Source organism: Monodon monoceros, unplaced genomic scaffold (assembly GCF_005190385.1).
Source record: "Monodon monoceros isolate NGI ecotype Baffin Bay Population unplaced genomic scaffold, NGI_Narwhal_1 Super_Scaffold_14, whole genome shotgun sequence".
Taxonomy (NCBI): domain Eukaryota; kingdom Metazoa; phylum Chordata; class Mammalia; order Artiodactyla; family Monodontidae; genus Monodon; species Monodon monoceros.
Window position 1 is genome coordinate 67,040,041 of NW_021703770.1, and position 69,455 is coordinate 67,109,495.

Consider the following 69,455-nt stretch of genomic DNA (forward strand, 5'->3'; position numbering starts at 1 on the left):
GATGAAAATCCATGAAAGGTCTACAAATATATGGATAAAGGAACTAAAGATGAAAATCCATGAAAGGTCTACAAATATATGGATAAAGGAACTAAAGATGACATAGTAATTAACAAATTGGTTTCTAGAAGAGCTTAGATAAATAACAGTACTGTTTCTTGTTACCTTTCTTCTTGAGTTCCAAATGCCCACACAAGGATTTTTGGTGCACCCCAACTTCATAAGCTAAAAGGTTTGTCTCAGAGCACCTACACTCTGAAAGCATGTGACATAGAAAAGAAAAGATGTCGTGGGGAAAGAGAGGTGCACTGAGGGGGAAAATTGTGGAAAGCTCTGAACACGGCACAGAGAATTCAGAAAAGTCAGATTGTGAGGGAGACTCACTATCCTAGTTGACTGTCACTTTGCCATATCCTGCAGGCCACCACTAAGTCATATAAATACCCTGAGTTTGTTCCTTCAGCCTATCATGCCACTCACGCTCAATGGTTGAGACCATATGCCCCACTTTGGTTACTATAAGCATTAGAATGTGAGTTCCATTAGGGCAGAGGTCTTGTATGTTTTATCAACTGCTCTATCCCTAGTGCTTAGAAAAGTGCTCAATACACAGCTGTTGAATGGATGGTAAATATGATCAATAAACTCACTGAAATAATCTGTCTGATGGGTTCAAGATAAATACTAACTCAGTAGCTTTTCTCTGCAGAAATAATAACACTTACAAATACAAATTGAGAAAATATTCCATTCACAGAAGTGACATAAAACTACAAAGCAGTAACAATACAAGAACAGCAGAGATGTGAAGAACAGTACAAATATTACTAAAAGACATAAAACAAAATTGGAACAAATGCAAAGATATAACATAGTTGCATAGGAAGACAATAATAAAAATGTCAGTTCTCCCAAAAGTAATAATGTAAATCAATGTAATTCTAAGTATCCCAAAAGAATCTTTTATTTCATTAGGATCATCTTGAATTTCATAGGGAAGAATAAATATCTGGAATAGCCAAGAAAACTATTTAAAAATCTAATGACAATGGGAGATGTACTGTAAAGCCACTGTAATAAAATCATTATGGTATTGACATGAAAATATATTAAAAATAATAAATCAGTGGAATAATATAGACAATCCAGAAATAGATCCCAGTGTATATGTCACAAGGGGATACATTAATTTCACGAGTAATGAACTGATTCATTTCAAAAGCATAATGGCATAGCCAGGGCTCCATAAGGAGAATGTAAAAGCGGGCAGGCCTTTATTTACACTATATACAACGTCATCTCCAGGTGCATACAGGAGTTATCTGTATAAATAAATAAGATAAATGAAAATGTTTGAAGAAAACGTAAGAGACTGCGTATGTAATCTAGGTATGGATAAAATTTATTGACCAAGTGAGAAAAACTGAAATCTGAAAGAAAGAAACAAAAAAACTAGACAGGGAATGAGGAAGGGAGGAAAAGAAGATTTGACAATACAATTTTTTTCATTAGGGTGAAAGTGTCGTAAACAAAATCAATAGATAGCACAGGGCTTCCCTGGTGGCGCGGTGGTTGAGAGTCCGCCTGCCGATGCAGGGGACGCGGGTTCGTGCCCCGGTCCGTGAAGATCCCACATGCCGCGGAGCGGCTGGGCCCGTGAGCCATGGCCGCTGAGCCTGCGTGTCCGGAGCCTGTGCTCCGCAACGGGAGAGGCCACGGCAGTGAGAGGCCCGCGTACCGCAAAAAAAAAACAAAAAAAAACCACAGGCAAGCAGTGCTTTTTGGGGGGGGGGGGAAGTCACAACTTTGAAGATTGACAAAGTGTTATCATCTACGATAACATGGGAAAAGATATAAAAATAGTTCACAGAAAAGCAAATCTGAGTGACCAGCACACACACAAAAAGATTTCAGATTCACTAGTAGTCAAGTAAATGCAAAAAAATACAAAACTAAAATGTAACAATGAGGTATCACATCCAGCAAGAATTAAAGTGCAATAAATGCCTACTACTGACAAGAATGTAGGGGAAAGGAGACTCATACTACTGGTGAAAGGTCAATTTTATAGTCTTTCTGGAAAACAATCTAGCAACACCTAATAGAATTTAACAGACTTACCCCCTTGGATGGGAGCAATTCTACCAGTAATCTATCACATAAAAATAAAGGCACCTAAGAATATCTACAGCTGTGTTTTTTGCAGTACTGTCGATATTGTCACAAACTACAAGCAAAGCGGCTGTCTATCAATCTGGGAGATGCTTGAATATATTAAGATAAAATTACATCATGAAATAATTTGCATCACTTAAAACAATGGTTAGAATGATACTACATACTTGAAGAGAGTTCCTTGAAGTTTTCTTGAGAAAAAGAAAACACATAAAAGTAGGAATAATATAATGCCATTTTTAAAAAGAACTGAAAAATGGCCTTCTGTGTGTATTCATGTGCATACAGAAGTGTATCTATATGTAGCTTGTTTATAATTACAGAGCATGGAGTAAAACACATTCATAAGGGGTAAGGTCTCCCTGATTTAGGGAGGAGCAAAGGAGAGAAGCAAGAAGAGGCAAACAAAGGAGAAAAACATGTTACAGCCTCCCCAGATTACGATGTGATTCCATTTAAGCAGTTACATTCAATTATATATATACGTGTATATATATGTGTGCATACATATAAAGAAAAACATTTAATTAAAAAAATTAAAAAGTGAGAACGGGAAGGAGGAAGAGAGAAGATGGGAGGGGTGGAGGTAGGGAGAAGGAGAGGGAGAGACGGGGAGAGAGAAGAAATTGGCTTTGGTGATCAGCCTTTTCAGACTTACATCACATCAACTACTTCACTTACTAGTGACTCAAGACTCAACCTTGACAGCCTTCAGCAATATCAGATATTTAAACAACTTGGTCCCAAATGGGAGTGCATTTTTAGTTTTTGTAATTTTTCTTTTCTTTATCCTTCCTTCCTCCACTTCTTCCTTTTTTAAAAACAAGGACAACCCATTGCCAGTGTTGAACATGGCCTACATGGCTCAGAATCTTACCTGACTACATTGAAATCTTTTAAGCTGATGTGCCTACAGACTGATTTTCTAAGCTTCTTGTAGTATGTATGAAATCTCAGATAATCTATTGATGAGAGGCTTGTCCTAAAAGCAAAACTACCCAGTTCCAAGAAAAGCTTGCTTCTGCAAAACAACAACAAAAGCTTGCATGTCTTCTGAGTTATAAAAGACAAGAGGCTATGTTTCCAACCCAGAAGAAACAGTTTCTGAAACACCTTAATAAATCTCAGTAATTGTTAGCACACCACCAAGTCAAGCAGAAAACAAAGAAGGATATCAGTTTCTCAAAAGATCAAGGTCAATAAAATTGGTTCCAGCAACCATTCAACAATTTATAATGAGATCAAACTTGTCACCAAATATCTTGGGAAAGTAATTACAGTGGATGTACTTTGAGGCTTTGGGTTAGCATAAGGTGTCACCGAGGAATTAAGAATGATGACAGTATTAAAGGTTTAGAGAACAATGGTTGAGGAACACGAATACCAGGGAAGGAGGTTTCAACACAGACATCGAGTCTGCAGACTAAAATTAACTTGAATTCAGGTTAGTATCATTCAAATAATCTATGTCCATTAAAATTTTATATTCAGCCCTCATCTCATCATTCATTCAAGCTGCCTCCCTCATCTTTTCTCTGCTTTAGCAAGAGTAGAGGACTCGACTAATACTAACCCCAGCTTCTTTTTGTGGAGCCCCTCGTCTAATAGAATCACACTTCATATCATATCTCAGTTAAGCATAATTGCAAGTTTGTGAAATAGGTATTTATTTCACCATGTTAAGATGAGGGGACTGACGCTTGGAGAGGTACAGAGAATATGATCAAGGTCAAACAGCTAGTAAGTGCCACAGCAGGGATTCACAGCCATGGCCAGCCTCAAAACCCGTGCTTTTTCTGCTCCACTGTCATGTGTCTCTTGTTAAGTCAATGTTGTCCTGGGGACAGCCTAACACAGAGAACCCACCGTATTCACAGCCATAATCTGGCTTGGAGTCACTGACTCGGTATTATTCGTACAAGGCCATTGTGGTTGTTAACATCTGTGGGATGGATCTGAAGACGTAACTGCCCACCCCCATCAGTTCATCTTCCTTAGACACTCATCTAGTAGGAGGACACTTGGTCCATCTGCCCCAGTTAGTGAATGGCACCCCACCCTTTCCCCACCAGCCACTATCAATATCTCAGACTCCCAGGACTTATAGGCAAGTGACCTCAGGGAATTAGTCGTGACCCAACTCCATATTATCTTTTCTTGGGGAAAAACAATACACATTTCCTCCTCCTAAGCTCAGAAAATTTCATGGGAAGAAGAATATTAAAGGCTAATGGGTAATTAAAATAAGGTTACGGAATCTTATCCCAGAGAACATCGTGGATTGTGGAGTACTCAGAGGTTCTATGAGCTAGAGGTCTCCAGGCCAACATGCTCACTTTGCAGCTGAGGAAACTGGGCTCAAAGAGGTGACATTACAAAAGCTCCTCAGTGACGCAGCCCTGCCTACCTTTCCAACCCTAGCCCATGCCCCTCTGCCATCTGTCACATGCCAGTTAGAACAGAGCAGCTAAGTGCAATGGACAGACTGCATGTTTCTCTTCCTCCATCTCCTCGTTTTCAAAACAGGGATAGCTCACCTTTTGGTCCTTCAACACATCCTTACTGAGATTCAACAATACTAAGAACTTTCTAGCCAACCTCACAGGGTTTATATGAGGATTACTTCATTAGAATTGATTAACGAGGCTTAAATTCCATGTACAATTCTCAGCCTGGTGAGTGCTATATAGTAACTTCTCTGTAAGTTATTAGTATTATTATTTCCTTATCTCACCACTACATCTTTGTACATGCTGCCCTGTCTGCTTGAAATGCCCTTCCCCAGCTTATTCATTCTTCAGTCCTCAAAATATCACCTCCTCTGTAAAGCCTTTCTTTTTTTACCAGAACAGTAACTGGTTTCCTTCTCCTCCTCTGGGCTCTCTTTGTGCATACATCAATTATAGAAATATTATAATACTTTGTCCCATATCTGTCTTCCCCCATCTCCACTAGACACTGAGTTCCTTGAAGGCAAATGGGGATGGTGTCTTATTCATAGCAGAAGCGCCAACATTTAGTGCAATGGCAAGGACAAAATCGATTCTCTGTACACGGATGCTGAAGAAGTGAATGGCCTACATGAACTTTTAGAGTCAGTTGGTCATAGAACCAGAGATCCCTGGTCCCCTGATCCTGCTGCTTGTGCTTGTCTCTCTACCACGCTGCTTCTCTGCATCACTGGGGAAAGGGACCACAACATGCTAGTGTCAAGGTATCACAGATCAGCCAATGCTTCTCAACAGGCCTACGGCAGTCTGGGTCCAATCAGGAGACAGAATCTCCACAGCAATTTAAGCAGGGGAAGTTTAGCATGAAGTTTACCGTAACTACACTATGACTTAAGGGGGAAACTATGTAAGAGAGAGAGCGCCCGAGGGAAGACAGACATAGAGGTGGTCCCCTCCCCAAGGCTGGGCTCCAGATCTCAGCGGAGAAGGAAGAGTTTCAGGCCACTAGTTGGCAGACAGATTTGTGGGCCCACAATCACAGGGCAAACAGGAAGCAGCCTCTGTGACACAAGCAAGCTGTGGCTGGTGGGCATGCCCACAGGTGTGCAAGGGGGGGAGGGGCACCAGTGCAGGTAAGAGGTCTGGAGTGCCTAAAGTTTACATCAGGAGGGCTTCAGGAGACAAACCAGAGACGCAGGGAGCAGGCATGCAGAGGGAGGTGGGGTGCCAGTGTGGGCAGAGGGCCTAGGGTGCAGTGTCTGTGATCATCAGTCCAGGCCAGGGATGCAGGATCGTCAGAGAACCATGCGTTCCTGACTCATGGCCAGGGCAGAGCACCAGTGACCTTCTCACACCCACACTGCTGACAGACAGGGTAGGCACCAGAACCAACACAAAAGCCCATTCCTTCTGCAAACTCCTTCGGGTGCCCTCTATGAGAAAGCTTAATATGCTCACTATAAAGGAAAAATGTTTAAAGTTGGCCTGTCCTTTATGACAGAGTAGATATTGAAAGATGAATTTGGAGCTGACGGGCAATAAATTGGTAACTGGCACAAAGCCTAAATGGAAATTTCAGAGTGCAATAACTGCTTATGCTAATTTTTTGGAGTCCATGAAATTGCCAGTCAAAAGTGAGCAGGTTGGAGCTGAGGAATAATGAGATAATACAGATAAAGGTGTAGCACAAAATATACTTTCAACTAATATTTTAACCTAATTCCCTTAATGTTATTATAAAAGTTTGCTATACGAGTTATCTATTGCTGTGTATCAAATTATGCCAAAAATTAGCAGCTTAAAACAACATGTACTTATTTGCTCATAGTTTCTGTGCATCAGGAATCTGGGCCCAGCCTGATATGGTCCTCTGTGTCAGAGTCTCTCACAAGGCTTCAGTCGAGGTGTCATCTTGGGCTGCGGTCTCATCTGAAGGCTCAACTGGGGAAGGTTTGCTTCCAAACTCACTGTGGTGGTTCTTGGCAGGACTTGTTCCTCAACAACTGTTGGACTGAGGGCCTCAGCTTTTTAAAGGTGATGGGCTTGAGGCTACCCTCAGCTGCTCCCCACATGGGTCTCTCCAGCTTGTTTCGTCAGAGCAAGCCCATGAGAGGAGCCAAAGAGAGTGCAAGCAAGACAGAAGTCACAGTCTATTATAACCTCATTTTGGAAGTGATGTTCCCCACCTTTGCCATTTTCTGCTCGTTAGGAGCAAGTATCAAGTCCAGCTCACACCTAAAGGGAGGAGCTCCCACAAGGACAGGAATACCAGGAGGTGGGGTAATTGCAAGCTCTGTCAGAAGTTGTCTGCCACATTGCCTTTTGCTTTTCATCTCTCACTGTTTTCCCTTAAGAATGTAAAATTAATACATGAAATTATATTGTTTAAAATCCCTATTAGAAATCTAACTGCGTTACTCTGGTGGGATAACATATTTAAAAGATCTTTGGTAATGCAGGAAATGAACACAAAATAAAAAAAAATGCTTTACGATTGATGCACTGGCTACCAATCACAAAATCTCCCTCAATTTAGACAAGTTCAGCCATTTGAAACCAATTTTGAAATGTTTCAAGATTAATCCCTAAATTAATACATTGTGCAGTCATACACACTTGTAAATTCTTTCTCAAAAGTTTAATTCGACATTCTAATTTTATATTTATTGTATTCATAGCTACCCCCAAATAACTGACTACAAAGCACAATTATCATAGTGAAAGAGTATTTGTTAAGCGTTCAGTTTTGCCCACCAGTGTCCATATACACATGTAAGGGTCTTACATTCTAACAGTTTACATTCTAGAAGATTTGACCCTGATGTGACTAAACATAGCTATGGCAGCGGTAACAGAATCTTATATTGCCCTTTCTTAGATATTCACAGCACCCTTGCAGGACCAAGACACTGAAATGCACTGATAGGACTTCCTCTGAAATGGGAAAGTTAAATGATAAATATATAAACAAGTAAGTGCTAAAAAGGAAATCAACGTGGTTATGTAATAACTGACAGAGGTTAGCTTTTATAGAGTGGTCAAGAAAGGCCTTTTTGAGAAGGTGATCTTTAACCAAAGATGTAAAGAATGAGAATGAATTAGACTTCCAAAGAGCTGGAGAAAAGTGTTCCTGGCAGAAAAAAAGTGTAAGTACAAAGACCCTCTGTGGCAAAGGGTATCTGCTTGGAAGCAGATTCTTTCCTAGCTGACCCTCCAGATGAGAGCCCAGCCCTGACCCACACCTTGACCGCTGTTTCATGAGAGACCCTGAAGCAGAAGACCCAGCTAAGCCATGCCAGAAACTATGAATAATAAATATGTATTATTTTAAGCTACCAAGTTTGTAGTAATTTGTTACCCAGAAATAGATAACTAATGTAGGGCCTGTCTGCATAATGCCATCATTGCAGTGACACTCAGTCCCCTGAAGGGAGAGAGATTTCCTTCGTGTCTCAGGTCACCTACTGGTGGCAAATAACTTGAGAACTCACATACTCCTCTTGTGGTACCATAAACGTCTATTGAAGCCCCAGCCAGGTAAAGGCATTGATCTTGATCTCCTTAGGCCAAAGGCATTTCAAAAAAGGAATCAGGGGGCTTCCCTGGTGGCGCAGTGGTTGATAATCTGCCTGCCAGTGCAGGGGACACGGGTTCGAGCCCTGGTCTGAGAAGATCCCACATGCCGCGGAGCAACTGGGCCCATGAGCCACAACTACTGAGCCTGCGCATCTGGAGCCTGTGCTCCACAGCAGGAGAGGCCGCAACAGTGAGAGGCCCGTGCACCGTGACGAAGGGTGGCCCCTGCTCGCTGCAACCAGAGAAAGCCCTCGCACAGAAACGAAGACCCAACGCAGCTAAATAAGTAAATAAAACGAATTTATAAAAAAAAAGAAAAAAGGAATCAGCAATATCCTAGATGACATTTCAGGTGCCACCAGTTTTGATACACAACATCTGGGATAGCCAGGGCTATAACAACTGAATTCAGTGGCAATAATCCACCTGAAGTGTCCAGCCTCCATTAGCCTTTTCAATGGCCACACTGAACTGTTACAAAGAATTACATCTCTCAATACCTCTGTTGTCTTAAAGTCCTTAATCATGGCTTTGAAGATGTTTATTTCTAGATAGTACTTCTATATCGCTTTTGTTGCATAACATGGATGGAACTGGAAGCCTGGTTAGTGCCTCCATCCCACTGTTATCCTTCTACAAGCAATTCCCCTCCATTGGGAAAACGCTCTTATGCTTTATAAGCATTATCAGCAATGAGAGCAACACTGGTGCCTCACAGGGGCGAGACAGCCCCATCCAGTCAATGACAGTGTTATTAAATGACAGTCACTTCCCTTCCACATTTCACTCCTATTGTCAAATCCAGCCAATTGAATGAGGGGCACTCACCCCACAAAAGAACCTGAGAAGATAGACAAAAGAGCCATCAAAGTTTGTAGCCCCAGCCCTTCCATTCTATCCCATTGTACCCTCAATGGAGTATAAGGTCTTCAGTTCCTTCTAGGGTCAGAGAGTTCCTTCTACGGTCGGTTCCTTCTTGGTCTCACCCTTAGCCTACCTTTTCCTTATAGGCTGTTAAAGCAGGACACAGGAATGCAAGGTCAGGCAGCTCCCTGATCAGTTCTCTCCAGTAGCTGGAGGTCAAGTACCATGGAGGAATCTGGCTCTAAAGAGGCACTTTCTGTTTCAGTTAGGTGCACAGCTGCCTCCTGGAACCCACTTCCCCCAGTTGCTATACGGGCCAGATTTCTCCAAAGCTCACCCCCTCCATCTCTCCTTGGGAAGCTCCTGTTAATCCATCAGCATGTTGCCTTATTGCTGGGTTCCTTTGAAGGGGGGTTGGTTTTAGTCCCATTCTTGGGTTTTGATTCAGATTACAGAGCCAGTGCTTCGTTTGGAGGGTGGGAAGGTCAGTCGTTGTCCTGGGCAGAGATCACAGCCTCCAGCATGGGGACTCCAATACCAGCAACAAAACCAGTGGAGTTCTCCACACCGAGGGGCCGAGTTTGAGAACTCGTCAGCCATTCTGTAGGAACGGGGCTCGTTGTTCGAGGTGCCTTTTTTGTCCATTGTGCAGCTAGTCAGGGAAACCTGTAGGTCTCGTGCTTTGAAGAGCTTACTCCATGGCATTTCCAGGGATTTATCAGCCTGGAGGAGGTCTCCCTGTGTTGGCCATGATGTAGTCACTGAAACAGAAATCCAAAGCCTCTCTGTGGAGCATGATTCTGTTCCAACTAAATCATTTGCATAATGGCTCAAGGCATTGGCCACGTGTGAGACAGCCTAGTTACTGCCAGTCACCCTCTTACAATAGAACCTTTCCTTTTCTCTTGTCAGACACACCGGCTGAGTTTCTAAGAGTTTCCTGCTAAGAAATATCTCCTTTAACTTCTCTCAAAAACTCAATAATTTCTTTCTTAGTTCCTCTTTCACCATTGATACCTTTTCATTTACAGCTAAAAGAAACCCACTGGAACTTTTTATTCCGCCTGGCAATCCCCTTACCCAAAATGCATTGTAAGCATGACTCTGCCACTTACCAGCTGTGGGATATGGGGCAAAGATATTTCATCTCTTGTAGTTTGAATTTCCTCACCTCGGTAATAAGGATATTGACGCCATCCTTGCAAAGATGTTGAGAGAGGTATAGTGAATGTATGCATTAAGCTCTAACCACAAGTTCATTAGGTGTATTTTCTATTTTCCATATTTTTTTTTTTGGTCACACGGCTTGCGGGATTTTAGTCCCCCAACCAGGGATCAAACCTGGGCCCCCGCTGCAGTGGAAGGGCAGAGTCCTAACCACTGGACCGCCAGGGAAGTCCCCTATTTTCCATACTTTTCCAGATGAAGAACGCGGCCTGCTAGATCAGTAAACAAGGGATGTTGCGGCTGTCAAGCCATCAGCCAGTGTAGCTCCCCTGACTGTGCACCCTGAAGGGATTCAGGATGGGTAGAAAGAGGATATTGGCCCTAGATGGTTAAGGTGCATATCAAAGGAATGATTTCAGTGAGCCCAGACTCTTGCATCTTCCCATACAGAGAAAAGCGCTAACTCATTAACTTGAGATGCCTGGGTTTCTTTAATAAACAGTCATCTTTTGATGTTCCGATTGCCTGGTTTTTTTCTGCCAAAACTCCTGCATATCCTGGCTCCTCCCTGACCTCTTTGGAGGAGTTCCTCAGAGCCATCTGAGAGGATGTCTTCCAGAAAGTCTGCTGAATAAAACATAATTTTCAACTTTTAGGTCGTACATTTTTTTTCAGTCGACACTATCAACTTTCTGCCAAGTTTTCAGCCACAGGTAACTTGGGTCACCCCTTCTCCAACCTCCAATGACAATTTTCTCTCTGTCCTTCCAGGTCTCACTAACAATCCCCTTGAGTCCCTTCCAGATTCTACCCGTCCCAAAGCCAAATCCATAGGTCGTAAGTTTTTGTGATAGACTGTGATCAGGAGGGGAATGAGACTGAAATTATTTCGAGGTTTCCCTTGGACATTGGGATGGATTGGACTTTCTCTCCGTGTAGTGTCATGTGGTCTCTCCAGGATGGCCAGATTTTTTATACGGCAACTTAGGGCTCCCCAGAATGAAGCTTCCAGACCTTAATGCTTAGATCCACATAGGCAAGTGTCACTTGAGCTGCCTTCTGTTGATGAAGCAGTCACAGGACAGGACAGATTCCAGGGGAAGATAAACTCTAACTCCCAATCAGGGGCATAACAAAGGAACTGTGGCCATTTTTTTTCATCCCAAATAGGCTTATTGAAGAGGTACTTTCGGAAGTATCTCCTCCCAGGTATATAACTTGGCATCTTGACTTGACTGGCAAAAGTTTTGGCCGTGGTGATCTGGGAGAATCATCTGACCTCTTTGCTGAGCTCCGGGCTCTTGCCAGAGCAACGCATTTCATTAAGAACAGATTTTGCTACTGCTATTTTATGCAGACACGTTTTCACTGACTCATTTCCTGGGATAACAATCTTAGCTATCAAGAAAAAGAGCCCTTTAATTTGTTCTTGGCATCGGGGGTGGGGAGGTCGGTTTAAAACAGATTCAAAACAGAAGATAAAACAACACATCTCTTGTTGCTGATAAAAAGCAAAGTGTCAAAAGAAACAAAGCTGAAACCAAGCACACTTAGCCAGTTTATTGCTGAAAGGAACTAAAGGAGACGGGCAGCACTGAATTTTTATAGGAGATATTTCTGACATGTATTTCACTCACCTGGACACATCACCTTATCACATTCATGCAGTACCATGTTCCAGAAACATCTTCTAAATAAGTGAACTCTGCCAGTAGCATTTATATCTTTATGGAACAATCAAGTTGATCTGTGGTTCTTGCCATCTAAATGTTTCCCAAGAAGCAAAAGAAAATGTTTGATTATACCTCATTAAACAAAATGACATAAAATTAGATGCTTGGGAAGATTTATCAAACTTCGGCAAAAATCATGGATTCATTCATTCATTCAAAAATTTGCATTGACGAGACGCTGCCACAGGACAAATGATACTTACAATTTCAAAAGAAGGCATCATAAAAAGCAGTATGGGCGAAGTGCCTTTAAAGAGAGGTCACTCATAAGAGGGGGTGACACTGTTAAAATTGTGAAACCACCCACTACCTCTGATGCCGCAACTCAGCTCACCTGCTCTTCTCTGCTCCATGCCGGCCACACAAAACTCACACCATTGGTAGTAGAAACTACCTCTATAGTTGATTGGAGAATGCCAAATTTTCAGGCTGAGTTTCCTGTAACTGTGCTCTTCCTAATAGAGTGCCTGGATGTCACCACTGGATTCACCTTGGAGGTAAGCCACTAAAGGACCACTGGACACATGGCAGCAGGCTTTGGTATTAAGCCACAATCAAGATTGTCCATCCAAATAGCTAGCTGAGAGACAGCACAGGTAAAATTCGATACAGAAGTCTAGAGAATGATGTCATGCCACAGAAGAAAAACCTGTGTAAAAAGCATTACTACTTTTATTTGACAAAGTAGCAAGGCTATGAGAATGGAGAAAGCAATCTCCATTCTCTAAAAATTCCGTTACCTCTTATTGAACACCTATATCTGCCCATCATCAGATGAGCTTTCGCATAAATTCACTCTGCCCCTCACAACAATCTTGCAAAATGGCATCAATATTCCCACGTTTATGGTGAAGGAACTCAGGCTAAAGGAGGTTAAATATGTTGTCCACGTCAGGTAAAGGTTGAGTCATGATTTTACCCAGTTCTGCCTGACATCAGAACCCTTCTGGTTCTAGTATACAAGCTACCCCAAGCAGAGAGAAGGATTCCAGCTGGGTGACCACAGAGGAACACCATCTAAAGCAGACCCAGGGGTACATGAAAGGCTTCAGGGAGACACTGATGCTGTGATTCAATCTGGGAAGGTCAGTAGATTTATTCCTTTGTTTGTTTTTTAATTTTTATTTTATCTTGGAGTAGAGTTGATTAACAATGTTGTGTTAGTTTCAGGTGTACATCAAAGTGATTCAGTTATACATATACATGTATCTATTCTTTTTCAAATTCTTTTCCCATTTAGGTTGTTACAGAATATTGAGTATAGTGCCCTGTGCTATACAGTAGGTCCTTGTTGGTTATCTATTTTAATGCTCTTTTTTCTTTACTAAATTTATTTTGGCTGCGTTGGGTCTTCGTTGCTGCATGCAGGCTTTCTCTAGCTGCGGCGAGCGGGGGCTACTCTTCATTGCGGTGTGCCGGCTTCTCATTGCGGTGGCTTCTCTTGTTGCGGAGCACGGGCTCTAGGTGCGTGGGCTTCAGTAGTTGTAGCATGCGGGCTCAGTAGTTGTGGCTCACGGGCTCTAGAGCGCAGGCTCAGTAGTTGTGGTGCACAGGCTTAGTTGCTCCACGGCATGTGGGATCTTCCCGGACCAGGGCTGGAACCCGTGTCCCCTGCATTGGCAGGCGGATTCTTAACCACTGCACCACCAGGGAAGCCTGTTTTAAATATAGCGGTGTGTACATGTCAATCCCAAAATCCCAATCTATCCCTCACGCCACCCTTCCCCTTTCATCTGCATTTAAATTATGTTCTTAATTACAAGTATAAGCTCTCGGTAGATAGTTCAAACCAAAAAAAGTTATAAGACAAAAAGCAAAGCCTCTCCTCTTTCCTCCTCCACACCCAGAAAGGCTAGCACCATGCTTCACAAGTAGCCATTGTTATGAATGTCCTATGTATATCTCAAAAAACTTCAGCTATAAAATCCTTTTAAAATTGCTTAAATTATGTATTAAAATTATATGTGAATCTTTTATTTCAATTAAAACTCATGGTACAAATCATATGTGCCATGAGTTTTTTTAATTTAAGAAAATTCATCACCATCTTCTCACATCAGCATTAATGGCTACCCAGTGTTTCATTGTTAGGAATTCCACCATTTACTCTTTAGACCAACAGACTTGTTTCTATGGTTTAATTTGCTATTACAAACAGCACTGCAAGGAGTATCCCCACATCCCCACACCCTTTTTTAGGCACTTATGCACAAAAGGAGAAATTCCTAGAGGAGGAATTCGAACTTGTGTTGAAAAAACTGAAGACGATGGCTGAAGTGGGGAGGGTGGGCTAGGAGTGGGGAGAGCTCCGAAGCTGAGGGTCCAGTTAGGGGGCACAGGGCCAGCAGGTCGCAGGACCTGGAGAGCAGGAGTAAATCACACACATGGGCGTGACCTAAAGATGATTGTGGAGAAAGGCCCGAAACAAACTTTTTCCACCTCCCTCCCTGTCACCCATCCATCCACACACTGCACATGCCACCCACGCATGCACACGGCGTGTCTTGTCTAGGTCAACCGTGCCTGTGAATTTCAAGACTTTCAGGTCTCATATCATACAAGCAAAAATCCCCGTAAGACTTTGAGGCCCAGTAGAAGTTTCCGGGAAGCCAGACAAAAGCACAAGTTAGGACAGCGGCTCGTAGAACAGCTGATCCCGATGACCCGGATTTACACTAATGGAGTAGATTCATTTCTAAAATTACCACTGTAAGATCACCGTGACTTTTCTTATACCAATTACCTTTACAGGAGTTTGGGGAATGATAAAGAATGGAAGGGGGCCAGATGATAGAAAAAAATAAACTCATTTTTTGCAGTCCTCCAAAGTGAATATGCATCCTCCAGTATAATCAAACTTTTCCTGTCTGTTGACAATTGAGAAAATCTAAGTCAAAATATTATAGTTTAAAGAAAAACCTCAACCAGGGCAATGGAAAATGTAATCAAACCTCAATAGCTCCCTCTTCTGTCGTTTTATGTAATTAAAAAATTTTTTGTTTTATTTTGTAATTGCTTAGTTACGAACCACATTAAGCTGGGCAGTACAGAAGCCAGTTGATAAGATCCTTACTACTTTATCTGAAATTGGAAGCGTCACCCCTGTATCACAGATACGGATTCTCTTATGGTGGAACATTTTTCTATATGGTAGAGGTATTAGGGTAACTTAAAGATGTAGCTACATTTCTGAAGTGAAAAGTGATATATATGTTTCAATAACAAGGAAACATCAATTTCTAAAAATCAGACTCATTTTTTAAAACAAAACTTTTAACAGTTCACTTGTCTAGACAGCGTTGGCCCTGTGAAAGCTGAAAAGCCCACCCATGGCTTTGAAAAGGGTGTGGAAGATCTACAGTTTGAATGCAGAGAAGGAGACAAACACCAGGCCAATTAGGGAAAAAACAGGTTCTTCTACTTGAGGAGCCAGCACTGCAGGAGAGCGGAGAGCAGGGAGCCAGTGCTGACACACCCCGGAGGCTTCAGCATGCCCCGCAGCGCGCATTCTCACTGAAGGCTCCAAACAAGTCTGAGCGAGGATTTTTCTCACTTTACAAACAAGAAAACAGAGGCGTTTAATTGTTTGGTTGGTCAACAGCTATGGAGAAAGAATGTTTGGGCACAGACTTAGAAGCATTTGGCTTTGAAGTGGGAGCTAGAAAATCTGGGCTTGGAAGTCCTCCTGCCATTAACTGGGACCCTGGGAAAGTCATAGCATCCCAGCCTGTTTCTTCCTCTATAAACTGAAAGATGTGAGTCAATGGCCTCCCCTGTGCTTCCCAGCACTCTTAACCATCGCAGGGCCAGTCACACTCTATTCCCCCACTTTATCTGACTCAGACAAAATCCAGTGTAAATGACAATCAAAGGCAATTTTGGAAAAAAAGAAGGAAAGGAGGGAGGGAGGGAGGGAAGCTGGCGGATTTCAAAAGAGCAGCCAAATAGAATACTTGAGATGGAATGGAGATATGGTCAGGCAGTCAACATGTCCCTTGGTAAAGAAAATGAAAGTCACATGGCTTTCTCTCAAACAATAATTAGCAGCAGCAACTTTTTCCTACTCTTTGCATCACCAGTTCATAGACTGACTTCTGGATCTCAAGCAACGAAGGCCGCCATCGCAGATCGATAGCAAAGGCTCCATCCATCCCAATCCAGGAGCAGAAGGGAGGCGTCAATGACTCATTCAACCGGTAGCTACGGAGCAGCTTACGTGCAAGACAAAGTCCCTTCCCTCCGAATCTCACAGTTTACAAAGCCATACATAAGGGGCTTCCCTGGTGGCGCAGTGGTTAAGAATCCGCCTGTCAATGCAGGGGACACGGGTTCAAGCCCTGGTCCGGGAAGATCCCACATGCCGCGAAGCAACTAAGTCCGTGTGCCACAACTACTGAGCCTGCGCTCTAGAGCCCGTGAGCCACAACTACTGAGCCCACGTGCCACAACTACTGAAGCCCACACACCTAGAGCCCGTGCTCCGCAACAAGAGAAGCCACCGCAATGAGAAGCCCGCGCACCGCAACGAAGAGTAGCACCCGCTCGCCGCAACTAGAGAAAACCCACGCGCAGCAACGAAGACCCAACACAGCCAAAAATAAATAAACTATTGCCTTTAAATTAAAAAAATTTTTTTTTTAATTTCAAAAAAAAAAAAGCGATGCACGAACACTTCTGGATGAGTGCTAGGAAGAAGGTAGAGGGTAAGAGAATGGAGTGGCAGAGTAACTGATTCAGCTGTGGTGACCAGGGACGTCCTCTCTGAGGAAGTAAACCTAGCGGAGCCCCATAGAAGAGAGCAAATATCTGATCCGGGCAGAGGACGGAAGAACTCGGAAGTGGGAATGAAACTGAAGTTTGTGGGAAGAAAGCAAGCCAGTGTGGCTGGAGCACGGGGTCAGGGCAGAAAGAAGGAGCTGGGATCTGAGGCCGGAGAGCAGTCCGGGCTGGTTAAGGACACGAGCAGGACGGCCGACCTGGACGGGAGAGAAACACAGCTGAGCAAACTGGGGCAGGGGAACCCCTGCTCGCGTGCCGTTGTCCCTGCGTTTGTTACCACCGCCTCTGCTTGCAGCTTGGTAAGTTAGAGCGGCGGTACGGAAAGAAGAGCAGAGGAAAAAGGAAGCCAGAGGATGCTGAGCCGGGTCAGGTCAGGCAAGGAGGACCAAGGATAAAAGCAAACATTCCCCTGCAGATATCCCCACACAAACCCCTTACAAATAAAAATCAAAACTAATTTGAGCGTTAAACCACTCATGTTCTTATTTCTGTAGGCAATAAAGCAGCGGATAGGGTAAGGAAATGATATGAAGTTACAGGAAAAAAGTTCAGTGTTAACTAAAAACTATGAATCAATAGATCCCTTGTAATGAAGATGTTAACCGAGATGTGTGTTGGACTTTCTGTTAGTAGATCATGAAGGAAAAAGATTGGTGTGTGTCTGTAGGAAGGTGGGGGGCTGTGTACCCATGAAGGGTGGAGAGTTTCCCAACGGGACCCAAAAGATCTTAGGACAGCCATTCACACAGGGGACCACGAACACCACGCAGCCCACCAACAGTGTCCCCAGAGCCGTGGTTCCCAGAGGGCGTCTGCAGTGACAAGTTTATACTCAGAATCATACCAGGACTTTTCACTCTCATTCTCTCCTGAGTGTACAGTCCAGTTCTCCAGAGGATTACATACACAAGAAAGATGAAAATCCAGCTGCTATTAAATCAAACAATAAGCACTTCAAACTTTTTCAGTTTTAGTTTCCAGTATGGTAAATATTGACAAAACCCACATGAACAAAAGCTCTTTGGGTTACTCAATCATTTCAGGGTAACAGGGTCCTGAGACTAAAAAGTTTGGGAACTGCTGCCCAAGCTGTTAATAAATTTGAGATTATTAATATTATATATTATTGTATTATAAACATGATGAAATGTTACAAGTATGATATTGATTGGTGATAATTTTATTATTAATAAATTAGGGGAGTTCCATTAAGACTAGATACCAGGACAATAGATCCAAGCATCAAAACCATCCAGGAACCACTGTGAGGCAGTAATCTGTCTAGCATTGGGCCTGTGCAACACTCCTGAATGATGTAAAAATAGATCTACAATGATGAAACACTGGAGGCTTTCCTTTAAAACAGTGAAAGTTGCACTTTCATTGTGGATGGATGTTTCCTCACCAAACTAAACACAAGAACTGAAGGGGAAGAAGAGGCTGTGTCTATATGTGAAAGAAACTCAGCATTAATGTCTTTTTTTTTTTATATCTGAACCTTTGTCAGAAAGCTGTTTAAAATGTCTTCTGTGAAATCTCTTTTTAATCTGGTTGAAAATAAATACAGATGCAAATAAGTAGTTTATTTCTACACACACACACACTCACATACACACATATGCTACTGATATTCATTCCTTCGACTTTTCATTTGGTTTTAACACATGACCTTTCAACTATTGCCTGGAAAGCTGAAGAAATTTGAAAAAAAAAAATTAAAAAAAAAAAAGTTAGAACAAAAACAAAGAAACAAGCCAGGGCTACATAACTCTAAGACAGGTACTGAATATCTAAGTTCCTCTTTCTCAGGCCTTTTTTTTTTCCCCTTATTAAAGGAGTAATGGCAGGGGTCGTGGGGAGGACCATCAATTTACATAAGCTCTGTGCCTTTCCAAGAGGAATGGTTTCACTCAAGACTTGACATTGTTTCAGTTGGCTTTAAATTTAGATACAAGAAATTATTAGTGGGTACATTTCATACAGAAAACATTGCTCATAGTTTAGATACTGGACATAAATATGTAAGTGCTGGCACACTGTATTTTCCAAGTGGTATGAATACTTCTTTCTCTTTATTACATTTATTTGCAAAGATATCCTAGCAGCTTATAAACGTGGACACACACAGTCATGTTAAGCTGTTTAATGCAGAAGGAAAAAAGTTTTGGGACTTTAAAAAGAATAATTTAGGTTAAAACTTTAAAATAAAGTGTTAAATAATGAAAGATGTCAGTTAACGAGTAGATTCATAAGTGATACAAACAAACTTTGCACGTTTTAATTTAAAACACAAATACTTCAGGAATTCCCTGGAGGTCCAGTGGTCAGGACTCTGCGCTTTCACTGCCGATGGCCCGGGGTTCGATCCTGGTTGGGGAATTAGTATCCCACAAGGATTTGATTTAGGTCCAAGACTTCTCTGAATAAGAATCATGTCTTTCTTCTGTGAACCATACCTCACCTCTAAGGCACCATCTAACATTTCCCACTGGAGTAAGAAATGAAAGTACACTTGCAAACTGCACGCAAACTTCTACATTTTAATGATTTTCCTGCCAAGTTTTTACTGTTTCCTGATCTATACCTAATTAGACAACTCACTTTTGTCAGGTATTGCCAAAGAAGTCAATTTAGTTTTCATAGCAACAACTATCAATCACATTTTATCAGTTTACGTATTTAAATCTCATAATAAAAGAAATAAGTACAACTGGGATAAACAAGCTTAGAAGGAACCACAGATGACACTGGTAAGCATACATACATGGGCAAACTAGAAAACAGCTCTGAGATGCAAGTACTAACTGTGCTGTAAGCACTGGGTGCTTTACAGAGGAAACAGAGTCAGTGACTGCAGCAAAAGCCAAGCAGAACAAGCTTAATATACTGGAGCTTTAATATCAGCACGCAAACATATGTTGAAGCTTTATTTGTAAACTTTTCACCTCGAAACATAATCTTGAATATATACTAGTTGGAACTACTATCTGTCAAATACCTTTTCCTTCTAAAGTTGTACGATATCACGAATAGTTGGAACTACTGTCAAATACCTCTTCCTTGTAAACTTGAAATATGGAGGTAACACATCCATATAGTGTTTCCATTTTGAATTGTTACTAAATATTCAGTGTGCTCTTATAATTTACTAATACACTTAAGTGGCATTAATATCAAGGGGCATTTGTAACAAGCAAAGCAAAAAAATTCTTGATCTAATTTTCATCTTTGGCTTAATTTTCTTCTATTTTTCATGGATTTTCTTGTTATTCTTCCTAGTTGCTTCCCTTTTGGTCTAATTTGCCTTTGGTTTTGCCATCTGCTCAGCTCTAGCAGGATAAACTATGTCGTTTTTTTTTTTAATAAGTGTATTTATTTTATTTTTGGCGGCACTGGGTCTTCGTTGCTGCGAGCGGGCTTTCTCTAGTTGCGGCGAGCTGGGGCTACTCTTGGTCACAGTGTCCAGGCTTCTCATTGCGGTGGCTTCTCTTGTTGCAGAGCACAGGCTCTAGGCACCCAGGCTTCAGTAGTTGTGGCTCACGGGCTCTAGAGTGCAGGCTCTGTAGTTGTGGCGCACGGGCTTAGTTGCTCCGTGGCATGTGGGACCTTCCCAGACCAGGGCTCGAACCCATGTCCCCTGCATTGGCAGGCGGATTCTTAACCACTGCGCCACCAGGGAAGCCCCTCATTTGATTTTACGTACTTTGAAAAAGCATGGCTGACAGTCACTGAAAACCCCGGAAATCAAAAGTTGCAAAAAACGAAGATAAATGATAATTTAACAAAGCTTTATTCAGGTAGTGCCTTTTCTCAGGATCTCAATCATGTAACAATATGAACTGAAAGTAATCAACTTTCTACAACCTCTAAACTGCATCTAAGCAGTAAAGATTACCGTAAGAAATATTCAATGGTAAACAATAAATTCTAAATTTTCCATAAGAAACAAAAGAGGAGAGCAACAGTTAACAATCGGAAGGCTTGCCACAGGCTCGGGGTTTGTGCTCACCACTTCCTATTACTTCATTTAATCCTTACAGGCTCCATTCTCATTCATCTTTTTTAACTGATGAAGAAATCTAGGCTTGGAGCCTAGTGGACCCAGATTCCATTACAGGTTTATCAGCCTCCAAAGTCCACGCTCCCGGCCAGAATATTATGCAGCAGCCTCAGAAGTATTTCAAAAGCATTCATTCCATCAAGAAACAGAGGCAGAGCTACTGACATCACCTTTTAAAGGGATGCACCATTCTAACCATAATATACTGTTTAACTCCTACCTTTGGTTTTTCAATCCAGTCCAAGACTATCTGTTCTTACCTATACTCGTAAGATCAGGATATTTGGCCATCATCTAAATTTTCTCTACTGATAAAACTTCAATCCCTTTACTAAAATCTCCACACACAATTAGAATCCATTCAGGGACAGGGTATGAGTCTCTATTAGAATTCCTCCAAAATCCATCTGTTCCATTGAGAAATGAGGAAAGAGAGTGGGAGGGGAGGGAAGTTCTAAAGAGATAAAAACAAAAAGGACACACAGGCCTGCCAGGATGAGACTATGTTCTAGTAAAACACATTCCTGTATCCCTCCTTACAAATACAAGGATAAGGGAGAGCATAATTGCCTACTCAAGTGTATACTGTGACTTCCTTCTAAAGTACAGTGTGGAAAGGAGGGAAAAAGGGTAACTTCATAATGGAGAAACGTGACACTACCAGAGCCAAGTGGTCAGTCAACATCAACAGGGATATGTTGGTGGTATGCATCCTTGACATGATGTGATGGAAACGGCAACTTTACCTATGTGGTCTTCCTCCCAAAAACTCATAACCCCATCTAATCATAAGAAAGATATAAGATAAATTCCAAAGGAGGAGTACTCTACAAAATATCTGACCACTACTCCTCAATACTGTCAAGGTCACCAAAACCAAGTCTGAGAAACCATCGCAGCCAAGAGGAACCTCAGGAGACATGACAACTAAAAGTAACGTGAATCTATCCTTGATGGCGTCCTGAACCAGAATAAGGACAATTTGGTTAAAAAAAAAAAAAAAAAACTGAAAAAAAAAATAAGGGATCAATATTGGTCCATTAATTACAACATATGTACCAGACTAATGTAAGATGTTAAGAAAAGAAGAAGCTGGGTGCGAGGTATATGGGGACTCTCTGTACTGTCTTCCCGATTTTTCTCTACAACTGTTCTAAAAAATAGTCTCTTTGGAAAAAAAAAAAGGATAATGTAAAACGGCAATAGAATTAAAAAACAAACAAACTTGGACTGGATTTCTTTGGGACACACATTCTCTTGATTCTTTTTACCAACACTGTGGAAAAGATGAAGATTTTGAACCACTAGACTTCAAAACTCACTAAAGGGAAGTAATGGTTATATTTTATCAGAGTCAATGAATAAAATACAATTGGAGGTATTCAGTACTTATATTCTGAAATAAACAAAGAATGACTATCACAAATTTCACTGGTTTCCAAACTTATTTTTAAAAGAACATTCATTATTGCTAGAATAAGCCCACAAAGCTATATAAATCATAAAATGTTAAAAATTCAGAACTGCAGAGAACCTAAGATGCATTCTATGCCAATCTGCTGAATTTACCAAGTGCACTAACAACAAAGGAAGTGATTTGTTCAGTGTCCATCTACCAGTTAGAAGTAACTATGTAAGTCTGGTCTTTCCAACTCCCAATTCTAAGATCTTCCCCTATACAATAATTCCATTCTGGTTACAGACGTGTCAGAAACAGCCAATGATGTTTTCAAATGACGTTCAGATACTTAAACCTGTAAGTGTGTTCTGTGTAAGGGGTATTCTTTGAAGCGGCCCAGGGATGCGGAACTCCCCCAGTGTTTCGAACTCTGCACTCACATCTTCCTTGTACACTTACTTTTATAAAGACAGTTTTCATTTACATTTAGTTCCAATGTTATACAAGTAACTCAAAATATGGAGTAGAAAAATTCTGAACTTAGTGCACAATTTATAAACAAACTGTATTTAAACTGCCACTACTACCTGTGGGTGATCTACAGGGGAGTTCTGCCCCTCACTATCACTGCACCAAGAGAAATGAGGAAAGAATACACATCAAGATTACGCAATGACAAGTACAGCTGACCCTTGAAAAACACAGGGGTTTAGGGGTGCTGACCCTCCACAACATACAACTTAAAGTCGGCCCTACTCACACACAGTCCCTCCATATCCGAGGTTCCTCTGCATCCACAGGTTCAGTCAACCTCAGATTGTGCAGTACTGTGGTATTTACTACTGGAAAAAGTCTGTGTACAAGTGGACCCATGTAGTTCAAACCTGTGTTGTCCACGGATCAACTGTTCTGCGATTAGAAAGCAAATGACCTTGAATTGCTCGGTTAACTTCTAACTGCAAGAATATTTTAGTTCCTAGACTACAATTACTAAATCTAATGTCACTAAGCAAGATAAAGCAAAGCCAGTAAGAATTAGGGTCCCAACTAAAAATGAGTAGCCTCAAATATAAGTACGCTGAAGAGATGCAAACCCTCTTTAGGAGATGATGCTGCAATGTGGGACACCTGGGGTGCCTGTAAAACTGTGCCCTGATCGCAGGCTAACAGTGTGGTATGCAGCACAAAACTAAAACTCTGGTTTCCCCCATCTGAACGAGTGCCTTAGAGAGCCCGGCAATGATTATCAACGCACCATTCAGAGTCACCACGATCCCATCTCCACAAGCTCTATCCAGCCCAAAGGAAAACGTCCACACTATTAAAAAGCATTCCTTGGTACCAAGAATGGGGGATTAGGGTTATGAGACAGCTGGTGCCAAGACTTCGTCCTATTAAGTAAGCCTCTTTCTCTTTTGCTCTAAGTTTAGCGTTAAAAGCATGTAATTCAGTAAGCTCACTGGAGTGGATAAAGATTAGGATAAACTGTGATCCTTCCTCTCTTTAATTTCCCCACTTAATTTCAAATGGCCAACTAAATCGAATGACATAATCTATCTGTACTTGAAAGGTATGTCAATCAGGAAATTCGTAACAGAGCTGACAAGAATGTTACGTTTTCTGGAAGGCAATCTGTATTTATAAAGATAAAATGGAAAGAACACAGATATGAGTGAACAATTTTTATTGAAACCCTCAAAGATTAAAGAGGACCAAATGGTGAGTTCGGGTACCATAACAGAAAATCTCACCTAACTGTACCATCATTCACAGGAATGAACAAACCCAAACACGACAAAATTTAAATTCTCATGTAACTGCTACAAGTGAATGTAAATTAACTAATCATTTTATCATAACCTTTCTTTAATCATATGAAAAAGAAGGGAATTTACATGGCATAACAAAAGATATGCAAAACTTAATGAAACACAATTCTCTTAAAGTTCTCCAACTTATTTTTATAGGATGCAGAATGCACTTGAAATGATTAAATGACTTAAGCTGATTCTTCTTTTATTGCAAACTGTTTTAACATCAGCTTAACCCCCATGCATGGTATTCAAAAAGAACACAGCTTTTGAATTAGAAAGATCACTTAAGTTAAAACGAGGCTTGAACTTAGGAAAAGGCTGGGGTTTCTTCTGAAAGGAATCTTCAAGTACCAATATGTATAGAGAAAGAATACTAATTTTGGTTACATTTTCCCCCTTACTGTTAAATATACAAACTATATAATACCTTTCAAAATAAAACACCCACGTAAGATAACTTTAATTAAGAAACATTCAAACCAGATCTTGGAAAAACATTAAGCAAGAAAGTTACTGGGCCAATAATGTCTTCATTTGTGATTACTCAGAACACTGGATCAGTCTCCTGCTCTAGAGCCCAGTTTCTCTCCCTCTTGGTCCCCACAGCTAAGAAACCTTCCATTAGTTGTGCTACTGAGACAACCTCTGATCATCTCACTTAGAGGAAAAACATTTTGCTGTACACTGACAGACCAAGGAGGGAGAGAGAAGAGGCACTCAGAAGAAAATTTAAATGAGGAAAAAAACTGACCAATTGTAAAGTTTTGTTTTGTCTTGGTTTTTTCCCCAAAGGAATGCTGCACCCATTTCACTTAATATTAGAAATCCAGGTTAAAGGCACTGGGATGTACTCCTCACCGTGAGTAGACTGCTGAGTTACATCTGACATTTCTGAGTCTGCTATTGCAATCAGCCTGCTTGCTGAGTGTTTCCGTGACATCTCTTACACAGAAACCTAATGTAAATTAAACAAGTTTCAATCCGTGTATAATGTAACTAGTTTTATAAAAATATTCAGAGTTGCTAATAAAGCACCAAGAAGAAGAGAACCTCAGAGAGAAGACTCAGATCCTTTCCACAAGGTCACCCCTGTACAGCTTTCTCTAACAGGACCTCCCGAGTGACAGTGTCCCCTCTCTGACATGTCCTACCTATATAATCCTAGGGATGCAGAACGCTGCTGTGGTGACTATACCCAAATGCCAATTTTCATTACAAATAGTTACGAGACATGTTACTACAAGATTTCATGGCTTACTCTTAAAAAAGGTAAAATAGGTGCAATTTTCCTTTAAGAAAGTCTTTATTTTGTAATATACTATTAACATTTTGATGTTCCCTTCAGTAAACACTGGTAACTATCCTGGGACTACCAAAGCACTGTGAAGTAGCTACAGTTTAGCTACAAATACTGTACTGGTTTTCACTTGAATACAGTATTTGTACATTTTAAGAAAACATTGTACAAAAAAAATCACACAAATGAAAGCCTCAAAGAAATATCTGTCACTAAATTTTGAATCGAAGTGACCAAAGACCATAGTAAATGAAAACATTTCTAAACATGATGTAAACATAAGTGGAGTAAATGCAAAACATCAAGGTACTCAAATCTACTGTATTGCTATTTTCATCCTTAACATATCTTTCTACATAGCTTTCTCCTTTTGGAACAGTAATATAAGGGGCAGTACATTATTTCATAACCATGTGCCATCAAATCAGTTAATACAGATGTCTGACACATAATTATACAAAATCAATTTGTTTCAAGATACAAAATTAATGTTGATATGTAATTAACGAAAAAAATAAGACGTTAAAAAGATAACTATAAGAATACCCAGATATATGCTGTATTCCCATTTATATAGATCTGATCAATAAAACATCAACACATTCACTTAGATACTGATTTAATCCATGGATCAAGGCCATATTTTCAAATATTTTAAGGATGCCAGGACACTGCAAAAGCTGGAGAAAGGAGTTGAGGAACAATATATGCTTGCTAAACAAGAACTATGTTTATTTAGCTAGTGAATACCTAGAGTAATAAATTTTTTACTTCATGATAGCAATCAGGCTCGCAAACACCCAGAAATAGGAATTAAGGGTTTTAAATGTAGTTATAAAGGTCATAAAAAGTCTGATTAGACTGAGGTACATTACTCAAAATTTTGAGATTCATTAAGTGGTAGCAAACAAAATAATTCCTCAGACAAATGCACATTTTTCAGTATACATATTATTGGGGGAAGGAGGGGAGAAGAATGTGCATTAACTGGTGAAATCCACCAAGCTGCATATCAATATTCTGTTACACCAAACAGTTTGAAGACAAGGGAAATGTTCTATAATCTCAGATTATGTTTCATTTGGCTAAAATAGAGCATAAGGTTGCTTTGCCATATTAAAAGTTTACTACAATAATTTTCACATAAACATTTAGACTTGAACTCCAGGACTAAATATGGCATGATTATTTTGCTTTTAATCTGTCAAATAGCTAAAAATTGACAATTTAAAAACTACAACAAAGAAAAAGTTGAAGCAGTGTGACTCTTACATCATTGAACCACTTCTAATGGTTAACTGTTAGTATTTAACAAATTCAAAGAGTTAATGAATCCTTGCATTCATTCAGTCTTCTGTGCCTTAGCTAGGATGCATAATTACAAAAGACAGCAGATACTGGTAAAAGCTTCAGGACAGAAAGTGCTTGACGAAGTTACAGTTCTCAAGTGTGTTTGGTGAGAGTATAAGGGCAGACGCGCTGATGAAAACCATTACAAGGAGAGTCAGTTCTGTGTTAGAGTTCAAAGATGTCACCTTAAGCAGAAAAAAGCTTTAATAACGTCTTCTTTGACTTATTAGGCATTTCCAGAGTCTACATCATTAGTGTTGTATAATTCTAACAGGACATCTTCATATGGTTATTGTTTGTTTCTATTTCTCTCCTGAAAGAAAAGCACAAAGACCTTTAACAAAACACCATCATTATTTAATGATTTAAACTATATGCATTTATAATGTAAACCATCTCCATTAGAAGTTCTTCAAATACTAATTTTCAAGTAATTAGCTAAAAACGATTTACTATTACCCATACACACCTCAGTGTGATTACCACAAACCATTTTAAAATAAAGAAGTCCAAACACAAAGACCTAGTTCAGGAGATTATAGGTCCTAACCACAGCTCTGTTTTCCCACAGAATTTTGTTTAGGTGAGACTATTACAATGTCTTTCTAGCCCTTTCAATGAGTTTTTGATGGTGAGGTATCAAAATAGACGAGAAGTCCTCTGAAGCAATTTGAAAACTATTGGCCGAGGCAGGGTTAGGAGGAAAGGAAAAGAGTTGCATTAAACTGCATTAAATTAAGCTTTCAGTATTAACTTAAAAAAAAACAAAAACAAAACACTGAATCACAAGCTTCCTCCATATCCTACTCTCAGATTCAGCATAATTTTTCACATGAAGAAATACTAATAATACTTATTATTATAATTTCTTTTAAGAAAGCAGAAACCCCTTGAACGTAAGTTGAGTGATGTTTTTACGATGTTTATTAACCAAATTATCCACATGTAATACTTATCCTTGAAAAAAAGGATGACTAGCACTCTGCATGCCTGTCAAGTGAATGCATTACGTAGTTTGTTTGTGCCATCATGTGCTTTAATGTGTCATTCACTGGTTCTCATACTTTAGCAAGCATCAGAATCACCCGGATGGCTGTGGAAACACTCACTATTGGGCCGCAAAGGTCTGAAGCTTAACTTGTGAGCCTGCAGTTCTAACGAGTTCAAGGTGATCCTAATACTGCTGGTCCAAGGACCACACTGAAAGCCACTTGTGTCTAACACATTATAAGACTCTCTATTTGTGGTTTCACTACTCCCACTTTTCTATAAGTAACACATCCTCCATAATAAATATGTATATACTTTGCCAATGGTCAAATTAATGTCCCATCCCCTGTGACACCATCAGAAAGCTGTATTTTAAATTCCAAAGAGGGCACTTTCCTGGTGGCGCAGTGGTTAAGAACCCGCCTGCTAATGCAGGGGACATGGGTTCAAGCCCTGGTCCAGGAAGATCCCACATGCCACGGAGCAAGCCCGTGCACCACAACTACTGAGCTTGCGCTGTAGAGCCCTCGAGCCACAACTACTGAAGCCTGCACGCCTAGAGCCCGTGCTCCACACAAGAGAAGCCACCACAATGAGAAGCCCGAGCACCACAATGAAGAGTATCCCCCGCTCGCTGCAACTACAGAAAGCCCGGGCTCAGCAACAAAGACCCAACACAGCAATCAATCAATCAATCAATTTATAAAAATAAATTCCAAAGAGAACTTTAAGTTCTTTGTTACTAAAGTCCTTTCTTTTTCATCTTTATATATTCCTAGACTAGAATAACAGTATTTAATACAGAAAGCTAACAAATAAATGCCCTACTATAAGATAACTACAAATGAATTATTTCATACATCCATAAGCATCAGTGAGAGATTCCTAAAGAAAAAAACAAAAATGAAAACAGACACAGAGCCAGCTAATTAATCATGTTTCAAAAGGATAAACAAAAACAAAAATCCAACAACATAAACAAAGGGAAAAAAAGACAAAAAAAGAATCTGGAACCAGGAAGCTGTAGTCTAATTTTACAAAGGCCCTAAAGCTTTTAAAAAACCAGCCTAAACATAAAGGAAATTTATTCCTCAGCTAAAGGAAACAGATTTGTATGAGAAATGAAGCCTGCTTTAATTAGCTGGATATAAAACACGGTATTACAGATGAAGCAAAAAGTGGTAACAGCTCACTGCTTATTCCTCCCCATGAAATGACTGATCAAAACTAGAGAAATTCATCAACTCCATGAAAAACCCCAAAACTACAGAAAAAAAGGGCAATACTACTTAAGGATAAGCTAGACAAAGAGAGGTTTAACCTAAGGGAGATGACTAGGTACATGAATGAGGACCATGTTTTATTTAAATAGAAGTTAGAGATGCTGTTTCATTTTGAACTGTAATCAATTATGGCACCTTTAACTGAATCAATAAAATATACAGATTAAATCTATGTACATAATGCATAACTTCTAACTCAGTGGACAGGAAAAGAGAAAAAACTTAAAAACTCCTTTCCTGTGGTAGGACAGGAAAGGAGGGAGAGGGGAGCTTGAAAGGTCTAGGTGAATTAGAAAGCACAAAACATAAAATGGCAGAAATACACATTTATATTATTTATACATTTTTATCAAGCAATCAAAAAATGGAGGTTCATTAACGAAAACACAAAAGAGCTCAAAATTAAAAAAAGAAATCTAGCTACACATGATTTACAAGAAATTAACCCTAAACATAAGGACACAGAAAGCTTAAAAACAAGCCAAATGAAGACTTAGTCAACTATATTAATATCAGATAAAGTGGATTCTAAGGCAAAAACCACTACAGAGTAAGAAACATTTTTTATAAAAAGCTGTAACAGTATTAAACTAAAAATACAACTTTACATATATTAAATGTTTTCAGAATTACAAAGAAAACCTGACAGGTTCCTAATTATAGCAGGAGAATTTAACACACATTTCTCTTAGTAATTGATAAAGCAGACAAGTTAATGAAAATAAAGACTGAATATACAGAATACAGAAAACGGAGCCAAATCATTACAGGGTTCACAATGAACAACCACAGAAAGGAACTATATGCCAGACCAGAAAACCACTCTAAATACCAAAGAGTCAGTATCATACATAGCATATTTTCTGACATCAATTTTAACAGCAGAACAGGTAACAACAAACAAAATCTTACCACATTTGGAAAATCTAAAACACATTTCTAAAAGTCTCCCAAAAAATCATAACAAAAATTCAAAAATTTTTACACCAGTACAATATAAATATACTAAATCTAATAAGCCCTGAAAAATAAAATTAGAAATTTAATGTATAGAATTAAAAAAAACATTTTTTTAAAACTGAAAAATAATGAGCTCATCATCCAACTCAATGTTAGGAAGTAAGTAGCATTGAGTCCCCCAAAGTAAAATGAATGAAATAAGACAGCAGGAGAAAATAGTGAAACAGAAAACAAAGATAAAGAGAGCCTAAGAGAACAAAAATAAAAACTGGTGTTTGGGGGGTAAAAGCAGCTGACAATAGAAAAATCTCTGGAAAGACTGATTTAAAAAAAAGAAATGAAGCATAAATAATATCGTGAAGACTCACACAGCTAAAAAACATTAAAATACTATTAATGCCAATACGAAAAAAAGCTTAAAACCAAACAACTTCCTAAAAATAAAATTTACCAAAACAAATTCAAGAATACAAAGAAAACTTGAAGACTTATAATAACTAAAGAACTTTAACCAACAATTAAAAATCTACCCCAAAGAAAAACTCCCAGGCTCATGTGGTTTCACAAGAATTCTGTACTTATACCAACTGTTCCAGAGACTAGAAAAAGGAGTATTTCCTGATGTATCTTGAGGTTGGCAACACTTTGATACTACCTTCAGAAAAGCAGAAGAAAACTGAGTCCAGTCTCACTTGTCAGAAGGACTTCTTAAGGGCTGTTCTGATGGTAATGGAGTGTATAGAGGAGCAAAAGTAGAAGCGGGAAGGCCAGTAAGGAGGCTAGCACAATCATCATCCAGTACAATAATAATAATAATGGAGGATGGAGAGCTAGTGGAAAGTGTTTAGATTCTGGATCTATTCTGAAAGCAGAGCCAACAAGACTTACTGATAGACTGGTTAGATATGGAGTGTGAAAGAGAAATATTGCGAATCAGTCCAGTATTGTTGGCCTGAACTGGAAGGGCGGACAGTGGTGCCCTGTACAAAGAGGGAGAAGGAAGACTTTAACATTCTTGATCCTTCTGCATGACCACACTATAATAAAGAACTACTTTACAAAGATTCCAGTGCCCACATTTGCATTTGATGCTTTATTGTGTGTCAAGTTTAAGAAAAGAATAGATGCAGTCTAATAATATAAAAACTATTCATCTGTACCAAAGATCAAATAACCTCAAAGTGTACTATAAAATGGAAGAGTTAGGAAGAAGGTCAAATAGTGAAAATGGTGGAGGACAGTCATAACATGTGTTAGTTTAGGTGGTCCAAATGAGAGTAAAAACAGGGTTCTAAAACTTAAGACTAATTCATGCTTTGAGCTGTGATTTAGTTTCAGCAAAATAACATCACTCATCACACTAAAATTTTTGTTTATGTGCAGTTTTATTTTGGTTTTAGAGTTTTCACTTAATTTTATGTTTAAGTAATACAAGTAATAAAATTACAAGAAAAAAGCATAAAGATCAAAAAGAAATAAAACGGTCTCTATTTGCAGATGATATGATCTGTTAGGCAGAAAATCCTAAGGATGTTCTATTAGAACTACTAGAACTAATAAGTGAATTTAGCAAGGTCACACAATATAGGACATTTCTATTGATATAAAATTGTAGCAAACAACTGGGAAGACTGAAAATACAAATTACATTCACAATAGCAGTAAAAATTATATAAAATACTTAGAAACAAACTCAGTAAGAGCCATGTGGTTTTCAACAGTGAAAACTACAAAATTTTACTGAGAGAAATTATGTCTGTCTCTCCAAGACCTCTGAGTTCTACAAAGAAAGGGTTATTGGGGCTTCCCTGGTGGTACAGAGGTTAAGAATCCTCCTGCCAATGCAGGGGACATGGGTTCGAGCCCTGGTCCGGGAAGATTCCCATGTGCCACGGAGCAACCAAGCCCGTGTGCCACAACTACTGAGCCTGAGCTCTAGAGCCGCAAACCACAACTACTGAGGCCTTGCACCACAACTACTGAAGCCCATGCGCCTAGAGCCCGTGCTCCACGAGAAGCCACCGCAATAAGAAGCCCACGCACCGTAACGAAGAGTAGCCCCCGTTCGCCGCAACTAGAGAAATCCCGCGCGCAGCAACAAAGACCCAATGCAGCCAAAAATAAATAAATAAATTTTAAAAAGAATAAGAGCTATTTATCTTAAGTGGCTTACTGGTAACCTTTAATATTTATTTGTTGAATGAATAAGGGAACAGTTAAGAAAAGAACACGCAGGCTCTAAATATATGGTGATAAAGGTTGACTAGAACACAAGACATAGGCTAGAATTGTCCGTGGAGTGTGGGAGGAGCGGGATGACACTACTTCTCTGGAACCCAGTAACAAGGTCTTAAAGCCGAGTGAAGGAATCAATATGCAACCATATTTTGGAGTGAGATTTTGGACTCTTTATGATAAAATGAAAGTAATAAAATTATTATACTACATACACACACACACACATATACACACACACACACACACACACACACACACACACACACACACATATATATACTATATATCCTGCAGGGAATTGGTTCCAGGGCCCCCGTGGATATCAAAATCCGAGGATGCTCAAGGCCCTTACAGCTGGCCCCCTGTATCCACAGGTTCCATTATCTGCAGGTTCACATCTGTGGATATGGAGGGCTGACTGTAATCATGCATTTGTTGCTAAAGAAAAACAGACAACTGAAATACCATTCAATTTAAGGATGACTGTTCACACCATAATCGATGTGAAACAAATCTCTCCCAAAGATCGATGATTAACCCAATAATCCATCTCCTAAAAACTCATAAATTTCTTTATCAACATTGGAACTTAACATAGCCACTATTAACTCTCCTATGGGGTGCCAAGATAAATCTAAGGGGGAAAAAAAATCAATGTTATAAAATGCTAACTGAAGTACCTCTTTTCCCAATTCTGGCTTATAAAGAATTATTACTAAGCTCAGAACAGAGTATTACTACAATAAAAACAGAATCATCTCGATTATTCAAATATCACTCAATGTCTTATCATAGAATTACTCACTTAAATACGTAATGTAAGTTTAGTCTGTCACGTGTGATACATCCTGGGCCAAAAACTGTTTTCCAGAGAAATTTTCTTTAAATTTTACAGTGAAGATGAAAGGAAAAGCAAGATTTTATACACTGAATTTGTTTCTGTTCGTCATAATCAACTCACAAATAGACAACTACAATTGTAGAAGAGTTTACTGAAAGGTCATCAGATAGAGACTTCAACCATTCTTGATCCTAAGAACTGCAATCTGATTAATGGGAAAGCATTAAACTAAATGTTCCACTTGAGAAAAAAGAAGTATAGAACTGTCAGGAAAATGCTCACTGCTAACAACAGTAACTACTACTAAAATAACTACAACTGAAGTAATTTCTTGTATATTAGCACAAACTTGATTACTTTGAGACAGACCTAAACATCATCTCATCTCAGAATCAAAATTATTCCAATTGTGAAAAAAATTATATCAGGGACTAAACTTTACTCTTTGGAAAGGCTCAACGACACAAAATAGCATAAATGATTAAAATACACAGACGGTTCTGGAAATTAAAACTATTTAATAAGGATTTTATTACAGTTATGCCTTAAGTTCATCTCAAAGTTACAGGTACCTGAAAACACTAATTTTTCCTATATGGAATTTTAAAAGCTATCAAACTAAAAGTCTCACCTCAGACTGTTTACTGATCAATAAGGATTTATAAGAATGAAAGAATATAGTAGAAGCTAAATGATGCACATTCAGTATAACAAAGGTAAAATTTCAGTAAAAGGTTATCTAAATAGTCAAAAGTAGACTCTACGGCTATGTAGACTACTCGAATTTATACTGGACATAATATACTCAAGACATTAGCAGTTTTTTGTTTTCTTTATTTTCCAATCAAACTAGCTTTATCCTTAGAAGTAATACATACAATTGCAAGTTAAAGTAAAAAAGTAAAGCTCCCCTATCCTCCTCTAGTCTTTTCTATTTCAACTTCCTCTGATAGGTTACCACTACTGACTTTAACTGGCATGCTAATGTATACATTTCTTGACTTGTCAATTCGGACACTATCAATCCCCATTGTATATGACGAGCAGTTTATCACAGTGAACGTTATATTCTCCTCTTCCCCGTCCCTACAACAGAACTCACTCTATCTTTAGTTCTGGTGGCTGTCCTTATGACTTCGCCCACTATGCGCCAAGCATTAGGTGCTAAGGATTCAGCAAAGAACAAAGCAAGTCCTGCTCTCAAAGAGCATCTCCAAGGTCAGTGCTTCCCAACTGAGGGCCCCTGTCGTTTGTCTAAGACCACAATGCCATTTAACAGACGGAGGCTTACAGCCCTGAGGTCCACTGTATACAACGAGAACCTTCTGACTCAAAATGCATACGGAGTCCCTAATGATGGTTCTAGTATAACCAGCTACCAGGTGTTATCCTTCTTGAATTCCTTTTTCATTCTGCTGAAATACCTCTTCAAGTTTCTTATGAAGGATATGTAGCTAAGCTCTTGTACACCTGAAATCTTTATTTTGCACTCCTCCCTCACAGATATTATTTGACACTCATCTTTAAGAACATAATTCTATGCCCCATTCCCCTATACTACAAAATTTGATTTTATATGTGTCCAGAGTTGTAGATGACAGAATTCTGGTAACAGTCTGACTCTCCTTCCTGTGTAGCTTTCTTACAGGCCTTTTGCTCCGAAAGCTTGTCTCTTTATCTTATCTTTTTTATCTTTTACAATTTTAAATAATCCTGCTGGTTACTCAGTGAGCCCATCATTCTGAAAACATGTATCTTTTGGCTCTGGAAATTTTTCTTTAGTCGTTCTTCCCTCCAACTGTTTCTTCCTGTACTCTTTTTAAAGACTCCTTTAGATACAGTGGACCTCCTTGCCACCACATCTTTCACACCTTATGTTTTTCATCTCTATTATTCCACATTTGGAAATTTCTGATTTGAAATTCCAGATGATTAACTGGATCTAAAACATTAACATTTTATTAATCCACTTGCTTAAAAAGAAACATTTTTAAAAACTGCTGACAATCCTGTTTCTCATTTCCAAGAACATTTTCTGGTTTTCTTTTCTTTTTCCATGTGAACCCTAACAAATCAAATCTTGTATAAATTACCTTCTGCTCTCTGAATACCTATTTCTTTCAGAGGATTTGTCTTGGTTTTTTCATCAAGCTTGATTTTAATCAAATATATCAAAGTTATGTGTTCAAATCTAAGAATGAAGAACTATACAAACACTGCAATAACTGGCATGGATTTTTCCTGCAGTTTTAAGTTTCACGACTACCCCTCAGTCTAAGATGGCCTGACTTTCCAAGTTTTATATGAACAGACAGGGTATGTCTGGTCAGCTCCTCCATAGGCTGCTGTACTGGCAAAGTAAGCTGGGGAATTCCTCCTCTGCTAAAATAACCAGAAAAGGGGCAAGAAAACAGTCAATGAAAAAGACCCAGCAATGACAAGATGGAATTCGTGTTTTTTTAAACTTCTTTTCTGCTATCACAAATAGGCTAAAGAACTTAAAGAGAAAAATGAACGCAGTAAGAAGAGAAATGAAAGAAAGCTACAGTAACCACAAAACTAAATGTAAAATTTTAAACTACAAAACTTCTATTAAAAAGTATACAAAAAATTTTTTCCACACTTGGGGAAGGCAAAGATTTGAAGTCAGGTTAGTATAAGCCTTCTAAACTAGTTCTTATTCAAAACTGTTTTGGTTATTCTAATCTTAGCCTGGATCTTATACTACAAAAGAAGATTAAAAAAAGAAAAGGCTTAAAGGACACTCTGGACCAACTGACAGAATATCACGGTTACATGAGAGAATATCCTTATTCTTAGGAAATATATATGATACTTTTTTGGGGTAAAGAGCCATGACGTATGAAACATACTCTCAAATTGCTCAAAAAAACCATAAAGCAAGCATTCTTCCTGCTGATTGCATTTGAGTTGTTCCCTGTTGTTTGCTAGTATCAACTGCACTCCTAAGAACATTCTTATATGTATTCTGGGGTACGCGCGAAGTTTCTCTTAGGTATAGATATATGTCCTGGAGGAAAACTGCTGAATTACAAGGTACTGAAACATTCAGCTTTGTAAGAAAATGCAGAACTACCCACCCACATGGCTATATCAATTCAATGCTCCCACCTGCAACTGTATAAGACGTTTTGTTGTTATACAGTCTCTCCAATACTTGCTATTATCAAATTTCTTAATTTTGCCAAATGAGTGGATATAAAATATTTTCTCATTATAGTCTTGATCTGCATTTCCTGAATTATTATTAAAACTGAATATCTTTTTACACTTATTACCCACATTTATTTCCTCTCTCATGAAAGGATTATCCATACCTTTTGCCCATCTTTGTAGTGGATTATTTTTTTCTTAAACTGATTCACAGGAGTTCTTTAAATGCTCTTAACAACTGTCTCTGGTCAGTTATGTTCAAATTCCTCCCAGTTCCTAACATGTCTTTTTACTTTCTTTAAAGCATCTTTTGATGAACAGATTTTAATCTAGGCAAATTTTTATCAATCTTTTCTTTTATAAGTAGTGCCATTTTTTGTCTTGCTTAAGAACCCCTACTTTACCCAAGGTCTCTGAAGGATGTGCACCTGGGAAAATGTGACCGCGACATATCAGAAGCTTTGAGGAATTTCAGCGGAACACAAGACAGATGGGGTCACATTAAAAGAGAACATAAGTAATAACTTGCAACTCCTTTTACTTAAAAAAGAAAAAAGGCATAACCAGTGAAGGAAATACTAGCAAAACACCACTAATTTGTCCTTTTTGATGGAGCCAAGGAGGACCTAGAATAGACAGGAGGCACATCCTTCATCACTGGGATGCCAAGAGTATTTGAAAGTAGTTTTGCTGGAAAGCCAAAGTGCAAACACAAGCGTACCTAAGAGGAAATCTACAAATGAGTATCTACAATTTCTGCCTGGACAAGGACTTTAACAGCTCCAGAAAGAAAACGGCAAGAACACTTGATATCCCAAATGCCAAACAGTTAATAAGCAGGGGAGAAGGTTTCCTGACATGGTGGTTTCAAACTTAAAGGAAAGTCAAATTTTAACTACTAGCATGTCCATTGCACTGGCTCTCCCTTCTTACTCTTCACAGGTTGATGAATCACTTAACTGGTAAAGTCAACATACATCATGGCTCTCCCATCTCCACATTTGCAATGGAAAGAGAATATGCAACTAACACCAAGCATTAAAGCACACACGCACAAAAACAAACCTATCTGGGGGCAAATACCTGATCCAGATGATTCTCTGCCTGGTTTAATGATGACAGAAAAAAAAAAAAAGCAGAGTCTTAAAATATTTTTTCAGAAAAAAAGGATACTAACAAAACTATAATGAGTTCAGATAGACACTGGGGAAAGATAAAATACAAAGGGGAAAGAAAAGATAGTTTGGGGGGAATACTGTACCCTGATAGTGGTGGTTACACAAATCTACAAATGTGTTACAATTCATAAAACTGTACAGCCCAAAAAAGTGACTTTCACCGTATGATTTAAAAAAAAAATTTTTTAAGGATATATACACAAATATTTATAGGAGCTTTATTTACATTCTTCAAATCTGAAAGCAACCAGATGTCCTTCAAAGAATGAATGGTTAACAAACTGGTAAATCCATACAATGGAAAGACAGAATTAAAAGGAACAAAGAACTGATACGCAAACCATAGGACATGGTGCAAGGACATCGTGCTGAGTACAAGACTCCAGTGTTAAAAGATTACATATTGTAATTTCATTCATGTGAAATTATGGAAAACGCCTTACAGAGAGAGAGAACTGATCAGTGAATTACTTACTAGTGGAGGGGAGCACTTGACTAGAAAGAGGCAGCAAAAGGTAATTTACAATTTTACTGTGCGTTAATTAAAAAAAATTAAAGATATGTAAGACGAAGGAATTTAAAAATGATAATTACAGGAAGCAGAAATAAGCTTTCAACAGTCATCTTTGTGCTCAACAAAATCAAGATGAGAATGGCCAAGAAGGGGAAAAAAAAAAAAAATCCAAGTGGACTCTGGAACAAGGGATTCAGGTAAGAAAACAACAGGTGTGAAGGGAGAACTAGATGTGGTAACGTAAGCAAACTAACACTGTCATTGAAAAATACAAAACCTCACAAATCACTGAACCAACACAAAGTAAATCAAATCAATGACATGGAAATTCAATTTTGAGAAACTCTCCAAACGCAAAGAAAAATAATGAAGATAAGAACCAATGGCATTCAAGGACAAAGATTCAATATATTTTTTGACATTACTAGGAAAAAGAAAAAGAAACAAATTTGGCCTACAGATGAAGGAATAAGGAAAACTGTAAGAGACCCATACTGTGCACATTCCATATACATGTTCACATAGCAAGAATAAATTTTGTGCACACAGACAGAAATAGTTATTTCCAAAGAAAGAAAATTTAGGCTGGCCCCAGACTTCTCCATAATATAAAACTATAAATAACAGACTATAAATAGAAAACTATAAAACAAAGCCTGAATGAAAAGACTGTGACCCAAGATTTCTATATCCAATAAAACTGTTGTTCACATATCATGGCCAAAGAAAGGCATTTTCGGGATTTAGAAGCGCTTAATAAATATATTACATCAAATTACTCTTCCTAAAAAAAAAAAAAAAAAAGATGATGGTAATAAAACAAGCTAGGCTCCAAATTAAAATGTCAAAGGTGGGTTCAGACACATTATAAAAAGACTGGCAGTAAGCCATGAAACAATTTAAATGTAAAATTTTTAAGTTTAAAAATATAAAGTTTAGGGCTTCCCTGGTGGCGCAGTGGTTGAGAGTCCTCCTGCCGACACGGGTTCGTGTCCCAGTCCGGGAAGATCCCACATGCTGCGGAGCAGCTGGGCCCGTGAGCCATGACCGCTGAGCCTGCACGTCCGGAGCCTGTGCTCCGCAACCAGAGAGGCCCATGTACCGCAAAAAAAAAAATAAAAAAATAAAGTTTAAATCATTGTTGTATATATGATTATAAAACATAAATAATTCCTGAGACAATTATATAATAAAAAAAATAAAACTAAGATAAATTTTCAGACTGGGTAGAGGAGAAGTGTGGGAAGACGTACAAGGTGACCTGTCCTGGGTGATGGAAGAAAAGAAAAGTTGAATCATTTCTCCTGATTCACTATTTGTAAAGGCACTTACAGTGGGACAATCTACTCAACTGCTGAGCTCAAAACCTCAGAAGCTACTCTTGATCCTCCTTTTTCCCTCACTTCCCACATTTAACCTGGAGAAAACTCAATTATATTCAGCAATTCACTGGAAAGGTTGAGCAGGGCCTTTAAGAGTCATACGTATTATTCCAAAGCAAAATTTCTAACAATTCAGTGCAGCAATCACTAGCACCAGAATCACCTGAGGTGCCTGTAACAATACCAGGTCCCTTATCAAATATATCAGATTTTCCTTGAGCGGGTCTCAAGAAGCTGCATTTTCAGGGAGCACCCTAATTGATATTTGTACGCCATAAGGTTTGGCAGGATCATTATTTCAACATTATTCAGCGGCGAGGATTGTTATTTGAACAGTTCCCTCTTCTGTACAGACTAAAAAGCCACAGGATACTCAGGCGCACACAAACAGAAACGAATCACTGATGTTTTACATACAGATAAAGTTGAAGTTCGTGCTTTATCTTAATTTCTACATAGAAGCTTTCCATAGTAACCAACATAATTTACTGGAGAAGATTCTAACTTAAGCCCTGCTTCATTTGAAATTTAAATGTATTGTCTATGGAAAAATCTGCTAGTTGCCTATTCCATCCATTCTCTTTCCCTCCTATAAATAGGACTCTGCAATTTACTTTTGTAGCTTGGAACAGAAAATATTCCTCAGCCTGTCCTGCTCTATGGGCTCTGTGATCAAATCCCGGCCAACCTGACGCAAGTATAAACAGTGTGTAACTTCAGGATACATCTCCCTTAAGAGTCTCACAGTGGGCAAATAACAGAATTAGAAATCAAATTCTGCAGAGTTTAAGTCCACTTCTCAATTCTAAGCTGCCTTCCTATAAAGTCAAATCCTCACTATAGTTTGTACAAGTGCTTTAAGTGTACAAGTTATGAACAAGCCTCAGGAATCTTGGGGGAAAATATCTATTTATCATAAATACAAAATGTGTAGTACTTTAAAAGCTGTTTGTTTCAAACTCCAAATACATTTTCCCGTAAAATTAAAGTTTAAGATTAGCGACTAGAATCCCTAGCCAGTTCTTAAGTCTGCTTAATTACAAATGCACAACTCAGGGCTCTGATAAAGAATAAAGACCTTTATCACCTGAGGAGTATGAACACGCAGGAAGCAAATTCAGAGTAAGGGTTACCCTTGGAAAGGCATCCGAGGCCTTCACGGGGGTCTGCAGAGTTGTTTCTTAAGCTAAGTGGTTGGTTGCCTTCAGAGTCAAGTTCTTAAACTCAGAATGTAATATTAAAAGGCATTAAAGATTACAATCCATACACACCACCCCAATAAAAAGACCCTACACACAAAAATCACTGTACTCTTACCCTACGCATGGCTTCCTCCTCTTCTTGACGCTTTTCATAATGTGCAAAGTCATCAAAGATTGAGGTGGTGTGCTTGAAAGTAGCAATTATTTTAAGCACTTGCTTAGCTTTTTCTAGGGGTACCTCTTGGGTGTCCCTTGAATTGGTAACTGGTTTGTTGTCATTATTTTCTAAGCGAATATGCCGTAACTGGTTATTGGGAACATCTTTGACAAAGATCCATTTAACTTCAAATTTGCCCTTCCACTTATCCTGAGACCAGACACCGGCATACGCGTTATAGTCCACAACAGACTTCATCTCAGCCACTCCACAAAAATGTCCACTGCCATTCACGCTGAAGAGCAAATAGAGTGGGCCCTTCCCATTCAGGGAACGGTAAGCGGCATCCAAACGCTTATTACCATGCTCAGTACTACACCAGATAGAGTACTTAATGGAACGGTGAATGTCATCCTCAGAATAGCTTTTAATTATAAACACCCGTCCGTTCTTCAGGTTCCAGTCAAAGTCTTTGGGATTGTAGTTGTTTATGGCCTTTAGCTTTTCCAGCACTGGATGCACTTCTACACTTGAAGGTGAAGCACTGGCAGGAACAACACCTAAACCAAAGTTTTCACCTCCCCCGCCACTGTTCTGGTGGAAGCCCGCCCCCCTGTTCCGAGGAGCGAGCCAGCGATTCTGCAGCGGCTGCGGCTGCGGCTGTGCTTGGTGAGGCTGGGCCTGTGGCTGCGCTCCCGGCTGCGGCTGCGGCTGCGGCTGCGGCGGGGGCAGCTGGCCTTGCACCAATGGTGGCGGCTGAATTAACGGCTGAGGCTGCTGGACTAGAGTCTGAGGAGGCAGAACTGGTTGGGCTGCTGGAGCCTTTACCACTGACCCCTTTTCATCCCAAGTTCCAATATTCATGTTGTGTTTTATAGGAGGTGGTGGCACGGCGGAGCCCCCGATCCCCACGCTGCCCTTGGGTTTGAGTTTCGGTTGAGGTTTGGCAGGTTTTCTGGCAATGGCAGCCCAGGAGGTTGGCTTAGGCGCTGCACTGCTAACGGGCGGCACACTATTGGCTGCAATGCTAGTCATACCACTGCTGCTCAAAGCTGTTCCTACAGTTTTTGTCACTGCGGCTGTCAGGTCACCACCAATTTTCAGTCCAGTCATGCCTTGCTCAATACTGCTAATGCCAGGCACCTTACTCAAAGTATCATTGCCAAATCCAGCCTGTCCATCAGTAATAGCTCTCCCAAGAGAACTAGGTGGATAGCCGTAACTGCTACTATAAGCAGAACTTTGTGTTGATTGTCCCTGAGATCCACTTGTCCCCCATGTAGAGAAATCAGCATTACCAGGAAAAAAGTTAAATCCATGTTGACCAAGAAATGGAGGGGTATTTCCTAATGCCCCAGGTTGACTAAACACACCATCTGGTATATAATGATGTTCTCCATTACTCATTTGTCCATAGGTTGTCAGATATGGCATAGGTTGGTCTCCAGCTGTGGACCATGCTGCTTCCCCAAGAGAATATGGAAATCCAATGGATGGAGCATAGTAACTAGGCATGTATGGATCTGACATTGGTGGATAGCTGTTATTCTGGAAAACAAAAGACCACAATCAGGACAGAAATAAGATTAGGGGGCAGAGAAACATCTGAAAGAGTAAAATCAAATAGTTTTAAATAAATGGAAAACAAATGCACTTGTTCCAGATAAAGTTAAAATTTCAAATCGTTTTATCAAGGAAAAACTTTACTGATGACTTATTTTATCTGTAATGAAATTACAGGGTATTTTTTTGCGGGGGTAGGTGGGTGGGGGGATATGGTGGGGATTATTTTTGTTTAAGAGCCAGATCCTCTGCGCACGATTTAAAAATACTCTAATTTCTACAAAAAGCTGATAAAAGTTTGCAGAGACAATGATTGTTAGCTTTATTTTTAGCAACTGATGAACAAAAAATTTATGTGCAAGGATTAAACAAACATGGAAACTATGCCCAATAATAGAGGAATTACAGTTTATCTCTATGATGGAATCCAGTTCAGCAATTAAATTTTGTACTTTCATAAAGAAAAACTAGAATAGAGAAATGTTCACACTCTGAGAGGAAAAACAAAAAAAGATTCAAGATTATACTTACAGCATGATCCATATTTGTTTTGTTTTGCCTTGCTCATTTTGAAAAAGAAAACAAAATCCTAATGGTTTCTTAATGGTTGGTTACAGGTGCCTATTTTCTAAATTTTACGTAACAAATTTATCACCTTCCTAATCAGAATTTTAATTTAGAAATAGTTAAGTTCCTATCATTTTTCCCAGAATTACTGTAATTAAATTGACCTTTATTTTGAATAAAATTAATCATCCATTTAGTGATTTGCCAAAAATCAAAGCTTCTTAAAGAAAAAACTCAGTCAAATTTGTTACTAGCCAATGTAAAAAATAAAATATTCTACAGATTTCTTTTGAAAGTACGTTTCTTATGCCAAAAATATGTCTGATACAGCCAGCCCTCCAATCCACAGGTTCTGCATCCATGGAGCGAAAATATTCAGGAAAAAAATTTCCATAAAGTTCCAAAAAGCAAAACTTGAATATGCCACACGGCCAACTACTTACATAGCACTTACATTGTACTTGGTATTATAAGTAATCTAGAGGTGATCTGAAGTATACAGGGGGATGTGCATGTTTTATGCAAATACTACGCCATTTTATATACGGGACTTGAGCATCTGTGGATTTTGGTATCAGCTGGGGTCCTGAAACCAATCCCCTAGGGACACCAAGGGACAACTGTAATAGATTTTCACTCTATGATTTAGGTGTGATTTTTAAAGCCTTGGACAGAGCTTCAGAATTTGTAAAATTAAGCAAGATGAAAAAACTAAGCTAATATCTAGTCAAGACAATTTGTATTCCCCTCCCAAGGGTCAATACCATTTTGAAGGCTGATTATTCACTTTATTTACATAGACATTCTAAGTTCCCTGGAGCAAAGTGGAGAATGCAATGGAGCAAAGTGCAAAATGGAGCAAATCCATTCTGGTTTTTTTTGGCTGTTACTCTCTTGGGATCATTCTGCCACTGCTTTCCCACTCAAGAAAGTATATCAATATAAATATGTGACAATTACATCATAGATACTACCTGGAATTCATTTTATTTTTTAAAGGCCTATTATTGAAAACTAAAATGCTTTACTATTACTATTAAGTTACTTGTGACATACCTTACAACTATTAAAACTGTCCACTGTCCATAAGAGAGCTAATTTCATATTTTGCCTTTTGAAATGACTCTCACATAATTAAATAAAAATGACAAGAGAATCAAATAAAGGCTGCATTTAAGTTAATAATTAAGACATAGATTTACTGTTTTCAGTAAAACTTGAACTTAAAAACAAAAAACAACTATGTCAGCATTATTTAAAGAAAACAAAGACTTGAAACACATTTGATATTAAGTATATTCCACTGTATTCAAAACTGGAAATATATGTGTCAACCATTTACTAATTTAGTTGAACATATTCTTTAACTATATTGGATAATTGTTAACCATATCTGAAAATATATTCAAAGAATGCTCACAATATTAGTATGAAGGAAATGAAGCCTGAGGGAAGCTCAAAGTCACCAACAGTGGTTTTCAAAGAAAAAAAAAAATTCTTGAAGAAATTAATAATGAGTAAGCTTCAGTAGCCATGGATATACACACACACACCTGTTTATAATTCAATCACCAAATTTATTGAAAGTAAAAGTATTCATAGTACTTCATACTGAAGTCACTGTTGAGAAAGCCCCAAAATTTAGCCATTAATGAACATACACAATCAAGATTTTTTTAACTTTAAAATTTTTTTGGAGTTATTAAAGGTTTCCCTTTATTACTTTAACCAAACACTTACTGAATGCGTACATTGTGAAAAATACTGATATAAAATATTCATTCTAAAGGAAAACCTACAGTTAAAGACACATTGCACACGGAAGTGAATATATTCCACATGAGGGAAGAATAAGGAAGCTGAGTTGAATATGGAGGTAATCAGTTTCAGTTTCAAAGTTTTAATTTAGAATGTTGACGTTGAAATCTGGACTTAGTAAGTCTTTACCTGGATGTGGGAGTGGAAAAACAGACAAGGTGGAAAATTTTCAAGTTCATTCATCATGATAAAGTGTTTGCAAAATTATACTCGTAACTTATGTTGAATATTCTTACTTCACCCTCACAAATGCTGAATTTTGCGCAAGTTACACATCAGGTTCCTAATTTGTCTATATCCATCACATGACTCAGGGATCAGCAAACTAAAGAGCCAAAAGGCAAATATTTTAAGCTCTGCAAAAGCCCAATACGGCATCTGGTTGCAGTCACATATTCATCTTCTTTTAAAAACCCTTTAGAAAGCTGCTAGCTCAAGGGTTTCCTCAAAGAAAACAAGTTTTGGTCCCTGGGTCAGTCTGTCAACCCGGTTTTAATTGATTATCTAATATATACTGATTCCTATTTAAAAAACAAAAAGCCCCCCCAAGCTATATTATTAGATTAAATGGGTAACAAATTTTCACCAATTCTGCCACTTCTGGGGCTGGAGCAGGTCCACACCCTTTTGTTGTGGGGCCTTTTATTAAATATCTTTTCAATTATTTTTTAAATCATGGGTTTTACTACTTCACCCCTAAACTACTAATTCTGTCAAAACGGTAAGTTTAAATTACTTTAAAATGTACTCCATTAATCACAAGGGCCTTGTCAAACAGTCAGCTCAAGCTAATGAGCAGAGATGCACTGCTGTCCCTACCTGACTACAGAGCTATCCACAGTGCTTCTATGCTACCAACCTAGAAATCCTTGAGTACATTGGATAAATGGCCTGCTTTCTCCTGTTTATCAAACAATGCTATTTATTTCCTAATTCTTTCAGTAGTTTTAGCTGAATGAGATGTTTTTTCCTCAGCTTTACGAAAGTAACTTAAGCAGTCTCCTTCCAAAAGGCAAGGGTTTTGGTTTGGGTTCTAGCAAGAACAAAGCTGTAGGAAACTACTAAGGTTTAAAAGTAAGATATGGTCAACACATTTTGTATTAGCAGAGCTTCAATTATAATTGGAAATACTTTTAAACGTTTTGCTAAATGTAAGATAGATTTTTAATTGCTAGCTAAGTGGAATGAAGGGGAACAAAATTTCCACCTACTGATGATGGAAAGCAGAAACTCAAAACTTTCTTTCACCTTTTACTTCAAACCTGGTACAACGAGGTACAATCAATTTAACAGTTTATGTCCAAATAATCACTTTAAAATAGTTTATTCATAATTCTGAAATTGGTCAGTAATAGTGAAATTTTACTTTGTTGTTTAAAGATATATAACCTTTAAGAAAGTGATATGAAATGTTTGGCACTTCCCTCTTACTCAAAAGACTAATTGAAAAGGGGAAAATAACAATATGTACACATAAAAAATGATATATAATAATCAATGGATATAATTAAACATACTTGTAAAGTAACAGATCCACAAACCCTTTACCTAGAGCATAAACTTAGAAACGCAACCTGAAGGTGGATGTGAAGCCACGAGGTAACTAAATTCTAATCCCAACCCAGTACTTATCAGCTGTGTGAAGCCAATATCAAGTTACTTAAAACTTGAGTTTTCTCGAATATTAAAAAGAAATAAAGATAATGTACCTAGGACACACTAAATATTCAATCAACAGTAGTTATTCCCTACTTTTGCAGTTTCTATGTCAGTGATCATCAGATCATTTAATTTCTCTAACCCTGCTTCTTCGTCGGTAAAATGCTCTAATCAATTACATATCTTTAAAAATCTAGTTGTTAACTGCAAAGTGCTATACTGAAGTATAGGAGTTAATCTTGTTTTAATTTGAAAACTAAAATATAGAAAAGATGAAAAACTCTTCCTTTGAATTTCAAAATCATTTATAATTATCATTTCTTAGCCTTGTGAGTCAGGTCAATTGTTTTTCTATTATCTCAAAGAAAACCTGAATAATACTAAGAAATAATTCATGATTACTGTTCTGACCTGAGGACACTATAATACAACTCAATTATAACTGAGTCTTTCAGTTATAGTAACTTAATACCTATTTTTACTTCATAAATATCCAAACTTCGAAGAACATTGTACAATGTCCTAGAAGTTCAATAAAAAACGGTTGAGGTATTATTCACCAAAAACAGCACATCTGCATAGAAAAATGGAAACTGTTTTCCATTAAGAACCTGAGGTACTTCAAACCCCAGAACTAACTACTAGATTAACAAAAAGTTAAGTGAAATTTAATATACTTTTAATGTTTATGTACATTTTCTTCTGTTATTTAAAAAATATTATTGTACTTCTCAAAAAGTAAAATACATGCATATTTAATCACATAGACGTCATAAGAAAAAATGTATCATACATTATACTCAATTAATCTGAATATTTCATCAAGCATACTTCTTCATTCCCTAATTCTAGCAGTTAACCTAATCTACTTATTCAATAAATGCTTAATGAATGCCTACTACATGCCAGATACAGTGCCAGTCTACCTAGAATCAACCTAGAATCCTTGAGTACATTGGATGACCTAGAAAATAAGATAAAGGACATGGTCTCTGACCTGGAACGCTTCACAGGCCTAGTAGGGAAGACATTTACCGTGCAATTTGATAGGTATTGTTACAGAAATAAGAACAAAGCAAAACAAAAACTCTAGTACAAAGAGGAGGGGGCAAGTAACTGGAAAATCAGAAGACTTCATGAAGTGACAGACATGAGAGTCTGTGTGTGTACATCATATATATAAATGGAAAGCTTGAGATCATGAAAGAAAATATTCAGAAAATACTTATATTTTCAGAAAATAAGAAGTCCTATTCCCTAAATAAGTTACATGGATAAAGTTGACCAAAGATGAGGCAGGGAGGGAAGTGGAGCCCTTTTAAGGGCTCTCATATAGTGAATATATCCACTGTGGTGAAGCTTTGGTAAGTCTTTAACATGACGACGGCAACAGGCTTGGACTTTAAGAGGACTGCTGAGTGGCAATATGGAATTACCAGTTAAGAAATCATTCCAACAGCAGAGATAATGAAAACCTTACCTAAGGGCAGTAATAACACGGACAGAAAAAATCTGTTACTGTCTTAGTTCTCTATACCTCTTCTCTGATAAGCACGGCTAGGAATTTATTCCCCCATATATACAGGCAGACCAATTCAAACTTCATTTTTTTCAATTTATTCTTCAAATGTATATGCACAAATTACACAGCATCTTGAACAGTACCAATTAAACCTGAATTTTTAATCAACTTGATCGTCAGATTATTCCGAGAAACTACAGAGAACTAATTTTAAGTCCTGAAGGACATACATTTACTTTTAAAATTACTATGAAAATTATTCCCTGAGAACTTGAGCATAAGAAAATAGAATATGCTGCCACAGAAGTAAAAGGCCAACAACCTGTTTTTAAAGCATCCCTGGGTTTGATGTGATTTAGATCTAAGCATATAAAACAAACATTAAAAACTTTTCTAGACTAAAGAATATCATTTTTATTATTTATATTATTAAAATCAGAAGAAGGGATTTAATTTTAAAGACATCCTGTATATTTAGTTGAAAAATTTTTGAATTAGCCAATTATTTCAGCTAGGTCAGTACAAGAAACAAATACTTGCATAACTTTACATCTGAAAATAATTACTTTAGATATTTCACCAATAAATCCACTTTTCAATAGTGTACTTTAAAAGGTCAATTTGTAAAAATTTTTCTATTTTAGCTAAGTAACTACGATAAATTTAAATTCTGTACAGCTTACCTTTAAGATTTCAGATAATTTTCAATTCTGCTCTCCAATATACCCAGTTTTCAATATTCTATAGTGTTAGTATTCTTTAAAAGGTAAATATGTATCCTGGTTAGACAATTATTTTTAGTTATTACAGAAAGATAATTGCTGAAAACCTATTCATCAGCACTGGCAAGGAGAGGAAGTAAAATATAGCCGTACTGGTATTAAACTTTAAGACTTCTCTTTAAAGAGCACATTACATTGATTCTAACATCAGTAAGTGATTTAATTAATATAAAGTATAAGACCTTCCATTTAAACATCACATTAAAACAAACCTTTTATAGATGTTTTTGCCCCAACATAAGGAAACTTTTATGATTCAATTTAAAAACCGGGTTCACTAAGGTAAATGCCCTTATAGTCTTAAAAAATAATGACTTTCCAACACTTTATGTGAAATCTTATGCAGAATTCCAACATATAAAAACACATGAAAAGCAAAGCACAGCTCTGGCTGCTGCACGGGTAGGATCCAGGTTACCCTCCCCAGGTCTCCCCTAGGCAGACCTGAAGCATCTCTGTGGAATGCCAAAAAACCAATCTTCTAAGCCCCTGTGACAAATAAATTATGAAACATCTGTTACCAAATAAAACGAGAAGATTCTCACAGGTAGAAATTCTCAAACATTTATAATCCATTAAAATTTCTTGAAAATAGAGTTTGAACAAGTCAGTCAGAGAATATTCATACCATACCCTTGTCTTAAAAAATCATTTTACATTAAAATACAAAAAGTATAAAATCAAGTAGCAAAAAACAATTATGTAAACCAAATAAATTTCCCAAAATTATCTGATCATGGAGATCTTTTTAGGAGAATATCTACTACACCTCATTATATCAGAATTTCTCAAAAAAAGTTGGAAACACTGCCATAAGGATGTTAACTGAGATTACTGTATGGGACCAAATAGAACAGAATATATTTTTTTTAAAACTTGCACTACACTTCACAACAAATGATCTTGCCCTATTTTCCAGTGATATATTCTTTCACAACCTTTAGGTGGAAAGTAAATTTGTTATTGAGATCATAAAGGTAGATTACATAAGAATGAAATGAACTTTTTCATTTTTTTTAAAGTAGCTAAACTTTCATAGATTTTTATCACCCATTTTTATTTTTTCTTATTTATTTATTCCCTCCCAACATACGCTAGGGATGTAGATCAACAGATAGAAGGGGGTGGTTAAAGAGAAATAAATGTAGATCAGGTTGAACATAACCATGGCTCTCCAAAGTCCTAAAAATAACTGTACATTCCACAAATTGGAAACTACTTTTTTTTCAAATTTTCTCTGCAACTGCAAAGTTCTGTAACAATATTTGGTTCCTTATTCTTTTATAAGCTAAAAAAATCTAGGTTAAGATTTCAAGGTACATTTTTCATATGTCTTTTTATAAGCAAAACAACAAAGCAGTTTCATTCCAGAATGTTCTCTCTGAAGAAACTGGTTAATAATGAAAGTTTTTTTTTAAATTTATTTCTAGTAGTGACATTTTTATTAACAAACAGAAAGAGATGCAGAATTGGTATACAGAGACTAAGAAATACCATTCTTTTGGTCAACGTTTAAATATAAATTATTCCTATATACAAAATCATAAGATTTGTGAAAGATTCAAACACAGAAGAACCTCAAAAGCGACCAGTTATTTGATTTGATGAAATTCTCCATGCCTACAATATATAAGCAAGTGTGTTTATAATATCTTTAATTCTATTTCCTACGCTACCAGGTTACATACCAGGTTATATTAGAACTTTAATTATACTAACCAAAAATTTCAGGCACGAACTAGTCTTCTCCCACAAACTTCTAGCTAATTAAACCTTATCATCTGCTTTAGCTATGAAGACATGGCAGCAGCATTAAAAGATTAAATTCAACAGTCAAAAAAAATCTAACTACAATATATACAAATGTTCATCTTCATATCCCTGTATTTCATAATCTAGTTTCAGCCATCTCCAATTTCCAAAGAACCCTCTTGTGCCAAAAGCCTGCAGCTGCTATTCACTATTATGTAGGCACACTGGGTTAATTCATGTTAGGGTTCGCCTCATTCAACTAAAATACCTACTTTAAAAAATCAATTAATACTAACGTAAGTTTAATTTCCTTAATATGTGACTGTCACACTTACCTGATTTGTCTGGCTACTCAAGTATGGCTCAAAATCATCATCATTTACAGCATCTTTTTGATGAATCGAACCGTTTTGTACTGAAACTAAAAAATATGTTTGTATTAGATGTATTGTAATTATCTTTATGAAACTCACAAAATAACCTAATATTTTCAATATTTTTCAAATCAAATCGGAAACTTATCCTGCGTTCTTTGTTCTTTTCATTTAAAAACCCCCTTTAGGATTAACTTAATTTTGGATATAAATATTTATGTGCCACCAAAAACTTACAAATCTTGTATATATAGGCCCAAGATTACATAAATACAAAGTATATATACACTTCTCATTACTAAAAACATAACGTAAATATCCCAATTTCAACACTGTAGTAAGCAGTTAAATTGAAATGTTGGAAGGGTTTGCTAATGCTATGTTTCAATCTAAAATAACCACTTTAAGCAGTGTTATTGACAAGATAGATTTCTGAACGTTCTCTACCTTTGTTAAATCACTTTACTACTCCGTCCAATAAAGGTAAACAAATAACCTTGTTTGGTAACCGACGTTAAAATAAATATCTTAAGTGTCTCCAAAGAAAGTGGCTAAAATTCACTTGAAGCAATATCACAATAAATAAATATTATCATAAAAAAATCTAAATAAAAAGGGCCTTTACTCTAAACAAAAAACCATGAAGACTTTCACAAGAAAGTATAAATAAAACTAAGACACTAAAGATAACCATGATTACTCTTGCAACATACGAGAAAACCAGTCAGAGTGATTTATAATGCCATATTTGTTCAGAGATCACTTCCATAAATGCTCTATATCAAGCTGTTGTTCTGGACACTGTCTCAGTGCTTTTGAGCACAGACTCAAGGTAAAAAGATCCTGGGTTTGAATCCCAAGTCCAACACGGAGAAGTTGGGGGAATCTCTAGTTAGTAACTTAACCTGTCTAACTCTGACTACTTCTCTATTCAAGGAGGTTATTAATAGTACCTACCTCATCTCATCTGAGTATTCAATGACAGTATTTAATAATCCTGGATATTATTACCACATAAAATATTACAAGATCCAAACAGGACTAAAAATTACTTTAGGACCACATAAACAAGCTTATGACTAATCGACTAATCTCTTGGAAACAAAAAAAAGCCCCTCAATACCTGAAGATTTGTTGCTTAAAAATACAGTATTTTTAAATACAATACTTAAATATAAAATATTATAAATTAAGGTTAGGAGCAATGGATTTACGTTGTGTGTTCTTCTATAATATCGTAACATCTTTATTTTCCCTAATCATTCCAGTGAGTTCAGAGACATAAATGAAATATACAAGTTGACAGAGTCATGGGAGCAAAAATAGGTAAAATCCCTTAGTTCTTTGCCACCCACTGAGTAGCAATGATCATTCAAAAAAATACTACTCTGTGAAGTCTTCAAAGTAGACCTCTCATGATTCTACACTGCCCCTCAGAGACTACAAAAGAAACCTCAAGGTCACCGTGATCCTGGCTCCACTGAGGTGGCTTAACTGCATTTGATAAGGAATGCATCAATGCCAGAGTTGAGCTAAATGTGCTCCCCAGAATTTAAATATGTAACAGCCACTAGAAACAAAATTAAAGCGGAGGGTACCTTAGGTTATTTCAGGTGGGCTAATCATTTCAGCCCAAGAGATTCTAACATATCTGTTCTCCTTTACCACTCCTCTATCAAGGATAGTTATGCCTGGTCTATTACCTCCTGAAAAAGAATTCTTCGCTACGTGCCTGGACTGGTACATATTTGTCACTGTTACGTACGTATTTAACAGTATCTGAAACAGCTACCCATTTCAAAATTACAACTATTATCTCTTGTATTCGTTAGATTATCAGAAGTTTAGTCCACACTGCTAGAACAGTAAAAAAGTACCTACTTAAAATTTATCCAAATATATATTATACTGATCTTCTTACTCATCTGCTCTGTTCCGTCTTTTCTTCTAATTCTAAGAGGCTGAGACTAAGAAAATAATCTCATACACTAAGTAAATAGTCTATAGTCATTTATAATGATGCATTAAAATGTCTAAGTCCTAAAAGATCATTCAAGGACTATGTCAATCTAAGGAAAAAATGTTTTATTTTGTTTTAAATATTTCACGCATACTGATAAGCAATTTGCATCAAATTAGAATCTGAATAAGAAGCTAGCCCTAGAGTTTCAGAAGCATACCTTTCTTAAAGATATTCATTTGTCTTAAAGACTTCAGGTTTTGAACATTACTTAATGACAATCTAACGTCTTGGAGACTGAAAGCCATTAAATAGTAATGAAATCCAAGCTAGTCCCATAGTCTGTACAAGTTCTTCAGGGAAAAAAGAACAGATGACTTACATGATTCTTCGCCTGTTTCCTCTGCTCTATGAAGCAGAGTCAAATCAAGATAGAACATGGGCCTTAGGAGCCAGGTGATTCTTTGCTCTGGTCCTGACTACATCAAGTTAGGAAAGTCAACAGATCTGTGCATCATGTTTTCCCACCTACAAAAACAGCGACAATACCATATACCCTCTATCTCCTTACAGGAATGTTTTGAGGATTAATAAAATGAAGCCTAAAATAACAGTAAAGTGCTTTGCAGTCATTTCCCGAGGGGTTAGGGGTAGGGTGGAGAGAGGATACAAAAGATATTGCCAAAATACAAGGCATTTTCCACTACTTTTCTGAAACACTAAAAGATAGCCAAATTCAGCCTAATTCTTTTAAATTGCAGTACCAAACAATGACTATGTCCCTCTGTTGGGAGGGGCAGGTGAGGAGAGGAGGGAAAAGATAAATTCCTTTCCATATATTTGCCTATTTATAAACTTAAGGGATAGGAGGAAGCAGGCAGCAAGGCCTGAGGCTACTAGAAGCATGGGATCTGACACTTTTATCTGTGGTGCCTGCAGGGAAAGGAATGGTACTTTTATTCCAGCAAGCAAAAATTCCACTTGTTAAATAAATAAAAGTGATATGAAGTCAGTTTTAAATTATGGGCAAATAGGTACATAACTATCCTTAAATTTCTACTATCCTTCAGTACTACCCTGGCCAAGGATAAAAGAGTTCTAATATTTAACACAGGGACAATCTATTAAAAAGAATTCAAACTTATAAACAAGTAAACCTAGAAGTATACTTAATACTACAAAAGCATTTTTGCCTTACAAAGAGATTGATATAGAATTCCTTTTAAATTTTTGCTCCTTTAGTGTATTTAAGGACATACAGAAAAATACTTAGTAGAAAATCAAAGACACTGAAGCCAGGTGTTGGGCTAATGCTGTCAACTGAAGACTATTAAGAAAGGAAATACACAGTCCCTGAAATCATATTAAGTCAACTAAAAAGGATTATGCTTTCCCTCAGGGACATGCATTTTTCATGAGGTTGATAAGTTCTGAATTCAAGTTTAATACTCATATTCTTAGAACACCGGGACTGTAGTTCAAGAAAAATAACTTTGCTTTCTGCTTCATAAAAGTAAACAGAAAAATTATAAAACAATTTTACTAGCTTGAAAACCAAGTCAACTAAGGCAGAGTAGTTTTTCTTAAACACACATATAGCTACTTGTATCAGTTCACTGGAACTGCTGCCTTTTCCTTGTAATTCTCAGAGGCATAAAAATACAAGTAATGTGTATGTGTATTTGTACACTTGTAGTATCTACCAATTTAAAGCAGCTTAAATGATTACCAATACTTTTAGGCCAATAGAATTTTTCCCTCCTGCCAGGTCTTAGACAATAGTCTTCCTGCACCTTAACAATAAATAGATGAGGTGAGGCAGCAATTATCATGGCTACTGGAGCAATGGACTATTTTAACTACAACCCTGGTAACATACAATAGGATTTATGGCTAGAATTGTTACTTTTATTTTACAGAGAGAGGGGAAATTCTGACCGAAAGGTACAATGTGTTCAAGATCACTTGGCAAGTCAGCAGTATGAGAACACAGGTCTCCTAGGAATCCTACTCCATTGTTCTAGCCATGGATGAAATTATGAACTGAAGAGTATGGGGGAAAGCAAGAAAAATTTCTTGGAATAAACAACTATCCAAATAAATACTTTGTATGTGTGTCTAAATACATCTAACAGAGGTGATACAAATGGATTAAAAAAATTTTACTAACCAATAAATATTTATTTGTAGTTGATACACAATTTTGTTTATAGAAAATTTATATCTCTGATATCAAAGATGTCATGAGGACATACCTAAGTGAAATAACTGTCATAAATCAAACTTACAGTAGTACAGTAATGGCTTACAATGCTGTAGATGCTCTATTTTGTTTTGTCAAACAAGTTAAGTACTTCATAGAACTTGCACTTACCTTAAAGCAGGTAACACAAAACACTTAGCATTTCAAATAGCCTTGCAAAGTGCCACCTCCCCACAGATCTAGGATAAAATAATTTATGCTAGGCAATAATGACCACAGATTGCACATATGTCCAAGTCTATATACTTCCTAATGGGCAGACTAACAAAAGAAGAAATTAATGGATCATTCTTTTTAGATTTACAAATAAATTTTTTAAAACTCACTTAAAATAAACCAACAATATCAAATTCTGAGCTTTGTGCTTATACCACAGAAGATAATTCTAAAATTAAATTCTAAAATTTAAAATTGCTGTTTATATACATCTTTAATCAAAATAAAGCAATGAATTTGTTACAGTGTCATATAACTAGTATGTAAAAATTCTCAAAAAAATTGTACTACAACTCAAAAGAAAATTAAGCTGTGCATACAGAACCCATTCTTTTCAAATGTGCAATAGCTAATAAAAACCCTAAGAACGTAAGGAGCACCAATAAAAGACATTAAACTTTACATCTAAAAGGCGACTGTAGATCTTACTTTGTAGGCAATACTTCACTACAGAAATAAGAAACACGAGGCATAATTCTATTTAGTCTAATTTCAAGCCCTATTACAAAATGTAATAAATACATAGTTCACTGTAATGTTATTTAATTGGCACCGTCCCAAGAAAGCAGTTATTGTTCTACCCTTACTAATGTCACATGATTAACGTCATGTTTCAGTCAGCTGACTGTATGGTTCCATATTAATAAACACAAATCACACTAATTTTTTAAAAATGCTTGACTTTCAGCAGTACTTTTTTTTTTCTTTTAGCTAAAGAGTAAATCATATAATCCTGGAAGGAACCTCACAAATTATTTCCTTCCCAATCCTTTCTAAAGTACCATATTGAGTCAAACCTTGTAAGACTACAGAGCAAGATGACATGCCTGTTCCGTTCTGATCTCTAACTGGCTACTGCCTCAATGGGACCGACTTCAACAGAACCAGTGACTAGCGGTACAATTTCCACTACTGGAACACAGAATTCTATGTGGGCTGCGCGTTCCAACGTAAACCAGACAGGAAGAAAATGTCCACTTATCTACATACACTGGGAGAATCTGTGGCAGAAGTCACATAATACAGACTGTAAAATTAAAGAAATGTCACTACATTCATAACAATACCTCCTTAAGTGAAATATAAGCTAATAAAACGGTTCCTCGTATCACTTTGGTTTCTATAAAGACCTACTAAGGACCTACCAAACTTTCGGACAGCATTTGGCTACCTTAGCCGAGACGAACTGTTTCTCTAATCCTACATTTCAAAAAAACAAAAACAAAACAAAACAAAAACAAAATATCAAAACCAAAAAGGCCTTCACATAGTTTAAAAGTAACATCAAACCAACAATGAGAAATAAAGGTAAAAAAATATCCGAACTCACCTTTATTTCCTTGCCCTTTAGGTCTCTGTGTAGCAAGATGAAAGATGTGGTAATAAGGAAAAATTAAAAAAAAAAAAAAAAAGGAAGAGAGGAAAAGCGTGTTAATCAGAGACGTTATCCGAGACAAGTTATTTTAAACAATCCGCGTAGGAGTGAAACCCACCACATCCTCCATCGCCACCGACCGCCCACCCATGCCGGGGCTTAGCCCTCCGACCCGCCACTCGGAAGCCGTCTCCCAGCGCTCGCCCGGGGTCAGCCCCACTTCTGCCGCCCTCAGGACGCGTCCGAAGGCCCTGGAGCGCAGTCCTGCCTCCACCCTCCGCGGCCCCCGCGGCCGCCCGCCTGGACCGCAGGCTCCGCGGCCCGGGCGCACGCCCCGGCTTGGGCGGCGGGACCGCAACCAGTCGTGCCCGGGGCACCGTTACGAGCCCGGCGGCGGCGGCGACGGGGAGGAGCCGGAGCCCCACGCGAGGGTGGAGCTCCGGGGCTCGGGCCTTCGCCGAGCCTGCGGCCTCTGCTCCCTCACCTGATCCACGCTAGTGGCTGACATTCTTCACCGCAACCCGAGAGCTGCTGCTGCTACCGCCGCCGCCGCCGCCGCCGCCTGGGCCTCTCCCCGTGCACTCACAGCAGTTGGCTGCCGCCCTCGGCCGAGAGACTCTTCCAGCCGCCGCCGCTCGCTAAGAAGCCAGAAAGAGGGCCTCGCGCTCGGGAGTCGGTGGAAGGGGCCCGTCTCTTCCGCTTGCACACTCTCCTCCCCTCTCTCTCTCCCCTTCTCGGGTCCACAATGGCGGACAGGCTCCCTAGTCTCACTTCCGCTCTGAGCCTCCCTGACCTTCCGCTCTCCACTCTGACGTCCGCGCTCACCTCGCTCTTCCTCCCCCACCCTCCCGCCACAGGCCTTGGCTCCGCCTCCGCACCCTCACGTGATCTGAGACGGGCCCGAGGCGGCCGACCGCTCGGCGCATGCGTCGCGTACGGAGCGCGGTTGTGCGGCTGCGAGCGCTGGCTTTCTGGGGCGACTCGGTGCCTTTCTTCTGTCGCGCTCGGAGGTGGCAGGGCGCGCGTTGGAGGGCGGCGGCGGCAGCAGCGGGGAGCTGGGCAGGAGCCGGAGTCTTGTCTCATTCTGGGCGGGAAGTGGGCGTGGGCGGCAGGCGGGCGCTGCCCGGGATTGTAGAGCCCGGCCGGCGGCGCCCTGCCGGCGACGGGGTGAACGTTGGTGGGTAGGAACTCCGCGGCGGTAGCCGCGGCCGCCCCTAGGTGATCGAACCGGGGCGGCCAGGCCTCCACCGCGGCCGCCCGAGGCCGTCCAAGGCCACGTGGGCGGCGGGATGAGTCGGAGGCCCTCGGTACGGAGTTGCTGGGCGAACCGCGAGCCAGCACGTGCAGCGAAAGTGGCTGGGTTGCGGCTCTGGGCGCCGACACTTAAAAGCACATAGGAGGTGCCCCGGCAAGTGTTCGTTCTCTCCAAACCCCAGGAGCATGGTAGGAATAACTCACATTAACCGTCACCTCTGAAGTCAGACTTTACCCTCCCCTGACGTTGATTTTGATGAATGAATAAAGTTACCTTGGGAAAGGTAAGCACAGTTGCAGGACGTTTTTTCAGTCCTAAAAGGACAGAAGTTTAAAGGTTCAAGAGAAACTGGTAAAGTTACTTTTCTGCAAATTGGCAAAACCAAAGGAGCTGATTTACAACATTTTGAATGGTTGGTTGAAACAACGTCTTTGCAATAAAGGCAAAGATTTCTTAGACTCAATGTAAAGAAATTACTTAAATGGCCAAATCCTTACTTTACTTAAAAGCCATCGGATAAGTGATAGTTTATAAAATATAAAATTGCTAAGTTATAGGATTGACTTTGTGTTTAACAATGCAACAGTATTTTAGAAGCAATGAAGAGAAGTGAATCTTATCTCGAGGGTCCAGTGTTTCATATACATCACCAAGAGGCATTTTGCAGGTCTGCTTAGCTCCCCAGTCTCTCCCATTTTGCCACAAGTCCCAAGTGGGACTCTGCCTGATTCTCAGCTCAGGCTGAATGCTTTTGCAATTTCCCAAGACCGCCCTGCTCCACCCTACCCCACCCTTCCAATTGCTGCTCTTAATCTCTCCTGTCTGTCCATCCTCCCTCCTTACAGACCTTAGCCTGAAAGAGTTTGCTACTACAGTACCTGTTATGAGTGGGGAAACAAACGGAGGGTATACAAGAGGAAGCATGTTAAATCTTACAGGCTTTGCCTTCCAACCTTAATTATCTTAGTTAAAAAGCATGGCTTTGGGATCCAAACCAATCTGAGTTTGAATTACAGCTGGGCTAGATACATTAGTTGTATAACCTTGGGAAAGTCACTGAACCTTTCTAAGCCTTAGTTTCCCCATGAGTAAAATAAGGTCAGATATGGATAATTCCTGGCAGAGCTTAAGCCCTCAAGAAGCAGTGGCTATACAGGGCTAATTTCTGGTTCCTTTGCTGAAGAATTCCCAGAATGGTGGTAATAGCTTACATTTATTCATCACTACATGTCAGGCACTGTAATAATCATTAAAATCCTCAGTGCATCGTTGGGCATTAAGTGCTGTTGACAAAAACTGACACACAACGAGGTTAAGAAAAGTGCCTGAAATAACACAGCTGATCACTGTGAGAGCCAGGATTGGAACACAGGCAGCTTGGCTCCAGAGCTTGTACTGTAGCCACCATATAATGCTGCCTAATGACATGTTCTGGTGAGTTTCTGTTCTCTTTCTGTCCCCCAACAAACTCCTTCCTTCCATATTATCCTAACTAGCCTGGAGGTCTGAAGTTGCAGAATGCAGCACTACCTACCATGAGATGTGGCCCATTTAATATTAAATATGTTTTAAGTACCTGTGGGAACTCTCTCAGATCCTCCCCACTGCCTCCAGAAGTGTGCAGACTCTAGCTGTAGAGTCTAGATTCTAGACAGTGCTTCACTCTTGCACAGGGCCGCAGGCATCTCAGCCTCCTAGTGAATACCCGCTCTGGTCACAGCTTGGAAAGGAGAGGGCAGGCTGGATTTCAGCCCCCTTTCACTCCTCAGCCACCTTGCTGCCTTTATCCAGTGAGCTTCCACTCTGCACAGTGGCAATCGTGGGCCCTGCACTTCTGCATGACTCTTTGTATCCGTTCCAGTTAGGTTCAGCTGCAGGTGATAGCAAGTCCAAGATAACGGGAACTTAAGACAGGTCAGTTTTTCTTTCATACAAAAGAGGTTTGGAGGGGCTTCCCTGGTGGTGCAGTGGTTAAGAATCCACCTGCCAATGCAGGGGACATGGGTTCGATCCCTGGTCTGGGAAGATCCCACATGCCACGGAGCGACTAAGCTCGTGTGCCACAACTACTGAGCCTGCACTCTAGAGCCCACGAGCCACAACTACTGATCCCGCGTGCTGCAACTACCGAAGCCCGCACGCCTAGAGCCCATGCTCCACAACAAGAGAAGCCACTGCAATGAGAAGCCTGCGCACCGCAACAAAGAGTAGCCCCCGCTCACCGCAACTAGAGGAACCCTGCGTGCAGCAACGAAGACCCAACGCAGCCAAAAATAAATAAATTTTTTTAAAAAATTGGTCTGGAGGTAGTCAGTCCAGGGCTTGGGCTGCTGTCACAGAGTCAGGTATTGGGCTTCTTACAGCCTGTTTTGCCACCATCCTCGTGATAACACTTCCACCTGGGGTCCAAGATGACTGTTCAACTTCCAGCCATCATAGTCATTCCTACCAGCAGAAAGCAAGGTGAAGAAAGGCACCTTTCTCCCCTTTAAGGACATTTTGTAGAAATTGCACTTCTGCCTGTCTCCTAACTAGGGCACAGTCTTACGAAAATACCAACTTAAGGAAGCTTGGAGGATATATTTTGATGTATTCTGGTTGGCCATGTGCTCAGTTAAAAATCAAAGTTTACTATTAAGGAAGAAGGTGACAGTGGATAGTGAGAGACAAATTATAATAAACTGTGTGCATAGTAATTACCCAGATTCACTTCCTTACCTAGCAGCATTTAAACTTCTCTTTGAATTTTTGCCAATATTTAAGGCAATTTCTAAGGCTTTTTGTTATCATTAAGTAACAAAGTATAAGTGAACCAAGCATGGAAAATTCAATGTGAGGGTTGATTGATGCATTTTTAGAAGGAAGGAATCCTTAAATATCATGCTTAAGGTAAAACTAAGAGCTGAGCAAACAGTGAATGAACCCCTCCTCCCACCAAAAAGAAAAGTAAACCTGCTTTGAAAGAGAAAAGTCAACAACTTTTTTTCATTCTTGTGTATACTACAGAGAAATTTACAATGACAGGAAGAAACAGAAAACATCAAGTAGCCCTAAGGTTTCTGTAAACCGGTGTTTTCCAGAGCGTTTCTCTGGGGAACTTAATACAAATGCAAATGCTCAGGACCCACTGTATTTACCAAATCAGAAACTGGGTGGGGAACTTCTTTATTTTGAAATCATTGTAGATTAACAGAAATGTTGCAAAGATAGTACAGAGAATTCCTTTGTATCCTTCACCCAGCTTTCCCTAACGCTCACAAATTACTTAACCAGGTATATTTAGCAAAACTAGGAAATTGGCATTGTTGCAGTACTATTACCTACAGACTATCCGGATTTCCAGTTTTTTCACTAACGTTCTCTTTCTTTGTCTCCCCCAGTTTTTGAGTTTCTTCGTCTTTTCTTGTCTCATGGCCTTGACACTTTTTGAAGAGTACTGGGCAGATATTTTTAGAACGAACCTCAAATTGAGTTTTTCTGATGTTTCCTTCCTCACAACTAGGTGGGGCTCGTGGATTTAGGGGAACAATACCAAAGGTGAGATGCCTTTCTTATCACATCATAACAGAGGGCATGTGACATCGATATGACTTACCAGCGATCATGTTAATCTTGGTCATTTGGTTAAAGGGATGTCTGCCAGGTTTTCCACTTTCCATATTATAGTCTTGGGAGGTGAGTCAGGAAATCCAGCCCACACGCAAGGAGAAGGGGATTAAAGCTCCACCTCCTGGAGTATTTAGAATTCTTGTGCAGGGAAGGTTTGTCCTTTCTTCCATATTTATTTATATCACTATGGACTCATGGATATTTATTCTTTGGGTTATAATCCAGTACTGTCGTAATTTATTTAGTTGCTCAGATTGTTCCAAGCTTTGGCCACTGGGAGATCAGATTGATTTTTGCCATACCCCTGTTCTTTTTTTTTTTTTCCCCCCAAGCACTTCACTTTGGAGCACAACAACTATTTGATTCATTCTAATGTTTACTACAGGGACACTTACAATGACAAGGAAAAGGCAACAGAAAACATCAAGTAGCCCTAAGGTCTCCCTAAAGCATCTCAAAGTATGGTCCTGGGATAACAGCATCATTGCTACCTGGGAGTTTGTTCGAAATGCAAATTCCCCAGGGCTCCACCCCATAGTTACAAAATCAGAAACTCTGGGCTTGGGTCCCAACAAGCTATATTTTATCAAGCTCAACAGGTGATTCTGAGGCACACTAAAGTTTTAGAACCACTGCACCTAAGTTTCCCCAAAGATCCAGGTCAGAAACCTACTCAAAGAACCCGTAAATTCTGTTACTAGCTTTGGTGAAAGAGTTTCTGAAAAACTTCTGGTTATTTGCATTAAAAATAAATGCTCAGACAAGGTATGGACAGATATTTCACCAAAGAGGATATACAGATGGCAAATGAGCATGTGAAAAGATGTTCGATGTCTTTTGCCATTAGAGAAACGCAAATTAAAATCACAGTGACGCATCACTACACACCTATCAGAATGACTAAAATGAAGTGACCGAACGCTTGCAAGGTTGTAGAGAAACTGCATCGCCCTTACACCACCGGTGGGACTTATGGAAAACAGTTTGTTTCCTATAAAAGTAAGCATGCAACCACCAATGATAGTTGGATTCTTGAGCACTTACCCCAAAGAAACGAAAACTTGTGGTTGGCTACGTAATGTCTTTGCCGTGAGGCCCACATCCTAATCCGTAGAATTTGTGAGCATGGTACCTTATATGGCAAAAGGGTCTTTGCAGTTGTGATTAAGTTAACGATCTTGACATGGAGAGATTATTTTGGATGGTTCAAGTGGGCCCAATATAATCAGAAGGGCCTTTATAAGAGGGAGGCAGAAGGGCCAGAGTCAGAAGATCTTGCGATGTTTTAAGCAACACTTGGTATGCCTCCATGAGCCAAGGAACGCCAGCCAAGTCTGGAAAGAAAAGGCAGGGATCAGATTCGGCCCTAGAATTTCCAGAAGGAACTCAGACTTTTTTTTTTTTTTTTGGCCATACCCCATGGCATGAGGAACTTCCTTGACCAGGGATCAAACCCTTGCCCCCTGCATTGGAAGCTCCAAGTCTTAACCACTAGACCACCAGGGAAGCCTGGAACTCAGGCTTCTGACCTCCACAACAGCATGATAGTAAATTTGAGGTTTTTAAATTAGGTGTGTGGTAATATATTACAGCCACAATAGGAAAGTAATGCACTTTTGTGGCACAAAAACCTATACGCACATTTTTATAGCAGCTTTATTCATAATAGCCCCAAACTGGAAACAACCTAGGTGTCCTTCAGTGGGTGAATGGTTAAACATTCTGTGCTATGTCCACACCTGTAATACTAGTCAGTAATAAAAGGGAAGGAACTGCTGACGGACGAAACAACTTGAGTCTCACACTGAGTGAAAAAAGCCAGTCCTGAAACTTTACATACTGTGTGATTCCATTTATATAACATTCTTGAAATGACAAAATTATAGAAGAAGGACAGATTAGTGGTTCCCAGGGGGTTAAGGAAGATTTGGGGGCAAAAGAGAAGTGGGTATGGTTGTAAAAAGGCAACGGGAGGGATCCTCCTGGTGATGGAAAGTTCTATCCTGACTGTATGGACATCGTTCTCCTGGTTGTGACATTGCTCTATAGCTCTGCAAGATGTTCCCATTGTGGGGTAGAGAGTATACTGTGTCTTCTGGATAATTTCTTACAGCGTATGTGAGTGTACAATTATCTCAAGATAAAAATGAAGCAGACAGGAAAAAATGACATGCCTCTTATTAAATGAGATGATGTACAAAGGATTATTACATTTTATTTTTGAAGACTGAAGATTTTGAAGACTGAAGACTGGCTTAATGTTAAATGAAAAGGGAGGAGCTAATCAATATGGTTCCAATCTTTCTGGTTATGTGTAAAAAGACTGAGAAGAAATCAATCAAAATGTTAACTCTATCAATTTATGTGGTCAGTTCCTTCTTTGTAACTTCGTTTTCCAGATTTTTCACTCTTACAGTTTTAAAGAGTTAACAAGAATTTACCTATAAGATAGTTATGGATGAAATGGTATATGTCTGGGATTTGTGTCCAGATAATCCAGCTAGAGAGAGAGGAGGAGGAAACGACACTGGCTGTTGTTGAGTCTGGGTCCTAGGTACCTGGGGGTCCGTTTACTATTCTCCCTCTTTTAGTTTTCCGTAATAAAATTTTAAAAGAAGAGTTACCTTATTTTTGTTGTTGTTGTTCATTAAAAACAAGCAAATGTACAGTCGATTCTCATTATTCTTGGTAGTTAGGTTCTATAAAGTCTCGGGGAAACTGAATTAGCAAACAATGAGCCGTTGCTCCCAGGGAATCACAGGGTTAGGTTCCTGCAAGCCTCTAATCATGACATTTTTGTCAGCCAATCTGAACATAACCTTGTTTTATTTTTATTTATTTATTAAAAATATATTTATTTATTTTTGGCTGCGTTGGGTCTTCGTTGCTGCGCGCGGGCTTTCTCTGGTTGCGGCGAGCAGGGGCTACTCTTCCTTGCGGTGCGCGGGCTTCTCATTGCGGAGGCTTCTCTTGTTGTGGAGCACGGGCTCTAGGCGCGCAGGCTCAGTAGTTGTGGCACGTGGGCTCAGTAGTTGTGGCTCGCGGGCTCTAGAGCACAGGCTCAGTAGTTGCAGTGCACAGGCTTAGTTGCTCCGCAGCATGTGGGATCTTCCCGGACCAGGGCTCGAACCCGTGTCCCCTGCATTGGCAGGAGGATTCTTAACCACTGTGACACCAGGGAAGTCCCTAACCTTGTTTTATTTATGTTTCATATATACTGTTGATACATTAACATTGAACTCAGGGCCAACAGCACTGAACTCATGCCTGAACAGAGTTATCTAATGTGCGTATTTTCTCCTTAGGGCACATCACAGCCTTCTTGCACTTAGGAACACTAGATAGCATTGAGCGCTACAGGTGGGGGCCATTTTAAACAGCAAGATCAGCAAGAAAAAGCAGAAAAATGTGATAATCAGCACTTAATAGACTACAAAAATGATGTATGTATACAGTATGCGAGCTGAAACAAGAAGAGAGTGTGTAGCCGTGTCAGACCTCAGCGGGGAGCGTGTGCCTTCCTTAGCAAATCAGATTCCCCCAATCTGCCCATGTGTATGTCCACCATCTCAAAACTGCTGGAATATTGATCCGAGGGTTACAAATAAATTTTTTTTAATTTTATTTTATTTATTTATTTATACAGCAGGTTCTTATTAGTCATCCACTTTATACACATCAGTGTATACATGTCAATCCCAATCGCCCGATTGATCCCACCACCTCCAACCCCCGCCGCTTTCCCCCCACAGATACATTTTAAGTAGGCATATCTACAAGTACAGAATTCAGGAGTAATAAGCGTCAACAAGTTAAAGTGACAAGTATAATGATTGACGCAATATAAGTGATAATTAAGTGTTCCTTTCTCTTTTTGTAGGTACAGACGAAGATGCTGAATTATTCAATAAAATTTGATATGAGTACTGTGGTTCTCATGTAAGTGAGTTACGTTAGTGAGTTAAATATATTAGAAAGTAATGTGCAGATGAAACAAATGTCATCTGTAGTTGGTCATAAGTGGTGGTGGGCTTATAGAAAGTTGGACATAACCTCCCAGCCCATGAGAAAATTAGATTTAACTTAAACATTTGAAAATTACAACATTTGGGGGAGTTCCCTGGTGGTCTAGTGGTTAGGATTCGGCCCTTTCACTGCCGTGGTCTGGGTTCAATCCCTTGCCAGGGAACTGAGACCCCACAAGCCATGGAGTGCGGCCAAAATAAATAAAGTTACAACATTTTTGTCAATACTAAACCCACCATAAGCTGGAAGACTCACTACATGCTATTAAATGAGATTTGTGCTTCCCTGAATTTCACAAATGCATCAAGTAAAATACTTTAAAAGGAAAACTATTCACTTTAACGTGAAAATGTTGAAGAATTCCAGTTTTATTCTGGTTTTTCCAAAGTGATTTTTTTAATCAGGAGCTTCAAATGGAAAATATTGATGTTTCTGATAAATCTAGCATAATGAAATTAGATTTAGGTTGTAAAAGAATACGAAAAGACAATGCTTGTAAATGTCATTCAAAAGTCAGAAAAATCACTGGATCTTTAAAATGCTAAATATGTTCATTAGATCTTGTTTACTAAAACTAAGTGTATAAAGCTGAAACTTTACACTAAAAGACCTCTTTTTTGGTAAAAATATTGTTTCCCATTAATCAACAAATACTGAATGCCTTCTGTAATTGATGCACTTTCTGAGGCATTTTGGGGGGATGCAAATCAGACATTGCCCTTATCCTCTAAAGAACTTTCCTAGTTTTGAAGATAAAACCTGCCCTTATCACCTCAGTTGGATAGTGGTTTACAATTTTCAGGAATGGTTTACATCTGTTGTTAAATGAGCACGTCTCAATCCTCTGAGGCAGGACAGTTAGGATGTAATCCATTCATAAGAGAAGAAAGTTAGACTTAGGTTGTAACAGTACGTAATGATAGAGCTGGAATTAGAACATAGACCTTTCAGGTGGTTAGGCCAGTCTTCTAATCAAGTTTTAGGCAATTTTTTTAGGAAGGTCTCTGCTTTTTCCAAAAGAGTAAAATTCATGTGCCAAGTGCCATAGGAGTTTTACGAGATCAACAGAGGTTGCAGAGTGGATGGCGTTTACACGGGCAGTGAAGAAAAGTCTAGGTAGCGGGAAAGCAGTGAGCAGAGCGTGGAAGCCGGAACTCGGCGCGGTGGCATCAGGTGATGGGGGAGGAGGGGCGAGAATCCTGGATGTGCTGACTTGTGAAGAAGGGCTGATTCCCAGGCCACCTTAGGACTCTGATGGAAAACTTCACTTACTCTCACCCTCTCCCTTCCCCACTCCCAATAGTGCAACGGGACTAGACCAGAGAGTGCTGTCCCGGGGTCCCTGGATCATGGCTGGTGAGAGATGAGTTACCGCGGGCTTCAGCCCAGGGTGGATGTGGAAATAAGTAACTGCCCTCCCCACCAACTCCAAACCCGAGGGAGTGCTCTTCTCTATCGTAGATGTGGTGGCCACTGTCTCAGGCGGCAGGCGGGACAGTCCTTAGGGAAGAAGAGGATCAGGTGCCTCAGACGCAGGATGTGGAGGCCAGAGGGCCAGTGCAGAAACCGGCTCTTCCTGCCACTGCAAGAGTGGCCCTCCGTCGGTAAAGGGCGCGGTGATACGTGGGTGATGGCAGTGGTCCACACATGTGAATAGAGAATTACAGACTCGATGGCTGCAGATGGGATGGTTTCCTTAAGTACCCACAGCACAGGCAGTTGGGGGTCACAGTTCCTAATTCCGTAGGGGGTGCTCAGTATTGTGATCCCTACTGTTCTTACAGGCAGGGCGCACTTGTCGGAACCGTCATTTCATTTGTGCAGGATTCTCTGCGTACAATGCCCTGTTTGTTTGGGCCGCTGTAACAAAGTACCACAGACCGGTAGCCTATACACGTGTACAGGAGCGAAATGTATTTCTCACAGTTCTGGAGGCTGGAAGTGCTGGCACAGTTGCATTCCAGCCAGGGCCCTCTTTCTGGTGCATGGCCTGCAGCTTTGCCATGTCTCCATGTGGCAATAGGGGCAGGGATCTATGTGGGGTTTCTTTTATCAGAACACTAGTCTTCTCTCAAAGGCCCACACTTCCTAATACCATCACATCAGGCATTAGGAATTCAACATATGAACTTTGGGGGGACCCAAACATTCAGACCACAGCATGCCCTTCACCTGTTAACATTTTTCTATTCTTCAAGGCCCTACCGTTACTTTTCCCCATAACATCTCCAGTCCCACCCGTCAAGATTAATTGTCCCCTCCTCCAACCCCCAGAGTACTTTTTAAACAGTAAATTATCATTATCAGCCTGACTCATAAGTGCAGGTGATTGAGTGCCCATTACCTGGCTGATGTGTGCTGGGTCATTTACAGGTGTTATATAACTTAGCCCTCACTGCAGTATATCTCCGTGTGGCACATGAGACAGCTGGCAATGGAAATTTTAAGTCACTTGCTTAAAGTAATTGGCTAATCATATATTGGTTTGTAAGATGCCAGTAAACACCGTCACGCTGGTTAGTAATGGTGCAACCAGAACTCGGGTGACGAGGACTCTGGAATGGGCTGCCAAGGAAGGCTTCCTAAGGTCAGCTAGGCATATACAAGTAGTTAAGAGGGCAGGCTCTGGAGAAGGCCCACCTGAGTGTGCATCTCGGCTTTTGCATTTACTAGCTCTGTGGCCTGTGGCTAATTCCTCACTGGCGCTGTGCTTTGGTGTTGTGCTTGCCTCTTAGGGTTCTTGGAAACATTAAATGAGAGATAATTCTGTGGAGTGCTTGGCACTGTCCTTGGCAGATAGTAAGCATTCAATAAACATTAGCAGTTATCATTATCATAATTATTATTAAATATTAAAAGGTACCAGGGTGTGTGGCAAGAGCTCCGGAATTTTACTAAGAACATCTGGATTCATGTCCCAAGTCTGCCTCTTTAGAAAACCTGTCTTAAACAAGTATTTAACATTCTCCATTCTAATTTCTTAATTTTCACAATGAGAAAAACATATTAGGGTTCTTTTGGGAGCTAAGTGAGAAATCACACCCAAAGCACGTGGTGAAACTATCCCCAAGTGCTTCACAAATACGTTGTATCAACCGTATTTATTATGAACTAATCTTTAAATGTTTTGCAGCATTTTATACACTGCTTGCACACTTAGGTTTAAAAACATTACTAAATCCAAAAGTATGTGGCTAATGATGAAAAATATGAGATATTTACTAGTGTCTTTGTTCTTCTCACCTTATGAGATGTTGATGACCAGTTGTTAGTTCACTGTATACAAAATAGTGTCTCTGCTGTTTAAAGTACTTAGAACATTCTTATTGTAGGTTGAATTATGTCCCCTGAAAGATAAGTCCTAACTGCTAGTACCGCAGAATGTGACCTTACTTGGAAGTAGGGCCATTGCAGATATAATTAGTTAGGATGAGGCAGGAGTAGAGTGGGCCCACAATCCAATACAATTGGTGTCTCTTTTAAGAGGAGACCTGGAGAGAAGGCCCCGTGCGTGATGCAGGGGGCAGAGGCAGAAGTGATGCAGCTTCAACCCAAGGCCTGGTAAGGATTGCCAGTAGACCGCCAGAAACTAGGGAGAGGCAGGAGGGATTCTCCCTTATGGGTTTCAGAAGGAGCACAGCCCCACGGACACCTCGTTTTTGGACTTCCAGCCTCCAGAACTGTGAGACAAAAGAATTCTGTTGTTTTGAGCCGCCCAGATTGTGGTACTTTGTTACAGCAGGCCTAGGAAGCCAATATAATACCTTATGAATCTCTTTCAAGAATGTTCGATAATCTTAATTTTTAAAAAATAAGAGAGTTATTTTGGAGAATTAAAGAACCATAAAGTGGAAAAGAATAAAATACTATCTTAGACCAATACTATTCATGAGTCCAAAAATCTATGAGAGGCAATGAAAAATAATAAGAACACATGGGTTTTTCAGTCATATGTGCCTGGCTTCAAATTCTTGCCAAGCCACCTAATAGCTGTGTGAACTTTAGTTAAAACGTGCTGTTTCCTCATTTAAAAAATGGAATCATCGGGCTTCCCTGGTGGCGCAGTGGTTGAGAGTCCGCCTGGCAATGCAGGGGACACGGGCTCGTGCCCCGGTCCGGGAAGATCCCACA

At 39.2% G+C, this 69,455-nt stretch overlaps 1 protein-coding gene across 4 annotated transcripts; it reads right to left on the reverse strand.

Annotated features, from left to right (window-relative positions):
* Positions 1–23,870: 23,870 nt before the first annotated feature.
* YTHDF3 (YTH N6-methyladenosine RNA binding protein 3) lies at positions 23,871–57,271 on the reverse strand. Of its 4 annotated transcripts, none has more exons than XM_029222784.1 (6): positions 56,919–57,271; positions 56,390–56,414; positions 52,963–53,108; positions 50,582–50,667; positions 40,542–42,131; positions 23,873–26,977 (listed from the first exon to the last, which is right to left on the reverse strand). In XM_029222784.1, the coding sequence occupies exons 3-6, from the start codon at positions 53,018–53,020 to the stop codon at positions 26,954–26,956; spliced, it is 1,758 nt and encodes a 585-aa protein (XP_029078617.1). In that variant the 5' UTR covers positions 53,021–53,108; positions 56,390–56,414; positions 56,919–57,271; the 3' UTR covers positions 23,873–26,953. The 4 variants fall into 4 exon arrangements, with proteins under 4 accessions (XP_029078619.1, XP_029078617.1, XP_029078618.1 ...); XM_029222785.1 differs by adding an exon at positions 54,955–55,022 and having other exon boundaries at positions 56,390–57,199; XM_029222786.1 differs by lacking the exon at positions 52,963–53,108 and having other exon boundaries at positions 23,871–26,977.
* Positions 57,272–69,455: the final 12,184 nt, after the last annotated feature.

Bases quoted from the DNA above. Each gene is read 5' to 3' on its own strand.
- YTHDF3 (XM_029222784.1), bottom strand. From the start codon at position 53,020: ATGTTCTATCTTGATTTGACTCTGCTTCATAGAGCAGAGGAAACAGGC. The intron at 50,668-52,962 runs GTAAGTCATCTG...CATATTTTTTAG, and splicing joins GGAAACAGGCGAAGAATCAT to TTTCAGTACAAAACGGTTCG. The intron at 26,978-40,541 runs GTAAGAGTACAG...CTTTTCTTTCAG, and splicing joins AGGAGGAAGCCATGCGTAGG to GAGAGAAATAGAAACAAACA.